The 59,943-nt window shown below is 33.6% G+C and overlaps 5 protein-coding genes across 7 annotated transcripts; 3 read left to right on the top strand and 2 right to left on the bottom strand.

Moving 5' to 3' along the window:
- Positions 1-2,158: 2,158 nt before the first annotated feature.
- Positions 2,159-6,228, top strand: LOC132560933 (TNF receptor-associated factor 6-like). Its single transcript, XM_060225636.1, has 4 exons — positions 2,159-2,205; positions 4,117-4,275; positions 5,497-5,610; positions 6,024-6,228. The coding sequence occupies exons 1-4, from the start codon at positions 2,159-2,161 to the stop codon at positions 6,226-6,228; spliced, it is 525 nt and encodes a 174-aa protein (XP_060081619.1).
- An 8,138-nt stretch (positions 6,229-14,366) lies between these two features.
- On the bottom strand, positions 14,367-28,413 carry LOC132560946 (3'(2'),5'-bisphosphate nucleotidase 1-like). 2 transcript variants are annotated; one of them, XM_060225651.1, is made up of 8 exons: positions 28,288-28,413; positions 24,778-24,879; positions 20,218-20,319; positions 17,596-17,706; positions 17,203-17,251; positions 16,523-16,663; positions 15,724-15,869; positions 14,367-15,164 (listed from the first exon to the last, which is right to left on the bottom strand). In XM_060225651.1, the coding sequence occupies exons 1-8, from the start codon at positions 28,411-28,413 to the stop codon at positions 14,727-14,729; spliced, it is 1,215 nt and encodes a 404-aa protein (XP_060081634.1). In that variant the 3' UTR covers positions 14,367-14,726. The 2 variants fall into 2 exon arrangements, with proteins under 2 accessions (XP_060081634.1, XP_060081635.1); XM_060225652.1 differs by lacking the exon at positions 20,218-20,319.
- A 276-nt stretch (positions 28,414-28,689) lies between these two features.
- On the top strand, positions 28,690-42,084 carry LOC132560940 (N-terminal kinase-like protein). 2 transcript variants are annotated; one of them, XM_060225643.1, is made up of 20 exons: positions 28,690-28,870; positions 29,723-29,782; positions 30,251-30,331; positions 30,628-30,750; positions 30,985-31,211; positions 31,506-31,596; positions 32,056-32,211; positions 32,790-32,948; positions 33,225-33,332; positions 33,654-33,767; positions 34,740-34,832; positions 35,225-35,287; positions 35,549-35,737; positions 36,126-36,201; positions 36,503-36,625; positions 37,045-37,196; positions 37,798-37,914; positions 38,132-38,332; positions 38,536-38,857; positions 39,233-42,084. In XM_060225643.1, the coding sequence occupies exons 1-20, from the start codon at positions 28,757-28,759 to the stop codon at positions 39,379-39,381; spliced, it is 2,718 nt and encodes a 905-aa protein (XP_060081626.1). In that variant the 5' UTR covers positions 28,690-28,756; the 3' UTR covers positions 39,382-42,084. The 2 variants fall into 2 exon arrangements, with proteins under 2 accessions (XP_060081626.1, XP_060081625.1); XM_060225642.1 differs by having other exon boundaries at positions 38,123-38,332.
- A 426-nt stretch (positions 42,085-42,510) lies between these two features.
- On the bottom strand, positions 42,511-47,255 carry LOC132560952 (beta-1,4-glucuronyltransferase 1-like). The gene is made up of 2 exons (XM_060225658.1): positions 46,006-47,255; positions 42,511-44,544 (listed from the first exon to the last, which is right to left on the bottom strand). Exons 1-2 carry the CDS (start codon positions 47,095-47,097, stop codon positions 44,350-44,352), a joined length of 1,287 nt encoding a protein of 428 aa, XP_060081641.1. The 5' UTR covers positions 47,098-47,255; the 3' UTR covers positions 42,511-44,349.
- A 101-nt stretch (positions 47,256-47,356) lies between these two features.
- Positions 47,357-55,422, top strand: LOC132560938 (uncharacterized). The gene is made up of 9 exons (XM_060225640.1): positions 47,357-47,422; positions 49,401-49,496; positions 49,774-49,956; positions 50,518-50,724; positions 51,507-51,716; positions 52,323-52,547; positions 53,269-53,490; positions 54,135-54,767; positions 55,268-55,422. Exons 2-9 carry the CDS (start codon positions 49,424-49,426, stop codon positions 55,357-55,359), a joined length of 1,845 nt encoding a protein of 614 aa, XP_060081623.1. The 5' UTR covers positions 47,357-47,422; positions 49,401-49,423; the 3' UTR covers positions 55,360-55,422.
- Positions 55,423-59,943: the final 4,521 nt, after the last annotated feature.

Genomic DNA, 59,943 nt, shown 5'->3' with positions numbered 1-59,943 from the left:
CGGTATATTGTCATGGCTTTGGAGTTGGGTGTCGCTCCTTTGCAATCTTCAAACTGAGCTTATCAGAATGTGATTGGTCTGTTTTTTTCTCATGGAATCAATCAAATTATTTCGCTTGTGTCTTCAATTTTGCCATGTCATGATCCAGGGGTGCAGAGAGCGAAAGTTATTGTAACAACTGGAGTATTGGGGATGGTTCATAGGGGATACTAGGCAAGTAGTTATGTATGTTTTGTTTGTTTGCTAGATTCATCTGCAAATGATCTGCCAGGTCATTAGGGTTGTTACCTCATCGAACATCATGCAGAAGGCCATTAACATGCTATCCAGATCCCTTTTGGTAAAGTGTGCAGACTTGAAAGGAAACGACCAAAACAGTACAGAATTATCCTTAAACTAAGTTTCCTAAAACAAACATGCCAACAACACCCTCTCATTTCCTAGAGATTTAACCTAGTGACACATCTTGAAACCTCTACTGAATTGGTTGTTATGTGGCCTTTGTTATGTCCTGTGTGGTCCTAATAAAGAGATATTTACCATGTACCCTTTTTGTCACAAATAATATCTATTGAGAAAATAAGAATTGCATGTTCTATCATTTGGAAATGGCCAAAAAGACAGATCATAGGTTCATTAAAGTAAATAAATTTCCATCCCTATTCATCCCACTAGCCAGCGCTGTTCTGATACTGTACTCAGTCTCAAATGGCAACAAAATTTTACATATTTCCGTGGGGCCTATGAAAGGTACAATCTTCTAATTACTGGTATTTCAAAGGTTTCACAATAATTGATTCAAAGGTCCAAGATTTTGACTTAGCTTACTGATGCTATAAACTTGACTGAAAATACATTAAGATGAAAATATGTATTATTCTGTTCTTTCACTGTAAAAAACACAAATGAAAGCATTTGGACTCAATTTACTATATATTTTTGTAAAAATTAAAACAAAAGTGTGGATAACATTAGAAAAAAAATCATGCTATAAATAATGGAGAAAATATGGATTATTTGGACTCCTAACTCCACATTTTCCCTTTTATTTGTCTTTAATCACAGAAAAACGCAGAGAGAAAATATGGAGAACAAACATGGATATATGCCAGGATTGCAAAATGTTCAAATGAAAAACACTGATCCACATTATAAATTTTCACTCGTTCTGGATGGTGTAACTCATGCAAATTGTGCCATTTTATTCTGGATGAATGGAATTGTGAACAAACTGGAGCATTGTGGTTTTATTAGAATTGCTTCCTTTCAATTCAATCCATCAGCAGAGGGTGGCTTGACTATAAAGCACAATTTAAGAAAACAAATGTCTTGCTAATTTAGTGTCACATTTTCCCTAGAAGATATTGATAATAATTCTCATCTCTATTAGATACCAGTGTGACAATGCCTAAAAACAACTCAAAAGCAAGAGGTCAATAGGGCATGTAGAACTATGTAGCCTTATTAAATGTAGACTATTTTCTGCATAACCACCAAAACTTTAAATGTCAAATCCAAAATGGCTTCTGTCGGCCATCTTGAATTAAGGACGAAGCCAATATGTTGTAAAATGCACAACTATGCTAACTGATGAAAAATTATCACTTAAGAAAATTCGCCCTTAGTTGTTTTCAAGGAATGCAAGATGTTGATATGAAAAGTTTGGTGATGATGAAAAAAATCTTGCTGCGACTATACCATTTTAGGATCTAGCAGCGTAACAATACAGATACAGATTGCTGTGCACTGCTCGGTCGCTGATCGAGTTTCAAATTATTTTCATCAGACCAGGATACTGATCTTAAATCAAACACTTCGATTATTCCCCATGTTCTGTTCTAATCGAAACAAGGAGTAATTACCCCTGTTTGAGCCCCTTACAGTGAACATCTGACCAATTGTCTCGACGACTACCATATCATTGTTTGCTTACGTGATGCGGACGTACATTTCTACATAATTCTTATTAGACACACCTAACATTTTCTCTTCACGTTGCCCGATTATCTTCGTAATTTATATTACCGGTTCATATATTTTTTTCTCTCTGGTACCAGAAGATGTCGCTGTTGTGACAATTCCACTAATCGCATGTTCGTATGTAATCACGTGATATCACAGGCGCGAAGGAAGAACAGAGAACATTTCATACAAGAAAATGTCAACATCTGTGTTAGAAGCAACGCAGAATGTTTTCGAACAGAGGTAACGTTTAAGAAGAGTGAAGTTTCTTGACTTTTTATGCTAATTATCTACTTAAGCCAATATTCACATAACCGACAATAGTCGTGGGAAAATATCCGATTCGGAAAGGGGGGGGGGGGTCACAAATGTTTCTCACTTTCTAAGAAACATAAACAAACCTTTACTATGCTCGTGGTATGAATGCTTTGCGATCAGTTTTATTATTCTACGTACTATGTATATGACGTGCTGGAAAAAGGTAACTGTATTTTTGTTTTCCAAAGAGCAGCAATGTTACTTTATCCTATTGACATCGAGATCCCTTATTATTATAATATCCAGTCATTGGCCATTAGTATTGTCGCACAACGGTAACGTCACTGTGGAGTCTGTGAAATCATTGTAATTACAAATGTAAATATCTCAAAAACACGAAAAAGGCCTGAAATTAAAGTTATTGGTTATCTGTCCTTGTACTCTAACTACACTTTGTAATCTTTGTGGTAGGGAATTATAGAAGGTTTGTATGTAGTAAATTGGCAGCTTACTCCAAATGTCGGTTACGACACGGATAAGGCTGTTCGGTTTTGGATTTTATTCATTTAAATGTCTAGACAGTTGTGTTTTTGATAGTTTTTCATAATTTTTCAATTATGTTTTAATCAGGCCTTTTGACAGCCAGTGAAGAGTTCAGATACAATTGTTACTTTTCCCACTTCATGGTTTCTCTTGACACATGACATAGGGTATTTTCCTCTTGCAGAATCCAGGGGTGTTTGAAAAATGTCTAACAATCACAGGCCAAAGATTATCATCTAAAATGGAAATGTACTTACCAATTTCTACGTTTCAATCTAGGGAAATTAGCATGCCAACACCGAAGTAGGGTGTAACCACTCATTGTTGTGATGCCAACATACACTTTACCATCTACCTATTTCTATTTCGGTCTCTTCACTGAACATTACATTGGACCATTGGTTTGGCACTGTCCATTGCAGTTTTGTCCTGAAGCAGATCCAAAGTCAAATAGTCTTCTAACACTTTTTGACGACAGTTGTGTTACTCCACCATTGTTATAAATTGTTGTGATATCATTTAAAGTCCTTCTGCTATTACCATACTTGTTTTTGTTCAATGATGTCACAATTGTGTGACAATACTTGTTGTCACAGACTGCTGTTTCACTCTATCAGATGGTAAAGTAATAATCTGGTTTAGGGTCCATCCTCACTATTCCAAGGATCATGATCACTTTCTCTCTTAACATCCCTGGAACATGTCATGGCAAAATTGAAGGCACAAGCAGGCTGACCGACCACAAGCTGATACGCTCCTTTGAGGATTACAAATGCACTACACCCAACTTCAAAGCCATTACAACTTATTGTTATAATGAGATTTAATCAAGATTAATTTAATGTACAAGAAAAGATCATAACAGTCTTTTCATCTTGTCCACATTGTATTGCACATGGAACCTTCAGTTTTTTGATAACATGCTTCAGAGATGCAGAAAGGGGTAAATGATGGTTAGTGTCAAGAATGTGTAAAGGCAGTAATAGTGTAAAAGGAAGTTTAGAAATCACCTTATAATTACTACATGGTAGTTTACTAAAATCTTTGTTAATGGGGATGCAGTAGTGTTTGGTAAGATGGCTTTTTCAAGCCCTAGCTTGTGGTGGGTAGAGATAATTTTCATAAGCTATATTTTCTTATGAAGTGATTAACCTCATTTCGCTGACATTGATATTAGCATACATATATATATATATATATATATACACTGATCGTGTAATATCTGTACAATGTGTAACAAAGAACCAACACTATCTGCCTGCAATCTGAAGTTTGTCCAAATGAAAGTATGTGTGAAAGATTATTATCTGACTCATAAATTTGCTGACATTAAATTTCATTTCTATTTCTCAGGTTCAATTGTATTGTTTGCTTGTCTCCACGCCTAAAAATGGTTTATGGATTGTGCCAGCACAGAGTATGTGATGACTGTTTATACAATAATGACATTAGAAGACCAAGCTTTGACAAATGTCCAACATGTTTGAAAGAAGACATGTTTCCTTTAATCAGGTAATACTAACTTAGGAGAAATCAAAATGAAAATAGATGGAGAATAAGTTTTGTTTTTCAGCTGTGTCAGTTAGTCACAAATGTTTGTTTGTAGAAACTATATTCCTTATCGATTTTAAAAGTTTACAGTTTGAAAAAAAAGAAATTGCAGTCAATTTGGAATGTCCAGGAATTGCCTTAGGTAATAAGTACATTAAGAAGATAACCACTGCTTATACAATACCTTAATATGAGCTAATTTAGAATTTGAGGAATGTTACCCATTGTGAAAAATGGAGAATTTTTTCCTATTTTGAGAAATGTTGAAATTTCAGACAGCCCTTTGAGTCCGAATTCAAAAGAGGGATAGGGCTAAAATATATCATACATGAATATTACACGATTAAAACATGCAAAATTGAGGTGAGATTGATCTGGTATTTCCTTTTCATGATTACATGATTTGAAAACATGTTAAGTAAAATTGTACCTGGTAGCTGTTTTTGGGGAAACTTTCCCTTGTTTTAAGCATATTTTCTTGATTGGGAATTTGTTTATAATCAAAGGGGGAATGGTACTAAGGGAAAACTTCCCTTTTTCAATAGTGAAATTTATCAAGATTAATCTGTTCATAAAAATATTGTCTTTGAAAATTACAGGTTTGGTATATACAGATACATTTTGATAATCTGAAATAAGATAACAGCAATTTGTATGCAGAAAAGGAAAAAAGAATACAGGTCAAAAAGCAAAACTGTATCTCTTCTCTTTGTATTCTAGTGAGAGACTGTGATATTTCTGTTACTGATCTCCCATAAACATGTAGACAAAACCTGTGTCAGTAACTAATGTATTATATGACAAATTAAATTTAATATAATGGAGCTTAACACTAGATCTACTTTGCTACATGTCTGTGAACATAAGTAATGGTACTATGAATTATAACAATAAAAAATGCTGTATGTTAGTATGTTTTTGTTTTAAGTTTTTTGTGTTAAAACATAATTTTCATAAAAAATACTTCACTTTTGATTACTGATTCTTTTTCTTTTTTTTTAAATGATATGTATCTTGTTGAAGACTTACGAAAAATTTGCAATCATTTATTTCTATTAAAAAAAACTTATTTTTATATCAGCAGCAAGGTGAATTTGTCAATCGCTAATGAAGATTTAGGGAAGAGGGAATCTTAAAACATTTTATATTCAGTGTGTTATATATTTTCATTTTGATTGACAGACCTGATATTCCTGAGGATAGCATTGAACATCAGCGGTGCTTGGGTGTGAGATCGTGTCCACATGAAGGCTGTACTGTCGAAATGTGGGAATGGGAAATGGAGTCACATCTTATGTGAGTATAACCAAGTGTAAAAAGATCTGTGATTTTGTAAGCTTAGTCTTAATGTTGTATTAGTAAAGATTTTAGCTGACCGGTAACAAGGTTTAAAGATTTGATATCCTCAAAGACTTATGCCATTTTTAGGAACAAAAATTGTTTCCTGCAGAGTCAAGTTTCTTTTTGTTTTCAACCTGGAGACATTGAAGAAAACAAATTTTATGCAGCTGTTATATCAAATTCCAATCTAGCAAATACCATATACATGGTCAGAGAATTCTTTTCTTATTGATGAACACAATTTTAAAAAAAAAGGCTAAGAGCGATATAAAATTTGAAGTTTTTTGCAATGAAAGGTTATTGCTTATCTGAAGAAAGATCCTTAACTTGTTGATTTTTAACTAATGATTAATATTTCTTTATTATAGGGTTTGTCCGAATAGAATCCAGAATAAAAGTGTAAACAAGAGGAAAACATCATTACCTGATAAGGATGTTGGAAGTGAAAAGAGATTAAAATTCCATACCAAAGCTGGAGCTCAATCATCTAGAGTGCTAAGATCTAAATCATTATCATTACGTGTGACAAGAAGAATGTACAGACATTCTCGGAATAGTACAGATGTTCTGTGACATAACTCTGAACACCAGAAGATAATGTTTACCATGTACTATGTACATGTATTGTTCTGCCAGTTGTGGAGTGACATTGATTTGCTGACTTGCCTCTATTCCAAAGGGACTTTACACCAATTCTCAAACTGCATGTCTGTCTCCAGGATTGTAATTTCTCAGAAGAGAAATTCAAACACATTTTATCTGTTTTTCTCCTCTAATGAGTTGCTACCCTTGATACACCTGTTATCCAATATATACAGGTTTTTGGGTTTGGTCTTTATGGCAGGTTCCTGGCTGTATTATATAATCTCTACATGCAACATCAAAAGCCAAAATTGTCAATAGAAAATTCAAAGAGTCCTCTTCATTGTTTAGCTACAAAGTGTTAATTTTAAATAAGTATTGAAAGATCAAAGAAAAGTAGAGTGGTGATCAGCTATAGAGACTACATCTGCCTGTGATTGATAATTTTATGTGTTCAGTCCGAGGAAAAGATGGTAGAATGTGTGTGATATCTCTGTTCTGTGCTTTATTGACAGCTGTGTTCATCAGTAAAGATTTATGAATTTTGTGTTATTTATAGAGGAAACTCTGAACATGTGTAAGCAAAGCTTCAAGGAAAAAGAGGACATTGCTTTGATAAATAAGGTTGTTGTAAAAAAAATTTGTCCTTTGATTAGGCATTAAATTACTCCAGGGTATCTGTTTGAAAACTGAATGATCTTTACAAATGTGATGTGGCTAAAACAAATGGTAATTTAATACAGTAAATGTTATTTAAGCTGTTCAAGAAAATCTTGGAAAGATAAATTTTTAACCCCAAAACTAATGAAAGAAAATCATAAAGCTGGGAGTGAGATAAATGTTTTTGACTAAATCAAAAGAAATGCTGTTTCACAGAAATGATTCATTATTTGTAAATGGTCATTGTGATTTCTTTAATTATGTGAACTGTTGCCACATTCATATTTTGAAGAAGAAAAATTTATACAGTAATCCTAACATTTTTTCTAAATGTGTTTTTTTGGTTTTGCTTTTGAAGCTGTCTGTTTTAAATTCTTTTTTCAAAATATAATGTAAATGAAATGTTACAGGTATTCAGTGCTACTTACTGATACTAATATTTTTTGGTTATACTAATTAATATTTATATCTGAGCAAGTAGTAGGTATGATTTGTCACGTAGAAAAGTCAATTTACGGTTGTTGTCAAGATACTATAGGATAAAATATTTTCTGCTGTCATATTTTTTTACAAATGGGTATGTTGTACTTGGTAAATGGTACCAATGGATAAACTTCATCTAAACTATATGCTACTATTATTATTGACACATGATTACATTCAATGAAGCAATTGCGGTATGATACAATCTTGGCTGTCTGAACAACAGGAGTTTCAGTAAATCCCTTCCTAGGTTGACAAATATATCACCGAATTAAACATATTCTAATTATAGTTACCAAAGGGACAATTAAGTCAAGTTTTATAAGTATTTTTTCCATGTCAAAAAATCTTTCATCAAATTGTATTTCTATGTCCTTATGAAGTATGGATGTCCTTATATTGGCACAATATTACGCTATCCGAAAGATTTTAATTAATTGTAACAAATTTTGAAATTTACAACCAACATTTTATATGCAAATACAAAGGCACTTTTACCTAACAGGCATGTGCAAACCCGTATCGAGAATGTCAACAACTTGCAACTGGAAGCAGAAGCGAGTAAAACTAGTTACAGTTCATGCCAAATGGAGACACAGTAAATGGTATGCAAAAAAAGTCCTAGAATCACTTTAGGTCAAAAATATGAGAGTTGGAATGTACGGTATGCAACATATTTAGGCAAATCATAACCCTGAGGAAGATTTATATCAAAGTGTCATTATTCCTGCATCATGTGGATTTAGTTACAAGCAACTTTTCTTCCTGCCAGAGTGTACGTCATTTTGTGCTATGTTGATTCTAGATATATTTGGCACTGGTTTTTCCAAAATTAAAACTGATCACACCAAACATTGGCTGTGTAACAAATCATTTTCATGCATGGATTTATTCATCTGGATGTGAATATTTTCAATTCCGCTTGGATTTTAAAAAAAAAACTTAGTTGACTAAATTGTCCCTTTAAATACATGTACTTTAATATTTGTGTCCTGTCACTACCTCCACCTGTTCATCTATTGTACATGTATTTGAATCAGATTAGGGTATGGCTAGAAGTTACAGAATATTTCTGTGTTTGTTTCTTCATGTTCTTGTTGTCAAGATATTTAATACTTACTGATATTTATAAAGCAAGTTTGTTGTTTTGCACATGTGACCTCCTAGATCCAACTTTTTTTCTTTTTTTTTTTAATAGGAAATGTTTGTAAAACATGAATGCACTGTCTCCTGACACACAAAATTCTTTTTAAAAATAAGAAACGTTTGTAAAACATCCTTAAAAAATGATTTGTCAGTGTTAATAATAAACTAATTTAAAATCAGTTTTATCAGTTGATATGCAATGTACTTGTAAACAAAAATAATTTTCTGTTCAACACTGTAACTCATATTAAGGTGTGAAGAAAGTAGGAAATATTGAAACATTGCTGCTGTCATAGAATGCTCTGGGGTCAGAAAGTTGATCATGATCATGTCAACACCATTCAACACAAAGGAACAAGTGACCATTTATCATATTTCTGTTTAAATGCCTAAACAAATAAGATAAAATTAATCTACTCACATTTAATTATGTTACTTGTGTTGATGATAGGATAGCCTACCATAAGTCATTTATGTGAGACAAAACAAGGTACATGTACTACTTCAGATAAAAACTTGATTTGATGAATGCCAAATGTGTGTTAGCCAGTACCCCACTTAACTACACCATATTGCAGAGAAATGACATGCTTAATTCAATGACTGTTGTTTGTAGTTTATACTAATTTCAGGGACCATGTACCCATCATTTTATCACCTGCCCTTGTACTGATGTGTAGTAGACACATATCTAACTAAATTTCTTGTAAAATGTAATGACAATTTGTTAATTCGGGTAAATCTTGCTTCATTACCAGTATATGTGTACTGTAACTTATGATTCATTGCTGTATCTTTGAATTCGATTATATTGAGCTGTGTATATACATATGTGTGTGTGTTTTTTTGTCAACTACATGCTTATTGTGAAGATATGTCAATAAATTAATGTTGAATATGTATCAGATTGATTGTTGTGCTAAGTGAAGATAACTGAATGCGCACAAATTGATTTAATGTTTAATGGTCACCTTCAGAGGTTTAAAGCCCCCAAATAATAAGATATTCAGCCGCCTTATTTCGTAGAAATGCCTGGACCCCTAAAACTGCACAAGCTAAATATCCAGCAGTCAGGCCTCAGTCCAAATCTGTACCTGACATTGCTCTTGAAAGTTAAGCCATTTGAACCTCTTGCGTGAAAGCAACCTAAGTCATGAATCCCAAGTTTTAGATTCTGATTACTCTTTTTGACAGAGTAATGGCCCTTTGAATTCTAGTGCCTTTGAAGTACTCGCATTAGATTTATGGCACTACAAATATACATTATATACCTTATGTCTTTCTACGTAAATCCAAAGAGGTAACGTCAAAAAATATCTCTAGTGTCTTAGTGAAGTACTCGCATTAAAATTTTGGCACTATAAATACACATCATGTACTTTTTGTCTTCCTACGTAACCTAAAGAGGTAACCTGAAATTATTTCAATGTGATAGCTTACAGGCGCTGATAAGGACATATTCACTTGTTCTCCAGCTTGAAAAGTGAAGAGATTTTGTTGGTGAATTTCAAAGCCAAATATGACTGGAAAACATGTTTATGTTATTTAAAAGAAGTTACTTAAACATTTTCCTCTGTGACCTGGAAAGTGGGTCAAGATCATTCATTTTAACAAAGTTGGAAACCCAACACCTCAGCATGCTACTGACAAATGCTATGACCTAGAATCCTCTGGTTATTAGATGTTCTTGTGACGGTTTTACATATGACTCCAGTAAATCAACAAATTTGACCACTGATCTTGAAAATGGATAAGCTCAATCATTTCAACAAAGCTAAAATCTCTTCATCCTACCATGGTATTGGCGATATATACCATATATGACCATGGTATTGACCATGAAAAGGCTGCATGCAGCACCACATCAAAAGCTTGGGAAGATCAGTTAAACCAGTTATACCAATATGAGAAGATGAAAGATATATGAAGAAACAAACCTAGTTATTACCTGTCAATCAGACTGAAAGGAATTGTATTTAACAATCTTTACATTTGCATGACATACCTTTACAATTGTAACCATTAAGGATAATGGGGCTGTATCACTCAAATTCTACGAGATATAAAAAAAAGCTGGATATGTGTGAATATTTGAAGTATACATGATAAATACATAATGCATTATGGAAAACATGTTTATATACAATAAATTATAGAGCATGTCTACTTCTGTCTTTTGTTAAAAAAAATAAAGATGTCTTCCCAGACAAAGGAGGCAGTAGTGGGTTGAACATATTCCATAAAGAGATTGAATTGTTGATGTGATCCTCATTTCAGGTAAGATGTGTGATCCTTTCATTTAGCGGTATAATACTAAGTACTGGAAAGGTTTCTGAATTTTTATGAACTTATAAAAATAAATACATCAAATGTAGATGTAAAAATACAAGCAAGATATGTAAATAAAGGCAATATCTTTATTTTTAACAGAAAGTAAATAAAGCTATTGATTGCATAAAATTAAGATTTCATGTACAATTACCCTATATACATTCTTTTCTAAAATGACATTATTCAAAGCTGGATATATGTATATATATGAGGTATACATGAGAAATACATATATTATGGAGAACATGTTTGTATACAATAAATTATAGAGCATGTTTACTTCTGCTTTGCTGATTTAGGTTTGTTAGACTAGCTGATTGAAAATTATTATACAAAAAATACCATACCATTCTTTTCAGAGAGCAACTAACAGTTTCTCAGTCAGTTATTTGAAATTGAAATAAAAAAATGATAAAACAAACACAGAGAGATAGAGAGTGGTAAACATATGTCACCAGTTTTCTGAAAAAAATATTACTAATATGTAACAACTACAGCTCAATAACATATTAATCAAATTTCAATGAAGGAAAAATGGCAGTGTTCCTTTCTGTACATATACCTGTCCTCACTGATTCAGTGCTTGTATTTCAAGACTGATTTGTATTGTTGGTCAAATGAGCTGTTAAAAGATGAAATGTAAATCTTCAAAACAGTGAAAATTTCGAATGTTTGTACTTTTCATTATTCTGAAAGGAAATGCTTTCTAAATGGGTGAGTGTGCTAGTCAACACTTTAGTAAATGTGAGCCAAAATTAAGTGACAGAACTCCCAGAAATGCACCAGAATACATAATATAAAAGGGTTTTTGTATTGGCAATTTAATCTTGGTCTGTGTCACAGACTACTTAGTATAAAGGTTTAAACATAGAGACTAACATTACCAATTTACTAAATGATGATTGCCTTAAGTAATTAAATGATGATTGCCTTAAGATAAAGTTAATCTAAAAAGATTAATTATTTTAAGCTATACAACTGCAGATATGATAAATAATCATATACATGCATTGTAGGTAAACATCTCCTGGGGACTATATCACTACTCTATGGAATTGCATTATTTTATACATACAGTACTATTGTTACCATTCAGAATAACTGCAATGAAATCTAACATTCAACTAATGACAAGCATAGCACTGAGTATATGTTTTGATTCACAAATAAAAAAGGCACAGTGACAAACAACAAACTGAACGAATGTAATATCTCTCTGTTCAAAAAATGACAGGATGCTACAAAAAATAATCATGATTTCATTATTAGATGCTTCTAAATAAAATCCAGTTTCATTATTTAAAAAAAAAAAAAAATGAAATATTGACTCACTATTTCAATGAAGCATTGCTATATCACCAATGACAATTCAAACATATGCAGACTTTACATGATAATTTATACGTACAATCTGATATCACTAGACAGCAAAATTTTACAATTTAACCAAATCAAAAAAGTAGCAAAGCATCTTTGTGTGGATATTTGTTTTTTCTAAGCTCTTTTTATCTATTTTTCTAAAAAATAATCATTATTGGCATCAACACAACAATTCTTTGTAAATCCATCATTTCTAACTTAACCATCAATAAATTCCTGTCCATTCTGTGTAGCAAGGCTTTCATGCAACAAAACTTTGAGACTATAAACCGATTTCATAATGAATCTGTGACACATTTAACTAGTGAGAAGAAAAAAATCATAGTGTCTCATAATTAATTTTGATGATTTGGTGAATATTTGTGAAATAAATATATAAAGCACCACCAAATTTATTTATCAGCGGAACCATATAAAGGCAATTTTATAATCTAAAATGAGCAAAAATTTAACATCTTTTTAAAAGAGATGATAGGTTAAACAATAATATAAGTAAATTTGGCTCCAAAGACTTACAATTACACTAACACATTTATGATCACATTATTTAAATGCATTCTGTTAAATCATATAAAATGTTTCTGGTGGAATATGGTGTTATTCTTGATGTCATACAGACAAATAAAGATGTCACAGGACAGTGCAATTATTTATTCTACAGTACGTACAATGTACAAATGTATATATGTTGATTTAATTAAAATGAAAACATCTCAGGATTGAGTAGTGTTTGTAGATGGAAGACATTGCATAAGCAATTAAGTGACCAGACTGTGATACCTAGAATACATTTTTATGTGACAGTTGTACATAAATCCTTCAGCAACTGTAGAGTGTAGTTTCCCTTTAACACCTAACATTAAGGAAAAATTGAAATTGGAATGTCAAAAAAAACATTTAAATATTAGAGCAATACAAAAAAAATATACATACCTTAAATAAAGAGCAAAAATTTAGAGACTGTGGTTTCCTGATATAGCTTAATTAAAATAAAATATTTTGCACGTAAATCTTTCTGTGTGTCATTCTAAACAATGGTCTTAATTTAAACTAGTTTTTCTCCAGAAAAATGTGAAATTCAACAAACTATTGATTTTCTGAGTGTAAGTAATGATTAGAAGATATCTTTTTAAATTATAAATGCTTTCTATTTAATAAAAATGAAAAATAATGAAATGAATATATATGTGAAGTTATTTGATAATTACCTATGGAAAACCCAAGTGAATGACAAATGGTAACACAGACATCTAAGAACATGTCCTTTCAGGATTTTATCCCATATAATAATGTTGTTATTGCTTCAATAGACTTAAAACATAAAACCTAGGTTTTGTTGATATTGTTTATAGTAATAATGATAAGTAACCGGTCATCTGAAGTATGTCATCATGGTTATAAAAGCATCAACACACTTGCTAATCTAACATATTTCAATACTCAAACAATATACCACAGACAATTACCAATAACTCCAGAGATAAATAATGGATGACCTTTCATACAAGTCATACATCAGCTGTTATCACCTAGAAACTACAAAAATCAATTCCTTTCTTCGCGTTTTAAAAGCGGTTAAATAAAAATGAAATGTTACAAGATAGAATAAATCATTATCAGCAGTATCATCCTTGGTTTTATACTCTCAATACACTTTCTTGTTTTAAAAATATCACTTAATTATTTTTTTTAATGCATTACCATATTTATCCTGCAATAAGCCCAGGGAGTCAACTTCTAAGGTACTCAGTAAGCTTATTACAGGACAATAAAAAAGTTTGTAATCCTATCAAACAGTTATTGATATGGGTGGGCTTATAACAAGACATAGGCTTATTGCAAAATACATAATGTACTCAAGGGGTGGGTGAACAGCAATATTTACCACCAGACATGGACTTATTTGTCAGAGAATCAATATTGAAACATTTATCTATTTTTGATTCCTGGACTCATGGCTTTCTTGTGCGACATGCTCAAATTTTGAGACCTCACTGCATCTCTTTTCCTCTAACTCATCAAAATTTTGGAATTGGTCTTTCTGGACTTGCCATAAAAATCCTACAAAAATACTTAACATTAAACAGTCAATAAACAAAGCAAGACTTTGAATGAATTTCATTGTAGACAAAAATCAGAAATTACATGAGTGCTTGAATTTAGTAATTCTACCAACATCAATATTTAGTGTGTCCAAGGAAAAATGTACATAGTGATATAGATATCATTCAACATTAGTTTGAAATACTGTTCTGATAAAATTTCAGCACTGAACAATCTCTAACATGATATGTATTAAATAAACTATTCCTGAACGAAAGGGCCTGGAACTGGTTTCATAAACATAACCTTAACTAAGCTGAACTATTCAGTTAGTGGGCAAGACTTATGAAACAAGAGCCAGGAACAAACACTATAGCCAGAATAAAGATTTGATCACAGCTACTTTTTACATTGTGTAAGTTTTGTCCCTGATAATATATGTTCATCTACAACTTAGTATCATGATTTTCCCGAGCTACTCCTGTATCACTGGACGGAGATTCACTGCCCTTTGGACTACTAACTGGCTCCTCTTCAGTCTGTCCTATTTGTTGTTCTCTAACTTCTCCGCTGCAGCTTTTGAAATCTCCCCTGAGACATATACCATCAGGTAAAGGGTCGGGAGATTCACTTTTCTCTAAATTTTCTAGGACATGCTCTGGAACCCTCTCTACAAAATGCTGATGGTTGGATGTTGTGGCCAGCACACCACCAGCATTCAAACGTTGAACACGTGGTCCGTATGACATTGTAATACCAAACATGTCAGTCAGTGTACCTCCAACAGCATGTAGGATTGCTTCCGGGGCACAGGTATCCCATTTCTTACAGCCTTTCGTGGCAAATATATATGCATGAACCTTACCTTCAATCAACAGCAGAACCTGAAGGAGACAATTAGGTAAGATGAAACTTTCATGATTCAAACATATATGAATTATATAAGCAAGTCAATGAAATGAAATTAAATTGGTTGTCATTACCATCTGTCTTTGCTAGTATGCCTCATTCATTACCTTATGACTATCCAGGCCCATCTTTATTCATTGCCACATGACCTGTCCCTCCCACTCTGACTACAGTCAACTCTGATTCTTTTAAACTATGACAGCCACCTCCTCCTCTCCCACTCTGAATCATAACCCTCTGACTTCTGATTGCCCCCAACTCTCTCCGATCCATCTCCTTTGACTCTGATTTGTAACATTGTAACTACCACCACCAATTCTTATTCTTTACCATATGACCTGCCTCTGTCCATTCTGATCCAATACCTAATGATTGCCCCTGCTCACTCTGATTTGTTACTTTTTGTCCAGTCCTGCTCAATCTGGCTTCTTACTTCATGACCATACCTTCACCCTCTGATTTGTTATCTTTTAACTGCTCCACCCCCTCTGATTCCTTACCTTATGACTGCCCCTGCCCACTCCAATTCCTTACCTTGTGACCTGCCCCGCCCACTCTCATAACCTCTGTCGGGTTAAGAGCCTCAATAGCTTCTGTCACCATCCTATTGGAGTGAGATCTGGATGTTGTAAGAATCAATTTGTCTTCTGGCAATATCTCCCTTGTAAACCCAAAGGCTCCTGTAGAAGAAACGTCAAAAAGATTTTGTGATTATGTTGAACTTCCAATTTCCTACATCTCCATTTACTGTGAATCTTACATATCAAGGCAAGTATCTTAATTCAAGACTTTTTGTGCTTAAAATATTGTGCAAAATCATAACTGGCATTTTTGTATGCAAGTATTTATATATACCAAAAAATGCATAGTACATCTCAGAAAAATAAAGTGGTACACAGTGACCTACCTACTTAACACACTACTTACCTGGTACACAGTGACCTACCTACTTATAACACTACTTACCTGGTACACAGTGATCTACCTACTTATAACACTACTTACCTGGTACACAGTGACCTACCTACTTATAACACTACTTACCTGGTACACAGTGATCTACCTACTTAAAACACTACTTACCTGGTACACAGTGATCTACCTACTTATAACACTACTTACCTGGTACACTGTGACCTACCTATTTAACACACTACTTACCTGGTACACAGTGACCTATCTACTTAACACACTACTTAACTGGTACACAGTGACCTACCTACTTATAAAACTACTTAACCGGAACACAGTGACCTACCTACTTGACATTATTTTTGTAGCACACGGTGACTTTCCTACTTGAAAACACCCTATCTGGTATACAGGGACTTACCTACTTGACACACGCCCCAGATGCACCGGCCCATCACCTTCTCCTTGTCCTGGTAGTTATAAAATGGCTGATTTATAACTCCTCCAACAGCGTGCCCATTCACAGCAACACCAATCAACACAGTCACATGGTCCAAGAAACCTAGAAATGAATTTGTATTGAGCCAATTTTAGTTTAGTATCTTACGATGAAATTAGATATGGAATACATAAAATTCAACATCTGTCTTTGGTCACATCGCCATTACTTCAGTAGAATGAGTATTACCTATTTATCCAGCTAAAAGCCTAGGGCGCCAACATACAATTTCCAACTCAAAGTTGGGGATGGATGAGAAAGAGAGGGAGAGGGGGGCTTCTTGCAAACCAATGGAATAACATTCATTTTTAATTGTAAAAAATAAACACACACAAACATATATGAGCGGTGCTATAACCAGACTGACTGTCTGATGAAGACACAACTGATCTGTGGTTTGTAAGCATCCACTGTCCCCTCACCTCACCATCAATGTAAAATATTTCATATGCTACATCACTGTTACTATTTAACATAGTATGTAAATTATAAAGACAACCCTGTGCTGTTGATTACAGCATATTTTTCTTGTTGAGGGGTTGGGATGTAATATTGTTTTTTTTTTTTTTCAACTGTATATAAAGCAAGTTTGTTATACTTACCTTGTGTGTACTCCGCTGTGCCATCCAGGGGATCTACCCAGATCACAATCTGTATTAAAACCACAAATATTAGATAATATAATTAGGTATATTATTAACATATAGGTCAAGATTTAATACTTCATCACATATGAAATTAAGTCAATTTTACATTGTGAAATTTACAAACAGACAAAAAATCTGTTTTACGTACATATATAAGTTTTTTATTTCATTTTCATTCTGAAAGTCCTCATCACCTGAAATGTGCTGATTCAAGCTGAATCTTATATTGATTTATGTGTACATATCCATCCTATGATCAATTCAATCAATTACTTTTTGTTTCATTTTTTCTGTTCTAAATTTAGAAGAGATAAGACAAAGGATGTTAAAATTATCTGCACAATTTACCTGGTCATCTGTTACGTCCTGTAAGAATTTTGGACATTCATGTTTCAGTACCTCTTCACTAAATCCAAGCTCTATGAATTCAGCTGGAGTTTTTTCTGTTGGGTCTAGTTGCTATAAAGAGACAAAAACAGGTTTTTAGAAATATGTTTAAGTACACATAATGTATATAGAAATGTAGTCCAGCATTTAACTGTGACAATAGCAATGGAATACACCAACCAAAACAACTATACATAATGTGATTTTTAAATTCAGTCATCAATGTATAATATCAAATATCTACAGGCTTGATGAATCCCCTTTAAGAAAATCTGCAGACATGACCTATATGCCCAGATATTTATCATTTATTAAAATATGAAGCATCTGAAGAAACAATATTTTATCAAACTTATTTATCTCCAGATATGACATGAGTAATCTACATTGTATAAATATCTGTGGACAAATTCTCTCTTAAGAGTTATTTGTTTCTTTGAATGAAGTTTGACAAGAGGCCCAAAGGACCTGAATAACTCACACCTTTTTTTTTAACTTTACCAACTTTAAAACATATCCAAAGAGCAAACTTAATACAAACTAAGAACAGGTAGACCACACAACTTTCTGATAACCTGACACATCATAAGTAGAGTCGCTTGGTTGATTGTCAAGAATATTGAAGTTGCAAGGTTTTGGAAGTTAAATTGTTAAAAGTTTCCAAAAGGTTGGAGCAAACTGAAACAAGGTTTACATAAACAGATCAATAGCTCTAAATCTCAATATCAACAGAGACATGTTCACCAATGAAACCTAATTTCAGGAGTAACATATCAATTATTTAGTGATCAATTTCAGATGGTGAGTTTTGTTGGTACTGATTAATGAAGAACCTATTGATGTTATAGAAATTCAACAAAGCAGCCAAGTGATATCAATTAAGGTGTAAATTACTCCAACCTAGCATTGTTACTAGACTTTGGTTTGTACATAAACCTATATACACAGAGATACTGGTGGTGAAATACATCCACAGAGTTTCATCTGACATCTACCTACTCCAGCTAATGTGATATATAAAGAGGATTTCATTAGTGACAAGTATCCGTAGCTAAGGAGAAAAGTCCAATGTATTTCATTTGGATTCAAAGTTGAAATGAAATAAACTAATTTGTACAAATCAGGACTAATTCTTAAACAGTACACTGAGACATAAGATGACATTTGCTCTGGTGAAATCATCATTTTTTCTTTTAATTTGTTTTACCTTAAAGTCATACATAATAATATATACAAACACATTTCACTCGAAAATGTCAGCAAGACACTCCCATGCACATGGACACCATTGTTAGATGAATTTGCAGAAGCTGTCAAATACTGGTATGATCTTTGGCCCCTTAACCTTGACCTATGTTCACTTCAATATGATATGATGTAGAACTGATGTTTTGTTCTGATATTATATGGGGGGTGGGGAAATGAAATAAATCTGTTAATTTATTTTCAAGAATATGAGATTGATTTAAAAAAGAACATGATGGAACAGGACAAGACAGGACAGGCTGGCATGAGTAACACTTGTATATGTCTCTTATAAAATGAGGGGTGAGGGTCGGGGAGGGGCAGCATAAAAAGTATCATGACATGCATTACCCATACTGTATTCGACCCAATGAGTGCCCATGTCCCTATAAGCACCCCCTCCCCCCTTCAGATGCCTAAAAGTCTAGATTTACTGATGTATTAGTCACGATCAAGAAATGTTTTAAATCGGTTTATAAGGAGATGTACTCCAGAAAAACGTAAAAAACCAGTTTATCGCCAGTCCACCAGCAACAGAGGAATGTCGATAAGTGTCCTCTGTAACTACTACCACAATTTTCCCACTATGCCTGATAAAAAAATCAGCTGTTTTTGACAGTTCACTTGGAATGTGACCCACTGTTTTCCCTTCTTTCACAACTCTGATTGCAAACTTGTCAAACGGATTATTATCCTCAATAACTGTATCAAGGCACTGTCCTATGAATAGTTTCCATCACTCTCTATAAACATGATATCCCCTGACCAAAGACGAATATTCATACATAAAAGACATTTTTTCACACATTCCTAAACCACGTGGTAGATGACCTTTACCTTGTGCACCTTGGTGTCGTGCGCTCAGCTACAGTAATGATGACTGAATAGGCATAGTCAATTACTTAACAGGTAAGATGGCCATTGATACAGCTGATTAAGAAATGATATTTTCATGTGTGATAGATTATCTGATAGAAAGAAATGAAGCAGTTAGATATCAAATGACAAATGAAATAGTTGTGCTAAAACAGGCAAGTATAAATGGAATTTTATATCTTTATCATAAACAAATTCCCTTTCGTGTCATCATGTTAAGATGTTCTGAAACAATTTATCTACGAGCACATAATTTCAGATAATCTCTAATAAGCATCCCCCTTAATTGTAATTTTTTAAGCGCCCTGGGCTCTTATTGAATTGAATACGCTATATTTTTTTGTATATGTATGCATGCAATTAATTTCTTCAAGCCAATTTATGATTTTTTAGTTTCTATCACTGGCTACATGAAGGAAACAAGATGGAAGCAAGGTTACAATGATAGGCAGTATCACATACCGTTAGGATGCTCTGTTTTGGTGGAGAAAGAAGTCTAGATATTGTAGGAGAAGCAAAGAGTGCTTTATGTAGTCTGGTTCTATCTTGGACAAAGGTCTCATCCTGGCAGAGAAGATATAACCCAATGTCACACCAATTCTAATTTTATGAAAGCAGTTCTGATTCATGCACTTTCCTGATGAACAATTAAATACTGTAACATACATATCTGGGAAAACTCTGATTTTAGTGCTTTGTGCAGCCTAGAGATGATTGGTCTGATTGCAGTTTCTGTGTGCTGATTATATAGCGATTTTTGTAGATGTGCTTATTCATCAATAAACTAACATTTGATAAAGCCAAATTCAATATATATGCTGTAATAATATGTAACTGTTTTGTCCATTTCATACATGTTAGAACCTAAAGCAGTTGAATATACTTCTGTCCACTCATCCTTTACATAATTACCTTTTACTCATAAACATTAATTTTGTTTTTTTCAAAATGGAAATACTGTAACACTGAATAATCAGTAAAAGAGAGTTTACTTCAAAATCTGACCTAGGTGAGTGTACTAACAACACCATTATAGTACACAATTTATCCTTATGTTCTTCTAAAATAACTGTTCATAGCCTGCTTCATCTATACTGAGAGGAAAAAGAAACGCAATTAGCAGAAAGTTAATATTGTAAATTAAATCCTTGATGTACACCCTGAAACTTGACAAATGTGTGCATTTGAGTAAGGTCCCTATGGTACTGTATTAAAATCACCGATGCATAACTAAACTGCGCACGCTGCTTGTACAAAAGAATAAGAGACAAAAGCATGATATCTCAAACCCAGTATAAATGATTGGCTCAAAATCTGTGTGTGCAAATCTTCAGACATATCCGTCTTGAATTCCCACATTTTAAGCATAAACAGTTCACCGTAAAAATGCCACGACTGTCCGAAGTTGATAGGGGTCGTGCCATTGCACTTCTTATGCAAGGTACCTCACAAAATCAGGTTGCTAATCAATTTGGAGTCCATCCATGGAACATTTGCTGTCTCATTCAAAGACTACATGCCACCGGAAGGGTTGCAGACAGTCCCCGAAGCGGTCGCTCTCGTGTGACGATGCGACAGCAGGATAGGGCAATGAGACTTTCGCACCTACGTAATCGCTTTCTGATGGTCACGGAAACAGCAAGGAACACAACTGGCGTCATCATGTTCCAATTGATCCAAAGCGTACTCGACTGCTTGCCTTCGGTCTAAGACCGCGGCAGCCATATATTGGACCACAGCTTAATGCGCTGTGTAAGACGCTTCCCTATGCACTGTTGAAGAAGGGTCCTGGTCTCAGATGAGTCCAACGGCCGATGTCGTGTCTATAGACGTACCCAAGAGCGCTATGCAGATGCTTGCGTGATAGAGAATGACCGCTTTGGAGGAGGATGGGTCATGGCATGGGGAGGGATTGCGCATGGTATCAAGACTCCTCTGGCCGTTATTCAGGTAAATCTCATTGCTGTCCGCTACAGAGAGTGTTCCTCTAGTACAGTAGCGTCAACTCGCAGCAAACAATGTCCCCACCCTAGACTGGCCTCCATACAGCCTTGACCTCTCCCCAATAGAACATTTATGGGACGAGTTGGCATAAGGATACGACGTAGGCTGAATCCTCCAATCAACGTCGCTCAGTTGGGGTTGGCGCTGGATGAGGAATGGAATCATATACCAATGCACAAAAGAGTTTGAGCAGTTACTGCAGCTCGCGGGGGGCACATACAATATTGATGGGTCCAGAACGCAATTCATTTTGAGTGGGGTACTCTTGAATCAACGTCAAATTTGAAAGGTTTACTCGAATGAAATTCTCGTGGATGACAGAGTGGTCAACTATCTTCCAATTACACCATAATTACATTCTAAAACCCTTTTCTGTTTCCCGTAGTTGACCTGGAAATTCCTAATTGTGTTTCTTTTTCCTCTCAGTATAGTAATTGCAAACATATTACCTGATATGATTCTTTAAAAAACATTTCTCAGATTGTTATAGATACCTTACACAAACATTGTCTGGATTTAATCAATACCCTACTCCCTAGCTACAAGAATCTGAAGAATGAGTTCTTTTTAATTAGTACACAACATGTTACGCTGTTAATTAAGACTAGCTATATAAGTAGTAGAACACAGTGCTACACTATGTCTGTGAAAAATTGTCAATATGATTGACAATAAATGTTCTCGGCAGAGCTAACATTGGAGCAAATTAACAATACTGCTGCTTTGAGCTAAAGTAATGAAATTTCAAGCATTTTCATATCCAGAGTTGTATATATGTGGAAGACATAATGTATCACTTTACCTCAGATCATTTACTGCATGTTGTGTCCATCAATTATACTTGATAATCAGTGTCCATAACATAGTAGTCAATTTAATAAGGTTGTCATTTGATATACTCTTTTTCAGTCGAATTCCCTTTTTCTCCAACATACTGTACATAACTATCTGCTGGTGACAATTACACAATGCTGCAATAATGGCTTCTGTTCTTCAAGTTTATCTTGGATCAGAAATGATTAGATACAATCACTTATGCATTGTTTTATTTTGCTTCAAAATTACACAATGTAATCAGACTAAGGCAAATCACATATGGATCCATTGTTTACACTTACAATATGGGAAGGCTTTTTAAGTGAACTGCATATTATATGAAATAAGAATGTTATTTGTTAAGCAGAAACATGTGTATGTGCACAATTTATCGTCTTAAACCTGATCAATTGTTGTAATATTCCAGAAGTAAATACACATGGAATGAATATGAACAAAAGAAAAATGCTAAAGAAATACTAACTAAATTGGCAACACAGAAGCTACACAAATATCTAGAAGGCTGGATACAATCTACAAATGACCATCATGGGAACTACAATGATAAGTATGGTGATGATGATGATGATGATGATGATGATGATGATGATGATGATGATGATGATGATGATGATGATGATGATGATGATGATGATGATGATGATGATATGTTGCGTACAATTTATATATATATTATTTATGATGATGATGATTATTAAAATGTGACTAGAGTGAAAATGAAATAAGGCCCTTAAATATTGTGTTGTGTCATGGTATTGGTGTGCATGAGGGCATGTGTGTGTACTCCGACAATGTGCGAGTGTGGCATTGGCATGAGTAGGAGTGAAATATCTATGTTTTGAAAAATCGTTGAAAAATTAAAAAAAAATGTGAATTAAAAAAAAATCATGGGAACTACAGAAATACTGGACTGGATACAACATTAGAATGATCAACACATGATCTACAGAAATACTGGACTGGATACAATCTACAAATGATCAACACAGGAGTTACAGAAATACTGGACTGAACACAACATAAGAATGATCATCACAGGAGCTACAGAAATACTGGACTGGATACAATCTACAAATGATCAACACAGGAGCTACAGAAATACTGGACTGGATACAACATTAGAATGATCAACACATGATCTACAGAAATACTGGACTGGATACAACATTAGAATGATCAACACATGATCTACAGAAATACTGGACTGGATACAATCTACAAATGATCAACACAGGAGTTACAGAAATACTGGACTGAACACAACATAAGAATGATCATCACAGGAGCTACAGAAATACTGGACTGGATACAATCTACAAATGATCAACACAGGAGCTACAGAAATACTGGACTGGATACAACATTAGAATGATCAACACATGATCTACAGAAATACTGGACTGGATACAATCTACAAATGATCAACACAGGAGTTACAGAAATACTGGACTGAACACAACATAAGAATGATCATCACAGGAGTTACAGAAATACTGGACTGGAAACAATCTACAAATGATCAACACAGGAGTTACAGAAATACTGGACTGGAAACAATCTACAAATGATCAACACAGGAGTTACAGAAATACTGGACAGAATACAACATAACAATGATCATCAAGGAGTTACAGAAATACTGGACTGGAAACAATCTACATATGATCAACACAGGAGTTACAGAAATACTGGACTGGAAACAATCTACAAATGATCAACACAGGAGTTACAGAAATACTGGACTGAATACAACATAAGAATGATCATCACAGGAGTTACAGAAATACTGGACTGGAAACAATGTACATATGATCATCACAGGAGTTACAGAAATACTGGACTGAACACAACATAAGAATGATCAACTCAGGAGCTACAGAAATACTGGAATGGAAACAACACAGGAGTTACAGAAATACTTGACTGAACACAACATAAGAATGATCATCACAGGAGCCACAGAAATACTGGACTGGATACAATATACATATGATCATCACAGAAGCTATAGAAATAGACTAGAAACAACGTACAAATGATTACTACAGAAAAGAACAAAATTATTCTGTAACTGAGAGCTGATGATGAACGTCTTACATGTAATTATGATATAATTCTATTTTCATAGACTTATCCACACAAGCAACTCTAAGTTCTATTTCAGTTCAAAACTCCACTTACTTCCTCCCCATATATGGCTACTTTAGGGAACTGCTTGTGGAGCGATGCCACTATACATCTCTGAGCAGACCTGTCAGCTTCTGTTTGAAGATCATTCTTGCCCTATAAAGAAAAAGAAAAAAAAGAATACAAACAATTAGAAGATTATAGCATCTATTCATTCTTAATAGACTTACTTGCTAAAATGAGGCAACGCAAAAAAATCATATATCTAGAGAGATATTGTGTAAGGTCATGAGAGGGAAATATAGAAATTATGGTACCAGTAAAATGTTCAGTCTAAATGTTATAACTGTATATCAACACAGTAAACATTGTGATAAGTATGTGCTAAAATGAATTGTGCTAGTTTTAATGAAGTTCAAGTAAGGGGAGATAATCTCATAAGCCTCCCACAATAATAAAAAGCCTGAAACATTTTCTAACCAGCAATTATTTTCAAATGTGAGGTTTATATGCCACAATATGCACATTCCAAGTTTGACAGATAATGACATGAAGATCATATAAAAAATTTAGATACTTATATAATGGTAGCAATAGAAGCAGTAAAATTGTTGCTAATTGCAATTTGGTTGAACACAAACAAACTTTTGAATAAGAATGGGTAATTAAGTATGAAAATAATTCAAAATATACTTATATTGCAGAAAAGCAGGTAAAAATATCAATAGGCCTGATTTTTAATCTTTTTGTTTTTAACATGCATTGACTAATTCTCAATTGGTCACAATCAAAGAATAATACAGAATATACATGTATGTCGAAATCCAGACTCCATTCAGGAAGGAAGACAAACAATAACCCTTGGATGTTTTAATCTACTTCTGATATAGATATATAGCAATGCTGATACACCTATGGTTGTTAGCATCAAAGTGCTACATATATAATACACAACCACTTTCAACACTATCAATCACTTTTAATCTATATCTTTCCATCACAAATGAAGTCCATTGGAATAGGTTTCAGTGTATATATGATTTATCTACCAGAAATGCTCATTTTCACAAGTGTGACATCTATCATTTACAGGTATTAAATGTTCTTACTTGAGATTACTTTTAATTTTCTATGAACAACCAATTTTATTTGAAAATGTAAAATAAAAAGATAGAAAAAGCACATCAACTAGGTTTGCAAGGTACTTGAAATTTCAAGTATAAAAATCATCAAAGTTATTGTATTCACATTTGTCAAAATTTTCTGACTTTCACTAAAAGGGTATCTATGTATGATAAAACAGACCACGTCATCATCCTTAATCTTCACCCTGTATCAGCATATATAGTGACCTGTCACATACACATGTTCTAAATTATAACACCCAAGATAGCACACACTAATGCAACATACCACTCGAGTGGCATGCCCTAAAACATATTTTGAAGAAAACTACCATTTTCCATCTATTTAAATTTCATAGTTTTCTTACCTTGAAATACAACTAGGAGAGTCACTAATTGAAAGTGATAAAAAGATTACTTTACCATTATGCTTTTTGTCTGGGAATTTGGCTCCCAAATTCTCTGACAGATCCTTCAAAGTTTGAAAATTATTTTGATGTGAAAATAGTCCTCATCTCATAACTCAATTTTTCTATGATATGGGAGACTACAATATATATTTTAGTAGCATATGCCAAATCATATTGTTTAATTAGCTGTAAACACTTTTTTTATTTTGATGGTAAATACTACTAAGTCACATATTTTGTGAAGTAGCATGCCTCCAGACAACTTAAAACATATAAAGTGGATACAATATTGGCCTTAATTGCCAATTTGCTTGCCCTAATTAATATGACATTAATAGGTTTCATAACAGCTTGTTATATCCCTGTTGATAATGAAATAAGCATGCAATATTTGGTATTTTTATATGTCAAGACATATTTTGAATTTCAAATATATTGAAAATATTGTATGTACAAGATTGTATTAGGGTGTTTCAAGGAGCTAAGGTTAAGGACAAGGTTACTATTTACAAAATATCATTGTCAGTGCTTCATTTTTATACAGACTTTGATCATACTTCATATAATGGTCAAATATGAGAATACCTTGAACAAATTCACTCTTCTTTCTATAGAATGTTTTAGTTACCACTCTAGCAACTTCAATTTTAAACAGATTTTGATATGGTTTATGCAATGGACAAGTATGAAAAAATCTAAACCGAGTTGGCCTCAGTTCTTACTAATGAGGATAACTCAGCTGGAACATACGAGGGGATTGTACCATTTCTGATGCCTTGTTCAATATTTGAATCTTGTCTGCATATGACATCTCATATTCCGTAATGGATTGTCATGATATACATGTACATGTTAGATAAGTTTTCCCGACAGGCATTTTAATAAGACTTTTTTGCAAAAGTTATTGCTTTTCGTTTATTTTTATGTTTTAATCTTGTCAGCAGAACTCCTTCCCTGGTTTCTGACTAATAATCTACATGGATTACCGTATATATAAATGTGTTCATCTAAGCAGAATTTTATCAATCTTGGTAGACTGCCATGACACCTGAACTTTTTTGTTTATTTCACATTCACATACGAATTTCTTGACTATAAGATAATTGTTTTTTTTTTCAATTTGATATCTTTTTGTTTGGGCCATGTCCTCAGGCTCTTTGAGGTTTTGGCTCTAATAAAATAACAAAAAATCAAATTACATATCTCTTATAGTTGCATAATCTTAAATACAAAATGTCAATGAAAACAAATAACTTGAGTTTTAAATCAGTAAGATATAATTATGTTTATAAACCAAAACAACATATCTTATCACAGTTCAAGACTATATTTGGTGTTTCTACGCTCAATGCTGATTACAAATTTTTTGAACATCACAATGGTATGGCTACATATATGGAAAGGGAGAGAGCTATATTCTATATTTTAACACAACATTGATTTAACATCAAGACATTTCAGATGTTTGCTCAGTGTGACAGCCATCAGCTTTGCTCTTAGTGTTAAAAGTAAATTTGAAGTTAGAAGAATTAGGACATGCCTCTCTGTTCGGACAAAAGGGAATATTTAGCAATGTTTTTTTTGTAAATGAAATCCTTATGAAACGTTTTCTTTTAAAGATTCAAGTAAAGTTCCTTCCTTATGCCCATCAAAATATTTAATATTTAGTGATATTATACTACTCTGCAATCAAGAGTCGATTGTAGTAATAGGTACATCATGATGTATAACGGTACATAGAGTTACGTTGAACATATGTATGGAAACTAAGAACAGAGTCGACAAATAACATGAAGTGTTGAAAACATTTAGTGGTAATCATGCACAATAATACAAATTCAGTTAATTATATAACATTAAAACTGTATTTAAGAGAAAAGGCAATACTATTACTGATAACTGAAATGTCTATTTCAGTAGAAGACATGTGAAAACGCGTCATAGATCAATAACGGGAATGCTCCTGATTTGGGTCACCGAATTCTATGATTCGTTAACGGTTATTAATTCTGTTCATGCATCACGCTTACCTTGTCAACAATTCCTAGGTCTCCCCTGTCCATTACATTCCTAATAATTTGGCTGGCACGGTTAGATACAGCCACAGAAGCAGCCACAATCCTCATAACAAGTGGCCCAGTCATGTTGGCTGCCATTTTTGTGTCGTGTGATACAAGCGTTGCAGTGAGCGAGAATATAAACAAATCAATGTCGTTCGAAAGGACAAAATTATGATATTGGAATTAAATTATAATTTTATTTTTTTTAGTGCATTCACATATTTATTATAATTCATATACAAAAATGATCGTCTTCCTTTTATAGAATTCAATTTAAAAATTATATATTTTACGACATAAATTATACCTGCGCATGTCAGTAAACCATTTCCGCAAATCTGACACGCCACACAAACCGCGAAGATGACGATGCTACGATAGAAAAAACTGTTTTGAGATATAATGGATTGATAATAATTCATAAAAATACGGTCACGGAATGTGGTCATTCTTTTCAAGAGATCCTACAAAGGATTTTCACTATGAAATCCTCGAAGTTGTCCCAGGTTTGGAAGATAAATCGATTTGGACACTTCATCATGGAAAGAAAAAGGTCTTAAAACTTTTATTACTGTAGAAGTAATGATAATTTGTACTCTAATTGTATGAAGTCTTAGCGTTGATTAATATGTGGCCATTAGATATAAACAATTATGTGTATTTGACTTTGTGGCAATAGTTACTTTCTCGACTGAGACTTTGGCAGTGGAAAGTTTGATATTACCTCCCCTTAGCAATGTTAGGCAAACTCAAAACAGTAACTAGCTCAATTGTAGAACCATTATGTATGTGTGGAGATAGTGTGCCATACCTGTTAACCACATGAACCTTATCTGACCGATCAAGTTATAAACATAAGATTTAAATGTGTTAATTTGATACAGAGAAAAAAAATAGCTCTGGAATAATTTTAAAATCTCAACAAGTTTCTATAGTGCTGTGTTTGTTTCTAGAACATGTAAAGTGGAAGTAGAAATGATGATGAAATAATTAAGTTCTGATATTATGTAGAAAAATTGTCCAAGGAAAATAATAGATGCATGTAACTGTTAAGCAATCCCGCCAAAAATAAATAATCAGGTTGGGGAAAACCACACATTTACATATAATGTGCAAGTGGCCAATTTGGGCATAAACTTGTTACTTAAAATATTGTGGTTTTCCCAGCCCTGTTCATCTGAGAATTCTTATTTTGTATTGTATCAAGGAAATCATAGGTGTGCAGGATTCCAAAACAGTTCCCTAATTTTGTACCATCAACAGGATGGCAGTGTTTATGTAGTCTACATATTTATGATATTGTGATAAAATATCAAAGATATGAAATCTCTATACAGTAAGATTGCTTAGATTAGGACCTCTTGAGGTGAAAGATGTTAATAAATTTGTGCATTTTATTTTTCAGGGTACAAACGAACCAGTCTCCATATTTTGTTTTGATGTAAAAGGCAGTAGTGAATCTCAGGTAAATCTTGGTAATATAAGTATTAGTAACACAATATTCTAATCAGGATATTTGTGGCGATCTATGTAATGGTGTTTAATACATGATGTATACCAGTAATGATATAATAGTTTATAACAAGAAGGATTGTGCTGTATGACATGTATCACCTACAGATACAAGTGCTACATTTACAGAACGTAGAATTCAAATTTTCCAGAAATGCTGATATATTGACAATTTGGGCCCTGAGTTCAGCAAATTGCTCATAACAATGTTCCTTTTGGAAGATAATTATAAATTGCTCATAAAAATGTTCCTGGCGAAAATCAAGAAAGTTTTCACAGAGAGCTGATCATCAAATTCAAATGTTTGTGAAGCTATTTAAGCTTCATTTGGTAACTACTTTTAGTGGTGAGATATGACATTTTGTACATTTCTATATAGCTGTTCAGTGAAATGTTAGAATTATGTTGTGTCTTTTTTCAGGTGCAACTTGCAAAGGGAGCTTTAAAAAGAATAAAAACTCTACGACACCCAAACATACTCACTTTTCTTGATGGCATTGAGGTAAATGTTCACTTGTTTTCATTAAATTTTAAGATTTTTGTAAATGTGAAATAATGGTTCCTTGTTGAGATAGTTGGAAGAAGTAATATATAATATTGTAATACTGTTACTGTTTTACTTAACATACAACACAAGTACATTGATTTAAACAAGTAAGTTTTTCCCATTAAAATTTTAAAGAAAGCACATCTATACACAATTTTATTACACGAGATGATCCTTGAACACAGTTATCATTCTGTCAATGAGTTTGATAATGTCAATGTTAAATGTTTTAAGTTTTTGATTTATTTCAGACAGAGAAAGTTATTTATTTTGCCACAGAACCTGTTGTTCCATTGGAAACGTACTTGAAGGACAATGAAAGTTATGGTGACCAGAACTCGTTGGCCATCTCATGGGGACTTCACCAAATTGTTGTAAGTTTGATCTTTACACTCTGGTAATACTCACTCAGCTTATAGAATAATATACCAGTATAATAATGTAGAAAATTAAATCCTGCTATTGAATATTTCTCTTAAAACTTTGCAGATTTTAAATGGAAGCTAAATTGTTCTGTACATAGTAGCTGGTTCTACTGAACTGTTTTAAATCTATTATAAATATGTCTTAGAACTCATGCTATATCATATGTGGATTTTCTCATGCAGAAAGGGCTCTCATTCCTGGTAAACGATTGTAACTTGATTCACAACAATGTGTGTATGGCATCAGTATTTGTGGACCCTGCAGGGGAGTGGAAACTGGCAGGGGTAGACTACATGTACCCTGCTCAAGGGCAAGACTCAGTACCACCAGTCAAAATACTGCCAGTGCTGGAGAAGTACGATCCTCCGGAGAAATCAGATTTAAGACGAGGAATACGTGGGGAGAAATGGTCAGTATTTTTTACTTTGTGGAATCTTTTCATACTAAGTCCAGCCATTGGATTTAAGCATTTTCTTGATCTTAATAACTACCTTTTTAATCTTTAAACCTATATGAAAAAAATAATAGCTTTTCTATTAAGGAGAACTTCATTATATGTATGAATTTGATTATAGATGCTTCATAGCTATGTTACAACTTAAGAAAATTCTATTCTTTTAAAAAGTAGCAATATACATTTTCAATAGCAGAAATGTAAAAAGAGAAATGAATGTTGATTGGTATAATTGCTTTTGTTTTTAAGGTCATCTGACATGTGGGGTCTAGGATGCCTAATATGGGAGGTTTTTAGTGGTCCCCTACCAAAGAATACATCTTTAAAGTCTCTAGGAAAGGTAAAACATACACATATGTAGTGTATATTATAGTAGTTTTTATTTTGTAAGTCTCTAGGAAAGGTAAAACAGATAGATGGTGTATTTGATAGTACATGTAGTTTGTTGTATGTTGTAAGTCTCTAGGAAAGGTAAAACAGATGTATGTTGTGTATATTTTAATTGAATATATGTGTTAAATCTCAGAGTATATTGTGTATATTTTAATTGGATATATGTGTTAAATCTCAGAGTAAGTTTAAACCTACATGTACGTATATAGAATCGCTAATACACTATTAAAACGGAATATTCAATTATAGGAAAAAAAATAGGACAGGTACAATTATCAACATTGAATTAGATTAAAAAATAACAGCTATTACTTGGAGATTTTTTTTATTTAAGAATATACAATTTATATACATGCTAAAATTTTAATATTGCATTACTCATTTATGTGTTTATGTCTTACTTCAGATTCCAAAATCCCTCGTGCCAAATTACTGTGAATTAGTGGGAGCTAATCCAAGGTCCCGGCCAAACCCAGCCAAGTTTATAGAAGACTGTCGTCGTTCAAATGGCTTCCTCAATAACTCTTTTGTTGATACAATGATGTTTCTTGGGGAAATACAGGTGAGCTTTAATATCAGTATAGGTGTTGTACAACAGTTCTTTGGGGAAAAAGAAATCCATTGTGATGGATTTGGTTAAAACACTATTTACTGGTGGTAAGATTTTACTGGTTTCTTTCTAAGATAACACTGTAGTTGTTCAAGAGGAGATACAGTACTTGGTAACTTTTATTGTTTAGTCCCGTGACTTTGTTCATCGATATCATTAATCCCTCTTTACCTAGGGAATCAGTACCTATCAGCTATGAAAACAATGAGACAGTTTTGTTTTGATCCTTCTATGTCCCATAATGTAAGACCATTTTATGAAGCAAGCATCTAGTTGAAATAAAGCATTTCTGATACAATTAGGAATCTTTTTATTGTAATCACTGAATGACTATGTATAGAAATAAACATATCAAACAGCATCTTTATGCTGATGTGAATGCAAGTCAGTTACATGCGCAGTTATATAAATGCACCAGTATAGGGAAGGAGAGAGTAAAGAAACTCACTTGGTTTTATACAGAAAGCTTGGAGGTAGTGAGCTTATTTTCACATGGCTGTAATTTGTTCTGATTTTTATATATTTTATAGATAAAAGATCAGGCAGAGAAATCCACATTTTTTAGCGGATTGACATCATCTTTGGACTTGTTTCCGGAAGTATTCTGTAAACACAAGATTCTTCCTCAATTACTGTATGCATTTGAATATGGTAATGCCGGATCAGCGGTGTTAGCTCCATTGTTCAAGGTAACCACACACAAGACTCTAATGATATGACTGTTTGGTCAACACAACTGACCAGAATAGGGAGATTGCCTTATTGGTGGACAGTGATATTATTGAATGACACTTTTTTCATGAAATTTATCTTTGAATGTATATTGTAGTTCAAATTCTATTTAACTGTGTTAAGTTACCTCTATTCAAAAATTCATATAATAGATATTCATTCTGTAAATCAATAGCTCTAATTTTCATGAAATAATATTTTTCTTTACTGTATAATCTCTGTTTAATTTACAGCTTGGTAAAAAGCTAAATGTTGATGAGTACCAGAAAAAAATAGTGCCATGTGTAGTGAAGCTCTTCTCCTCTCCAGACAGAGCGACCCGAGTCAAACTTCTACAACAGGTAAATGGTAGCTCATGGTAGCTGTTGTACTTACAATACAGAGCTCAGTAAGTCAAATTCACACAAAAGGTAAATGTCAGTCCATAGAAGCAGTTGTACCTCACTACAATACAGGGATCAGTGAATGAAACTCCTGTACATGAAAATATCAGTCCATGGTAGCTATTTTACTCCACCACAATACTTCTCCACAATACAGAGCTCAGTGAATAAAACTTCTAAAACTTTTCTATAGAACAGACACTTACAGTCACATGACAAATGTATTTTGAAATACATATCATTTTAATTTCATTATCATGTTAATTTTTCCATCTTTAGATTGAATCCTTCATTGACTACCTCCAGCCAGCTGTTGTCAATGACCAGATATTTCCCCAGATCTCCACTGGCTTTATGGATACAGTACCAGCAGTGAGGGAGAGCACCATCAAGGTAACCTTTAGTAGCAATCTCATGTTGACAGTTCTGTTCTACAACAAGTAAGGCATAAGAATTGAACCTGCTTCCCCAATCGTATGATCATAAGAGATATCTAAAGTTAGGATCTTTATATTTTCTAGCTAGTCTTAAGATCTCTCTTCATCCTAATTTTTCACTTGACACTGCCTCACTGTTGATCTTTAGTTGCTGCTGGAGGAATTCAGTAAATTTCAGTGTGATAGCCCTTTAATGTTAACTTCAGTTCTGCACTATCACAAGGAGACTTACATGATCATATCACAACCTCCGAAATAAATGTGCGTTCATTCATACCAAAGTTCTACAGTGTTTGTTGACATATAAACTAATGGATCTTTGAACAGGATCATGACTATGTTTTTAAAAATTTTCATAGCTGTTTTAAGAGAATAGCTCTAAAGTTGTATTCATTCATTTGAAGTAGGTTTAACTATCCTCAGATATTCCTTTTTACATTTAAAGACTAAAAAGCTTGATAATGCCCTTAACTATAAATTGAGAATTCACCTGAATGAAAAATTGTGTTTGGTTTATGGAATATGCTTTCATTATGTAAGTATGTTTCAATAATCATTGAAGTTCACTCTACAGAATTGCTCTGATTCAGTGAGGAAACATTAAGATTAATTGAGGCTGGAGGCAGTTTTTAAGAGTCGAACAAAGGGCTTTCATTTGACCCTTGATAAATTTGCAATTTCAAAAGTGTGAAGTGACAAATGATATACTATATAGACATTTTCCTTCAAATCCAAGGGTCTAAACTCATTTTTGGAAGTCAAAAACACTCTCAAGGTTAAATTCTGCATTGTATATCATATGCTTTGATCTATGCATCTGTGTGTGTATTTAAAATCGTCTACAACTAATGTGGTAATGTCATTCTGAGAGTTAAGATTTGTCATCACTGGTATAGCACATGCTTATAATAAATTGTATCTTTTACAGGCGATGTTACATATGGCTCCAAAATTGAACTATAAAAATGTCAATGAAGAACTAATGAAACACTTTGCACGTCTCCAGGCTAAAGATGAACAGGTAATGCTGATTAAAAACATTACAATTGATTGCAAGGTAACGCTGTCTCAGATGTTATGTCTGTTTTATGAGTCCTTATGTTCTTATATATCTTATTTTATGTTATTCTTTCTAAATTCAAAATCAGTTCAATATTTGCAATGCAATCCTATGGCAAAAATAGAGAAAAATTAGACATTTGCAAAGGTAACAAAAATTAGACATTTACAGAAATGAAAGCGTTGTCAATTTTACCTCTTGCTGAAGTGCATGATTTTGAATTGCACAGATTACATACACCTTATATAGTTTTCAATTGTCTTGACGACTCTGAATATGATTTTCACTTGTACAGAATTTTATCTGATGTAGAATATACCAAAATGTTTATGTACTTTTTCATTAACTTACAGGGAGGTATTCGAACAAATACAACTGTATGTCTAGGAAAGATTGCTGGTTGTATCAACCCTCAGGTATTTAAAACTTTTTATCATTCTGTAAATCTCCCTGTGTGAGCAGTGCAGAAGTACTTAAGAAAAATACTAACTGAATTCTTAGTACTTACCTGATATTAAAGAAATTTGTTTATTAAGAATACCCTCAAAAAAGAGCAAGGAAACTAAAAACCTGATAAAAATAAATATTTTTGCTGGTACAGTTTGTACCTAAGTAGTATGAAATAATACACTATTTTGAGTATGTCTAGTATATTAGGAGAACTTTATTACCTGTAGGTGAGACAGAAGATCCTTATATCAGCATTCCTGCGTGCCCTGAAGGATCCATTCCCCCCTGCACGACAGGCTGGAATACTCGCCTTGGCCGCCACTCAAAACTATTACCAACTGAAGGAGGTGGCCAATAGAATATTACCTCCCTTGTGTGGTATGACCATGGATCCTGAGAAAAGTGTTCGGGACCAGGTAAGTCATGGTGTCTCCACGATTCAATAGATTGACAAGCACACTGAAGAATATGCTACTAACAAAAATCTTTGGCAATGTTTATGGTTTGTGAAAAACATTAGGTGGTAGTGATAAACTTAACACTAGTCAAGTCATAGAATGATAAAAAAAATCTGAAAATTAATTGTAAAAAATGTTTTTTTTTTTGTCCCATATTTAACATGAACAATAGAATTGATCTTGACAGCATGACAAATGTAATATGTCTCATTTGATTTAAATTGTTTAAATCTCTTTTAATAGATAGTAATTAGTTTGCCTTAGTAATAAGATAACACATATTTAGCAGATTTATATTCAATTACTGGTTTTTTTTACACATTTGTCTACAATTCTTTTATTTCAGGCATTTAAGGCAGTAAAAGGATTCATTGAAAAGCTCGAAAAAGTCTCAGAAGATCCAGAGCTTGCAGTTGAAATGGGTAATGGTTATTTACAGTATCCTGTAGATCTTTGTAATCACTAGAACCAGACACAATATTGTATACTGGGATACTTTCTCCCTGTGACTTGTGTGCTCTTTCCCTGTAAATATCTTAGTTACCTAGTGTCATTTTACCAAGTTGAAACATTACAGCACTATGTATGACTGTCTTCAAACACATATATGTAAGTTCAATCAAACAATCCAAGACTATGTCATACCAGTTAAATATATTACTCCGAGAGAAAACATGCAAACAGTAGACAAATCCTACTTAAAAATACTTGAATTTGATACAGAGAAAGATGTGTTGGCTGGAGGTTCTGCCATGGGGTCAGCCAGCAGCTGGACAGGATGGGCAGTGACGGGCATGTCTTCTTTAACTTCAAAAATATACAGCAAGGCCAAGCCTGGTACAGGAGGTAAGTACTAAAGTGACCAGCATGGCCATCTTAACATCAAAAATATACAGCAAGGCCAAGTCTGGTACAGGAGGTAAGTACTGAAGTGACCAGCATGGTCATCTAAACCTCAAAAATATACAGCAAGGCCAAGTCTGGTACAGGAGGTAAGTACTGAAGTGACCAGCATGGTCATCTTAACCTCAAAAATATACAACAAAGGCAAGTCTGGTAAAAGATGTAAGTACTGAAGTGACCAGCATATTTATCTTAACCTTAGAAATTCCTGATCTCACAATTATAAGAGGAAAAATGTTTTTAGTGATAAGAAAGAAATGGATGTTCTTAAAATGAAAAAAATACCGCACATTTTAAGAAGTTGTAATGTTGAAATAGCTGTTGGAAAGTTTATCACAATTTTTTTTTTCTGAACATTGTAGCTCCAAAACCAACCATGTCTGGTTCTGCCACAAAACCCACAGACTCACGACCACAAAGCAGACAGTCAGCTCCAAAAGAGGAGCCTGAACCAGAACCCTCCCTGGAGGAGGAAGAGGAAGGCTGGAACGAGGACGATTGGGGAGATATACAGGTACTATAACTGTACACAGATCTGAGGACATTGAAGTGTAAACGATAAGGAATATTTGTTTTCACAAATGTTTGAAGGAAGATGAAGTGTCATTTGCAGCACAATCCTGTCTTAAGATATTGGATAATTATAAACTGTATAATGATGTGTAGAAAGCAATTTTTTTAAATTTTTTTTCGTTTTTTTTTTTTTAATATTTTCTTTATTATTTTTTTAATCTGATGCATACTGTATTTTGTGCAAATGTCAGATATTGAAATATTTTATGGCAAAATTTGTGAGTTTATGACACTGACTGGTGATGGATCAGAGACCTCATCTCAAGCTTGATGTAGAGGGTCTCACCTTCACTGGACAAATAATGTTCACAATGTATTCAGTGGGACGCCTTCTTTTTCTTGCAGATATTGTCTGGTTTCTTATTAATGTACAGAATAGTTTTATTTCAAAATGTGTTGTGCAGTTCAGCAACTTGTGTTCCTATGTTGAAAAGTCAGATTCTGTTCTTTTCACTTCATTAGTAACCTGTAATCTGTAACTATCAACATCCTATGTCTATTCTTGTATAACTTCATCTCTGGGGTTCTGTATCGTTACCTAGGAAAGTCCTGTATCGTCACCCACATCAAAGACAATACAGAGTCCTGGAGGTGGTTGGGATGACGGCGATGATGACGATAATTGGGGAAGTTTGGAGGATACTGGACCATCACAAAAGGTAAGTCACTCCTAATAACTGAGATTTATTTTTAGTTTAAATGGAACTTTGATTTCTGGTTTAAAATTCCCAAGGCAGTGTTTTGATTCACAGTGTATTGACTTGATGTAATAGTGCAATATCAAAATGAAATCATAAAATGAGTCTAATATTCATTGATGAAGCAGGCGTTGTGTGTATGTATACATAGTCTTCTTACTGTTTTTAGTCTAAACAGCCTGTAAACAGTGGGGGAGGTATGAAGCTTGAGAAGAAGTCTAAATCTGATGACTGGGGAGGAGAATGGGACCAGGAGGAGAATGAGGACTTTTTATCTATTGAGGACAGTGGTCTACAACCTGCTAGTGCCTACAACTGGGGAGGAGCAGACGAACCCACAGACACTGACTTCTTTTCTTCAGCGATGGGTTTACCAAAGGTAGGTGGGGAGTTTGACCACTTGATCAGTAATTTCAGATTTCAGGTAGATTTTCCTGGTTTGTTAACAATATGTAAAGGATTTGGATACTAAGTCAAAATTATAAGTAAGTGTTGATAATTTGTCAACTAAAGGCTTTAATTTGATATAAATATTAGATATTTCAGATTGATGCAAAAGGTTTTTTTTTGTATATTTTGCAGAAGAAAGCTCCTTTACGACAATCAATCAAACCTTCCAGTGCGAAAGATCACCAATCAGAGAACACAAGAGAGACACCTGCGCGAAGTGAAACAAGACCTAAATCCAAGTCCAAGTCGCCCCCGCCACAGTCAGGCTGGGGTGAAGATGCTGGTTGGGATAATGATGATAGTTGGGGCACTGTTGGATCCACAAGTGGTACCACCACCACACGGGAAACAAAAAAGCCAAGCAAGGAGACACAGGGGTCAGAAAGCACAGACACGCCAGGGACAGGCTGGGGAGATTCTGGAGGGGGCTGGGATGATGACTCATGGGATACAGGTATATTAAGAATTAATACATTTGAGCAATGGTGAATGTTTAATTAGTTCCAAAGAGAAGGAATTACCATGTTACTCTGTATGTGTAACATCCACAATTTAAATCTTAACACCAAATTCACTACCTAGTATTTTGTTCTCTGTAGCAATTAATAGATTAGAATATTAATACCAAATGTTAATCGCTTTCCAATTGTCTGCACCTGAGTTGTTTTAATTGTCCAATAATTTTGTTTTTATTAAATATCTGGACATTTAAGCAACAAAACTGTTAAATCTGAACTTATCAATTGAGGATTTAATACATAACAAAGAAGATAGTCAAAGAAAGTTGTAGCTAACACAGTGTTGATGCTGACAATGTTCCTTTATGCAGGGTCAAGTAAAAGTGATATAGCTAGAAAGAAAAAGGAGGAACGAGAACAGAAAAGACTACAGCGACAAAAAGAATTACAAGAGAAAAGAGAAGCCAGGAAAGGTGCTGGAGCTCTGAAGCTTGGAACTAAAAAGATGGCAATGGACTAAGATGTGTTCATAAGTGTATGAATGAACTGTGATATTGTGCTTGTATTGTCCCAACATGCCCATGTTCTGCTTATGCAAAGTTACTCAGTCAGATGGTGTAGATGAGCATAGTACAATTAAATAAAAAAAAATTGATTAGTACATATTACTTTCTTAACACTATTTATAGTCTACCTCTTTCTTTCATTTTGATTGGTTTATTATGATATCTTCTATTCCAGTCAGCGACCATGATGGATACTTACTTTAGGTCATTTAAAGAAGTCCATACTCAAATTGTTGTCAGAAGTTGTCTTTGGGGTTTTGGGATCTTTTTACCTGTAACAATAAACCGTGTATGCATCTTAACATTACCATTAGAACCCTTTGTTAATATTTCAACCAAGATGTAATGCATCATTTGAATGGTCAATAAAAAGCAAGTTGTGACGGAATAACTGCAATATGCCTTCACAAAATTCTGACTTACATATGTAGCCTTCATGGTGGTTGTTAATGATGTCAATGACCCTCATCATCCAACACACATCAGGAACCTTAGCATGACACTGAATGGTCACCTGAATGTGTCACAAATCTAGAAATGGCACCAACTTATAATGTGTATTCTTATTTAAATCTGTAAGAATTAGAAAAGGGATAACGCTGCTGTGTTTTGAAATTTGCTGCATTATATTGTGATTATCCTGTCAAAAGTATCTGTTTTACTGTCTCCACTATGCATTGCCATTAAAACCCTATTTGTAACCGTCAAATCACAATATACTAAAGCAAATTTCAAAATACATTAGGATTATTCCATTGAATAGACTTTTATTATGTCCATTTCATATATAAAAGATAGCATGGATTGATGGTATAAAGAACACACAAATTCATAGTACCTTTCATTGCATGAAATTGATCATATCCAGAGGAGCAATCTGTCATTGTTTTTTTTTTTTTTTTGTTTTGTTTTTATGGATAAGCAAGTCATCAAAGTCTCAGGGTGACCTTTTCTGATCTCCTTTTGTCCAGCATGTAATGTTGTGCGTCATAAACTTTTAACATCTTCCAGTTCTTCTGGAAAAGTCTTTACCAATTTCAATGAAATTTTACAAAAACCTTCCATGGCTTAAGACACACCAAATTTGTAAATTACATGGTTCCAAACTCCCAGGGGCCTAAGAGGCAGATCCAAAAAGGGTCAAATTGATTGAAACTTCAAAAATCTTCTCAAATCCTTTGTTTGATAGAATCATGTACTTTTCATGGATGGAAAGGCCTTCAGATGCTTTAGCAAAATTGTAAATTTCATAACCCAAGGCTTTCGCATTTCCACCTGGGAGGGGGTAAAATTTACTGCAGTTTATATAGGAAAATTACATTTTTGAGCATTATTTGTTAATTTCATTTCAGAAATAGTTCAAACTTAAGAATTTTTTTTATTAGTATAACCTGACAATTTGATGAGATGCTCATATTGCCCTTGACTGACCCCAAAGGGTCAAATTTACTGAAATTTCCAAGATGGTCTACTGTTCCTGGATGGAAGTTTTTATATAGGAAAATTCAAATATTCAGTGTAATTTCTTTTAATTCAAGCTTGGTAAGAAGTCTTAGCATGGGATAGCCATTAATGTGTACACAATTTACATTTGCATTATGTGTACAATAAATTCAAAGTTATATTACTTGTTTTAACAAAATCATTTCTGACATGTTACAAGAAGCTTTGTGACTCAGGTGACCTTTAAGGCCCTTGGACCTTTTGTTTTACTCAATTTGTTATTTCTAGAAAATTGATTATTTTACAAATGGAAGTGCAAACATTTAAAGACAAAGTCTTTTCTTATCAGTATTCATTGAAAGAGTACATATCATTTCTAGGCATTTCCTATTGTGTGTAATAATACCTGTAAGCATAGAGCAGAGATCTGAGGTTTTATCAATAAGTCATAAGTTAGCAATACTGTATAAATCAAATAATAAGAATTTTGAAACGTTGGTTGAATGTAATATATGTTGGATTTCAACATGAGTTAGAATTTCTTAAAGAGATATATGAAATCATTTTTTTTTTCTTTTACAGTTTTGCAAGCCTCTAAATGTGAAAGATCTGTTAAGTAATCAGAAAATTTTGGGAAATATTGAAAGCTAGATGCTCTCCCGAGTTTTGGGAAGACTTCTGTCTTCATGGTTCTAAATCTATTATCTGTATTGTCATAAAATTACATCATAGTATCATTCTTTATCATGTGATGACCATGATTGCAATTTCATTCCCAAAGGCATGAGTATTCACATATTAACTATCATCAAGGCAATTTTTGAATTACACAGAAAGATAAAATATTTTATCATTTTTGGTTTTTTTTGTATTCAGTATGTTGTTACATTTAACACACCCAATTAAATAACACCTTGGGTGGAGGTTGTGTGCAAGAATTTTGGTATTCATGGCTTCATGCTGCTCAAAATGTTACAATATTTATACTAAAATTTATTCAAGGTAGTTTGGTTCTAAATTAAGATTCTTCCTTTGGTAACATGGTTCATAGTCTTTGTACATTTTGTTTCATTTTTAACACTTGGTAAGGTAGATGTGCTTATTTATAACATAGCATGGTCTTTTCTGTAGTTATAAGATGTATGAATGGGTAAAAGAAATTGACTGAGTGAAGGATGCTATTTGTTAATGATTGTTACAATGTAAGACATTGACTGGGATACTATTAAACATTTTTGAAAAAGTGTTGTATTAGATCTCATCTTTACTTTTGTTTTGTTAATATGATAATTTTTTATTGTACCATAATTATCCTTCAATAAGCCTAGGGATCCATCAGAATACTTCTTGCTCAAAATTAGGGTTGGGTTTGTTACAGGATAATGAAATAACACAGATTGATAATTTTGCTGAACAGGGATGTGGGTGGGCTTATAACCAGACATGTACAATTAGCTTATCAATATTTTCATTGCTGAATTTACATCCATGAAATAGCTTTGTAAGACAAAACTACAGTAAATTTTGTACTGAAAGATAAAAGAATATAAAACGTAGCCTGCTTCAAAACTAAAACCAAAATGAATAATACTGATTTTAAAGCAAATTTATTTCCAAAAATAAACATCAGTGCTTAAATTATTTTCAGTCATAGTACAAATAAATACATATATACAAAATTGATATTAGTTCAAACTCTTTGTTACAAGTTGAAGATATAGATTATGGCTGCTGTGTAATACTGGTCAAGTAAATATTGGTAAATCGCTGTACAACAGAGCTTGCTTTTCATACTAGTCAGTTTTATTCCTCACAAATATGCATCATGGCTAATCTGCAATATTCAACTTTCAAACAAAGTTTTACAGACCAGGATGGAGAGAGTTAGACTTTCTGTGAAGAGCTTAATAATGTTCAGATTCATCACTGGTTTAATTTTCGTATATCTGATTAGAGATTGGCTTAGTTTTACCCATGGCTCAGATATTCTTTAGAAGCTTTGACATGGTTCAAAACTTTACCAGCCACCTCTACTCTTAGCTTACATTATTCAGGTAATGAAAAAGTAACAAAACACTTTTTACCAAAGAGAGAGTACGGTTCTCAAGAAGAGTTAGGTAGTGGGAACAATGTGACTGTTAATGGTTAGGTAGTGGGACAACCAGACTGTTGATGGTTAGATAGTGGGACAATGTGACTGTTGATGGTTAGGTAGTGGGGACAACCAGACTGTTGATGGTTAGGTAGTGGGGACAAAGTGAATGTTGATGGTTAGGTAGTGGGACAATGTGACTGTTGATGGTTAGGTAGTGGGGACAACCAGACTGTCGATGGTTAGGTAGTGGGGATAATGTGGGACAATGTGAATGTTGATAGTTAGGTAGTGGGACAATGTGACTGTTGATGGTTAGATATTGGGACGATGTGACTGTTGATGGGTAGGTAGTGGGACAACCAGACTGTTGATGGTTAGGTAGTGGGACAACCAGACTGTTGATGGTTAGGTAGTGGGACAACCAGACTGTTGATGGTTAGGTAATTGGACAACCAGACTGTTGATGGTTAGGTAGTGGGACAACCAGACTGTTGATAGTTAGGTAGTGGGACAATGTGACTGTTGATGGTTAGGTAATTGGACAACCAGAGTGTTGATGGTTAGGTAGTGGAACAATGTGACTGTAGATAGTTAGGTAATTGGACAACCAGACTGTTGATGGTTAGAAAGTGGGAAAACATGAATTGGTGATGGCTTGGTAGTGAGATAACCACACTGGTGATGGTTGGGTAGTGAGACAACCAGAATTGTGATAGTTGGGTATTGGGACAACTAGAATGGTTTTGGTTGGGGGTAGACAACCAAAATGATGGTGGTTGAGTGATAGGACGACCAGAATGTGGTGTTTGGTAGTGAGACAATCAGAATAGTGGTGGTTGAGGTTTATTAGGGTAACAACCTGACTGATGGTGGTTGGATATTGGGACAACACGAATTGTGATGGTTGAGTATTGGGACAACAAGAATTGTGATGGTTGGGTATTGGGACAACCTGAATGGTGATGTTTGAGTGATGGGACAGCCAGAATTGTGGTGTTTGGTAGTGGGACAACCAGAATGTTGTGGTTAAGAAATAGTACAACCAGACCGGTGGTGGTTGGGGAGTATCTACCATCCTTCTATAACATTTGCAACTTATTGCATTTGAAAATCATTTACCACAAAGATAAAATAGCAACACAGGTGACTGGACAAACAGATTTATACACCAGACAATACCGTGCTTACTGCACATGATAACTGACACTAATGTGAAAGACCATTTAATGCCATTTTATTCCAGGTGGATAATATAAAAACAAATAACTATTACATATCTCATTTCTAAAGATTCAAAAAGCACAGAACCTGTTCCCTATCGTATGATTAGTCCTTTAAGGAATTGTTTAAACATTTAAAAAAGAATTATCATCAGATGCAAAATTTAATAGCACCGTCTAGTCGTATCTTGGTACTTAGATTTCAACTCTTCCTTAAAAGTTCTAAATAGCATTCTATTTTTTGCAAGTTCCTCTTCTTTCCCTTTGTGAAATCTTTCAGGAAATTTGAATCCTTTGTGCACAAGGAATGCATTGTTCAATACATCAAACCTGTAACCAGCTATATGCATTTCACAAACCTGAAATTATCAAAAAAAAATGTTGACAAGATATAAATGATGTAAGATTACAGCATCAGGATGATGAGAATATTACAAGAATATAAAAATAAAAGTCTCATCACTGATGTTTGATGAAATCCTGCAAATAAACAACCCTGGTGTAGCGTGGTATTGTGAAGCATGGTAGAATGAACCCCTCCATGTGAAAGTGATGCCACTTTATATTCTGTTTTCAAAAGATGTTTCTTCACTTAATTTCTTATCACTGTGATTAAGTAAGTTCCTCAAACATAATAAAACTGAAAAATAACAAGGGTGGGGATGGGCCATGGTAAAGTGAAGCATTTCACATAAACACATACAATAAACAAATAAATAACAAACACTATGTCTAGGCTGGGGAAATTAGGGTGAGGCAGAGGGAGAGGGGGTCTCGCCACCATGGCCATGGTTAAGTGAAGCATTACACTATTTTCTTACTAATTAACTTTTTTCACCAATTTTTTTTCTCTTGGGTGGGGAAACAGTGTAGTACGTCACTGAACCCCTCCTGCCCTACCCCATACCATTTTTTTTTTATTTATGTGTTTATATGATTAAATCAGGGCAAATAGCAAAAAAATCAGGTGAAAAAGTTAATATGTAAAAATAATAGTGTAATGCTTCACTTTGCTATGGCCATGGTAAAGTGAATCCCCCTGCCCCACTCTCAATTTCCCTACCCTGATATTTGTTTGTTTTATTTGTGGTTTTATTAATTTTTTTATCATGTATTAAAGAACATAATTAAGTAAACTGATAAAACATTTAGTGAAGAAACAGCAACTGAAAACAAAATATTAAGTGGCTTCACTTTACCATGGAAGGGTTTATTTCACCATAATGGTGAAATGAACCGTGGTTCACTTTACCATAGGCTTCACTTTTCATCATAATACACTGGTATTATCAGACAAACCTGGAAGAAAAGCATACTGGTAAATTCACTGACTTAAATTCATGCGATGAGCATACTGTAGGAAAATAATGCATTCAGTAACAGGGGTGGAAAAAAGCACAGCCAGAGTTGAGCTTGAACCCTAGACCACGACAGATACTCTACCAATTGATCTACCTGGTGGCTAATGACCAGTCCAAATCCCCTACATTCCTCCCTCCTTTTTCTAAGTCTTCATCCCCAAACACACAACTATTTAAAACACAGGTTCTGGTATCCCATTGTCAAGCAATCATCTAATTGATGCAAGGGTTGGTCACAAGCAGCAAAATGCATAGCAAAACCAGGTTATGAAGCCAGGACACTCAAAAATCTACCAATTGAGCAACCGGGTCACAAATGACTCTGTCCAGTTCTGCTACAATTTGATTTTTGGTAATTCTATTGAACAGTTGTAGGCATATGAATATACTTATTATCAAACACAGGCTTAATTACCCATCAAATTACATGCTTTCAAAATTCAGCTGGAGAAATTTTACCTGACTTATTCTGTTGAATCCATACTGTTTAAATCTTTCATCATACAAAGGTAGATGCTTATCTGTGATAAAGAAAGGTTCCCATGGATCCTTCCAGTCTAAGCTGAAACCTACATCCAGGAAATCAACATTTACTAACTTCATCCATTCACTGTATGAGGTCTGCTTCTGGCAACGCTGACAGACTTCTGCATAAAAAGGGCGGACATTATTTGACTTAATCTCATCTAATAACACTGCTTTGGTCTCTGGAATTTTAGTTGATTCTTTAATTTCAAAGCACGGAACAACAAAGGCAACTTTATCATGCTTTGGTAGTCCATCTGGTGACTGTTTTCGTCTTTCTATAAAGGTTTTGAAATCCTGTAATAAATTACCTGATGGAATAAGATCGATATCAACAACAAACACATACGGAGATGTTACACCTTTTAAAGCAAAATTCCTCAATATATTGTGAGGATATTCAATCCCAGATAATGCATAATTTTCAGGGTTTGCTGTTCTTAATTCTCCAAATGACTTGTCACAGTTTATTGCTTTAACTGAAATTTTTTCAATATCAGGAATCCTTGGTGGTTTATCAATAGGGTAAATCATATTAAAGAAAACATGTCTTCTAATTTTCTTATAACACTTTTGGAAATACAGAAGTGCTCTGATAGCAAAAGGAAAATCTTTGTCATATGTGAAAATAGAAATAGAGACTGGTCCATCCCAGCGGTCAGTTAAATCAACAAGATCATCCAGATGATTGGCTGAACATTGTGTGACCAGAGTGACATCACTATAGTGATTAGTCTGATCCGAATTACCAGATCTACTTTCAGGTGAAATTAAATTCCTTATGAGGTAGTATGATCCACTACTGTCCATTAGATTGGAATCCTGGAGGCGCTGTATAACCTTGTCTGAAGAGGAAGACTCTTTTTTGGTCATCTTATGAGGATGTGGCGTTCCTAATTCTGAATCTTTCGAATGCATGTATGTCAGTGAATAAAAATGCACAATTTGAAGAAAAATTATTGCAACCACCAGGAACACAATAAGCCTGCCAAGTCCAACTTTCCTCATACACTTTCCATACACCATTGTGGCCAATGCATTCGCTTTACTGACATAACAGTAGCTTTGCTCATACCTATTAGAAAACACCCCTTAACATACCACTGTAGTTGTTTCCTGTGGTAATTAAGGAAGAAAAATGACTCTGGATGTCCAAAATGAGATTTACCCTTCAACGAATTCACTTTTGTAATGTGAGATAGAGTTTGTGCACATGAAGCACGTTTCCACAGTGTTTATATATTTTAACTTCCGGTCATGCGCATCTCGTGCAAAATTGATGTCAATTTACCCAATATGGCGTCTTGAAGAAGGGAATATAACAACATAGAGAACTAACTTAGGTATAAATGTGAGTTCAGCTTCAAATCACGCATGATTTATGTGGTGTTCATCATAAGATAACCTTGTGACTTCAACATGAATGATGTTGACGCTACATATTTAGAATTGTCAACCATTTTTTTATGTTTTCTATGCGTTTTTTCGCTGTCATTCATTTTACACATGAAAGGCTCTTCGCATTATTTTTATTTTATTGGTTTATGTAAGACATGTCGTAATAAAACAAATGAGTTCATCCTCCAGTTACTTTCTATGTACAAAATCAAATGTAATCATAAATATTTTTGTTACAACGTCGAACATGTAAAACAGCTTTGTTAGGACAAAACCAATTCGGATCAAAATAATGACAAATTTAGTTTGTAAAATTATCTTTGTCACGAAGTAAGAAACATTTTTGAACATATCATAAACGACAGGCAAAACGCGTAAATTTATTCTTCTCAAACTTACATATACACACATATACTCAAAACAATTACAAATATCTAAAAGTGTATGTAAGCTTAATCAGACATATAATACTTTAAAGCTATAATCCAGGAAACGACTCTTGACTGCGATACTTTGATAAGTCAAACTTAATTAACAGTTCTTTTTTCTTGACTGTAAGCTTGTCTGATCATGATCATAACTTCAAAATTTGTTTATAGCATTATGAGACGGACTAAGCCTAGTATTTTTCTGGTCATGTTAGAGTCTCCAATATGTGTTAACTAATTATATTTAAACAACTGCAGTTAAAAAGCAAAATGATAACTGCCCATTGCTTATTATCAGAGGATGGTGATTAATTGTTGGAACTAAGGGTTAAAAATTGAAAATTGATTTTACAAGGTACCAATACGATAGAGATGGCCTACTGGAGATTTCTTGGGTATACCTTTGTGTCAGTTCATAATACAATATGTAATGAAAGCCCTGGCTCTTTCTACAATAATGCCCCATTTAGTTATCAATCATAAACTAAATAATTCTTCAAGTGTCAATCTATAGCACTGACTGGCATATCAAAAGTCATTTTGTCAACCATGACAGTGAAGCCTGTAACAAAAAAGCAGAACATTCTTTAAGAATAAAAATATATTCTCAAAGTCATGCATAGCAACATAAAATTAGTATGATTTTAGTAACAATGATATAAAATAGTTTTCTTCCTATTTTAGGCAAAATATGGTATAAGAAACAGAGTAACATTTCAGTTGTTTACAAAAATAAATCATGTTAGCATATGTATTCATTTGATAAAAGATCACTCACAAGCTAAAACAATTTGTTATAAAAGTAAGCTTGTTCAATGTAACAATTATCAAGGTCTTTGTTACCGTTGATTTAAAATAAATTAAAGACCAGTATGTATTTTTGCAGAAAAGCTAGTGATGCAAAAGTATAAGCAAGACTAGTATATTCCTCTACACCGTATTTACCAGATGATATTCAAGTGAGAAAATAACAAAATAATTGGCATGTCACACAACAATTAGGTTTCATGTAATGGCTTACAAAAAAAAAAAAAAGGAATAGAAACAATATATGTAGCTTTATCTCTGTGATATATTGAATTTTCAACAATTCTGATGGCGACCATTTATTACACTTAGCCATCGAAAACTATCTTGACTAGTTGTCATCTCAAATTCAAAGAATAAGTCAATTCTAAATGTGATAACGTTACAAGATGACAAGGAGTGTCTCATCACCTAATTATACATCCCTGCTGATGTGTTTACAATTTAGTTACTGCATCTGTACCTGTCAAATTATTGACGTTTTATCATATATTTCCATCAAAGTGATCTCTTATGCATGTATATATGGGTATTAATCAGGATCTTTCATATATCATTTATAGAAGTAATAGTGACATTGTCGAGGTTGATGAAAATTTATCAAATTGTTATGATTCACCACTTAATTCACATGCTATTAAATTAGGTTAAAAAGGTAATTATTTTAATGTAAAATAATGTTTGCCTTTATTTCAGTTGCTTTGTGTGTAATCAATAAGATGGGAGAGATGAACTTGTATTGCATTTACTACCTCCTTTTTGCTGTTTCATTGAAGACTTGCTGGTCAAAAGGTATGTCTTTTCCTAAAATGTTGTTTTGGCTCAGAATTTAAGTGTTAATGGATTGTGTTGAAAATGTGCTAAACATGGGAAATAAGTATTGTTTGTGGCTTATTATAATGTGGTGTTATGTTAAAAACTTTTTCGTGTCACCATAATATAATCTTTATTGTTTTTTTGTTGATGACTTGTAATTTATTTAAAAATGACAATAGAATGTTTTTGGAGACAAAATTCAAGTCATTTTTAAAATAAAACAAAAAATCTGTCAACTTTTTTTATCTTACAGGAAATGATTGTCCTCCCATTAATATCATTAATGCCAAAGTGCACATGTACTCGCTGGACTCCCTGGAGGCCAGTGTTGAGTGTGAAGCTGGGTATAGTTTGATTGGCTCTAACAAGTTACTTTGTACAAATGGAATGTGGCAGCCAGCCACTCTACCTCACTGTGTCAACAAATTGCCTACAAGTAAGTCCTAAGTTATAGTTAAAATCTAACAAAAAATGCATTAAAGTAAATAATGGGTTTTACTTTTAACATGTATTTTGAATTCTATGTCTAGTTGACATGAAAGCAGGAGACAGGGGAGGGGTTAGCCATGAACATAGTTTGAAGTATTGCTTGTTGCTTATGGGGTGTTATACATTAGAAACTATTTTTTGTAAGATTTTTACACTCTTATCAAAATTTTGAAAGGACATGCTAGGGTATGGCATGTGCAAACTTTTTTATTTCCGGAGATCTCCTCCCATATTTTTCAACCAATTTCCTTAGGTTTCGTTACTGTGCCATGAGGTTGTATTTTCAATAATGGCATTTAGTTTCAGCTGTTTGGAAAGAGTTATTGCCATTTGCTCTTATCATAACTTAAAACTTAGTGGCATTTTGACTTGGCTAACATTGTTTCCTTTATATTTTCGTTCACTTTGCTACAATAATATATGACACTTTAGCATGGATTGGATACCATATATTGTTCTATCCTACAATACTCTGTTTGTTTTTCATGCTATATATTATTCTTTTCAGCTTTGACTTGCTCAAACCCAACATTTACTCATGCTAAAGTCACCATGGACCACTCAAAGAAATCAGCTGAAGTTCACTGTAATAGTCAATACAGCATAAAATTTCATCAGCAGTCCTTTCAATCACTGAAGATTGTTTGTAGTCAGGACTTACGTTGGGTTACAGTCCTGGGTTTGTCAGACATACCTGACTGCACAAGTGACCTTGGTAATTCCTTTGTGATTATTTTCATTGGGTTAAGACATGAGGCTAGAAGCTAAAGATGCTCTGTGAATGATATTAATATCCTACAATTGGATTTACTTCAGATATTTGAAAATGTATCTCTGGCAAAGAATTATTCCACAAACAGTAACTTTTTTATACCCTGTTGGACATGTTTTCTGTGAAGCTGTTGGTACACCCTTTGTGGGTCATGCAGCCATACCTTAAGTCTCCTTTCCAACTTAGGAATAAACTAAATGAACAATGACCAGAACATATACTGAAATACTGTATTACAGGTGGAAACAAATTCTAGAATTACAGCTGTGATTTTTAGTCCATTGGACTTAATGAATTGTTTCTCCTTCAAGAGTTACTATTAATGAAATGATGATATGTCCTTGATCTTCATGTAAAAACATACAGGTAATTCAGCCTGTAAACCTGTTAGGTATAGAACATTTAACTGGTGTTTGAATCCCCTTGTGACATGGTTTGACTCCCATTACTTAAGACAGCTTGAAGGAGACCTCAGAGTGGTAAATGCAATGAATAGATAATGTGGATATCTGGCCACCCCTTGGTAAGATTATAGATTGTAAAAGTCAAACTCTGCATTGTTATCAGTTGTGAAATTAAGGGGTGTATTTATTTGCCAACATTTGAAAAAAATCATAGAGAAGTGTCCATATTTCTGTAAAGAATAACTTGATGTGTTACTATGATGATGTTTAACTGAATGAGAAATGCTGTGGATGATATTTACTTGTGTATTTGTCCTTCAGAGTGTCCTCCCCCTCCAGAGGTGAACCATGCCAGTATCATTGAGCGTGTGGATACCTGGACCCCCTATACACAGGACACACCTGTCACTTACAGGTGTGATTCTGGATACCAACAGTTATCTAGGGATTCATATGATGATTACCTATTTAACTCGTTTTCCACACTCCTCTGCTCTGGTGGGAAATGGGTTGGAAATACACTTGTGTGCTGTAAGTCCCTTTCATATTAACTACATATAAATACCTGTACCCGATTCTATAAGCAAATGGAGATCTAACTGCCCAGTAATACTATATAAGTAATAATAATGTATTATATATAACGAGTGTTTCCTTACGATGGAAGTATTCATGACTAGAAAGTGTTCAGGTGCATTTAGGTATGTCAACACGATAGATGTACATGTATTATACTCATGCATTTACAAAAAACCAAAGAAAACCTGCAAATTTTGCAATTTGATTTTTTTTGCAGGTTTTTAAAGGGTCACTGAATTCCTAAAAATAACTTTGTCATGATATATATACCTACATTTTGACCTTTGACTTACATCAACAAAAACGGTTGCTTTGCATAAAATTTTACATTTGTTTTCAGACAATAATTTAACAGATAGTCCTGTTGATTGTATACTTTGCTATGCAGTACTGATAATTAATCATCATTTTTAGGGGAAACTATTTGTATGCAGGTGCTAATTAAGTGGACTGAATGATAAAAAGTGGTGATTGCAAGATGGGAATGATTGAAAAATTGAATGAGTGCATATGTATGTTATATACAGTAGTTAATATAAATCATTATTTATACTGTAGTGAAGATCCCAGGCTGTACTAGACCTCCAGATGTGACTAACGGGAAGTGGGCTATAATGCCTGGGATGAATGACCTTGTGATGAGAGAGAATCAGGACACATATCCTATTGGCACTCGGATCAAGTATTACTGTATTAACTCCAAGATGAGGGGAGATGACGAGATTGAGTGTCGCACCAATGAACTGTGGTCACAGATGCCACCCATGTGCATCAATACCGGGAGTATGCTTCTTATCATAATCACTGTATATATAAAATATGTATTACAGCTATTTCTACATTTCCGCTACACACCACTTTGTCACAGGTTATAGTCATTTTAAAAAGGAAAGTGGTGTGTCTTGTTTTGGCAGATGAAATGTTTTAGAGAGACACTTTTGTCAACTCAGTCCCTCAAAGTTTAATAGCCAAATGTACCAAAAAGATAATGCTCCTAAAAAGAATTTATGTAGTTTGTAATAAGATCACTCATGAACTTTTGTATCAGCCTATGACCACATAACATTTAAAGTAATCTGAGGAATTAATTATGGCCTGCACTGACAGATTGTGCATGGGTGATTCATTGTATAAAAGCCTGAAAATCGGTGTATACGTATATATGCATGTATTTAATGGAAATAATCTGGGAACAAAAGCTGTTAGTATACATGTATGTATCAATTGATAAAAAAAACATGAAGGTAAACACTTGATTTTTGCAGTTCCTCAACAAGAGTTGCTCAAAAGGAATATCAAACTACCTTCATAAATAATCTAAGGACATGTTTTGAATTTAAAAAAAAATTGTATTGCTGATTTTCAGGAAAAAATAAAAACAAGCAAAAGAAGTTCTTGGTAGAAATTTAGGATGTGGCATAAAGTACAAGGTTTATTGTCAGAAATAAATCGACAATTGTTGAACCAAAAATCAACCAAAACGGATTTTAATTCTGACTTTCAGCTCAATCAGATTCCTGCCCCAAGTTACCAATGGTTCCCAATGGTCAGTGTCTCTGTAACTCTCACACATCTGATCCTGACCAGTGTAGACTCCTTGGATCCATGGTGGAGTGTTCCTGTAATGATGGATTCCGTCTTGCTGGTGAAGATCGACTTAGCTGTGTGAGAAATAGTCAGGGACAGAACAATTGGAGTGCTGGAATACCAGCATGTGTTCCCTCAGGTACACATGATAATGTACTAAGTTTTAGATTAGAATGCTGATTTATCTATTTGATTCTTTGTGTATCTGATAGTTTGTCATTCAATCCATTCAGTAGCCTTCTAGTTGTGCTGTATGACTCCTCTTTGATAATCTGTTAAAAAGGATTTTGATGAGAGTAACATATAATTTTTGTATTAAAATAGCTGTATGAACGTCCTAGTTGATAATCTGATAAAAAGTCATATACTTTTCTGTCAAAAAAAAACTTGTTTTTACTTAAATAATGAACTTATTTTTTAATGATCTTCAGTCATCAAAAATAATATCCAACTATTAAAAATATTAATCATTAAGTAAGGAATGCTTTATTTTGTACATTGATACAATATGGTAGGAAATGATACATCCATCTTACAGGGAATGCAACACACAGTTCCTAGAGAACCATTCTTTCTCTTACGTATTCATTGTAATACAATTTTTTCCCATTCAAACATACCACATGATAACATACCAAGTGAAGATGTTGGAAGATTTTCTGCAGATTGCTGAAACTAGTTCAAGTGATGATTGTTTACTTAAGAATAATGAAACATTTTGTTATACAAGTTCTACCTTCTTTCTTTGATGTCTATTTTAACGTTGTTCTTGTGTTTCAACAGACCAGTCCATTCAGACAGCTGACAAGAATATGGACGACGGAAGTGGCCATATGAACACCTTGGCCATTGTCATTGCCACTGCTTGCAGTGTTTTGGGTGTGTTGTTGTTGGTCATGGTAGTGATGGTGTTTAGGCGCAGAAAGCCACAGGTACGCCTTTATCCACAAGTAGGGGGCACCCCACCCCCATACTCCCGTGTCTACAACAACACCTTAGATGAACATGATAGAGTGGCATTAATTGGATATGAAGCTGCAAGACTGCCATCCTATGAGGAAGCCACAAGGTCAAGGTCATTAGGACCAAGCAGGCCTGTTAGAGATATTACAGAAGAACGTGTTTCATCTGCTGCAGATTACAGACCTCTACCAAACATTCCCTCCAGTCTGCGCAACAATAGTCAGGCAGATACAGTGAGTAACAGACATTCCATCAGCACCATGAGTACAGTGAACAGAGATGGTATATCGGAGGTTTTTGGATCTATAGACACTGTCAATGTGAGTATCAGTGATGCCTCCACCTCTGTAACTGTGGATACGCTGGATAGTGTTGCCTCACGCCCCTCCAATGCCTCAGGCAGAGCTACTGCAGGCAGTCTGGAGACCTCCAGAGAAAATCTCTCAACAGAAGGTAGGAATTCTTTTGACAAAGATATCCATGTTTAATGCATCATATGATGATATTGAAAGCATTGTTTTCACTTATTTTGTCATCCTTGGGGAAATGGAAACATGATGATTGTTGTATGGAATTGTGATTCAGGAAGTTCCTGATGGCATATTTATTGTCATGTATATGAAATGCGTTGTCTGATATTGTATGACAACAGATTTCTTATTTTTTTACATTTATGTTTCACAAGATACACTTGTCAATATCTTCTGAATTTTGTACAAACTGATTTTTAAAAAGACACTCCATAAATGATTATTTAATCTAAAAATAACCCTTTTCAGGGAACTTATGGGAAAGGATATTATGGATAGTATAAATGTATGTGGAATTTCAGAAAGACTTTTTGTGAATGTAGGGTTCGTTGGCATGATGTGAACTGTGTACTCCATTAATATAGATACAAATGATTGTCACAGATCAAGATTTTGTATAGAATATTTGATTGTATATTTCAGATGTCCCTCTTCTAGACAACAGAACAGAGGATGAATCTGGCAATGAGGATATTGAAATACAGATAGATGAGGATAACAAAGAAATACAATAGTAAACATGTTGATCATGTAGAAATATTGTTAATACATGTACTTTATAGTAAAATTCTACAGTATGAGAGATATTTAACTTACAAATATATTGTGATGTTTTTTCTTTGTTCTATCAATTTCTGCTTTTTATCTTACATGATAAATGTTTTGTGATCATATTGAATTTACGTAATTTTATACAAATCTGCTAAGACACATTATTCTATTACTTAAGTTGTGATCCTTGGTAGTATGGGTTAACTGACAAACAAAGCGTTATTATAGATCTTTGGTAGTATGTGCTAACTGACAAACAAAGAGTTATTATAGATCAGAATGGTAATCTTTGCTATGTTTACAGACACAACTTTAGTGTGCATTAATGAATCATGGATGATAACTAGGGAAGATTTGGAGATTCACATATTCAAATGTTGAGTCTCAAAGGGTGTGAAGACTTATAAATTCAGTTTACCTTGTCTTTTTATTTTGATGGTATTTTCTCTTCATCTATGATGAGATATTCTGCATTTATTTTTCAGTGCCATAGTAACGAAAATGAATTAACAACTTCTTTATTCTTCTTTTAAAAGTTGGATAGCCTAAATTATTATGGTTGAATACTTGTAGTGTCGCCAATTTACCTGATACTAACCATATCATGAGCTGCTTAAATTGTGAAAAATGCTAGAATCACATGATGTTTCTTTAATTTTGATCAGTATTTAAAGGTTTCAATAGAATTCATTACAAGGTCTTTTTATCTGATAATCTGTTAAAACACCTTGTCACCCTTGATTGAAGGCCATGACCAGATTATTTACACATGAGGTTGGCAACAGTGATACTTACCACAAACCATAGAATATCATTTCAATGAAACAAACATTTACTTTAGATTAGAGAAAAATGCTCATTCCAGACATTTAGGTAATTCATAACTCTTGTGATATTACTCGGCTTCCTAAATAGGTGAAAATACTGTCAGTTTCACTATTATTTTGAAGTACCCTACTACATCAGGCCACCTCGGACTGAAATATGTACTTTCTTTGTATCAACTTTTTTTATTAATGTATTCATATAAAATGAAATTTATTGCCAAAGTACTTAGCCAAATATCTTGATATTATCTTCAATTATATTGAAGAGAATGAATTTTGTTAATATTGATGAAAATTGTTAGCAAGTGAACATATCTATGATGTCTGAATCGAGATGAAAACTTTTAGCCTTTCTTTAGGTCAACTTCATTCCAGGCTTAAGTTTGCTAGATGCTTTGAAAAGCTGATTATCAATTTATGTTTGTAAATAATAATATACTGATATATCGGGACACCCACCGCAGAAAATTTATTTTATCAAAAATGTTTATTCAAGTAAATATTCCTAACATTTGTAAAAGTGTTATTCTCCGCACTTGATTTCGTCAGTTAGCATACATATTTTAGTTGTACTCATATTTTAGCATTTTTGTGCTGAAATTATTCATCTGGGGTAGATTGCATTAATTGCATCTTCTGTATGATGTTCATATAGCAATTATTGTGGATATGCAGATTCATCATTGCAGTAATTTGTCCAATTCCCACCAATAAGTACGTTTACAGTATTCAGTAAGCAGAAATTGGTATCGGACATTGTAATATATAAGGTCTGAAGACTCACAGCTGACTGTTGTAGGTTTATCTTACGAGAATGTGTAGTAGATGTAAATTTATTGTATTATACATTAAACAGTGCTACTGGAGAAAGTTGAGAAACTTAAGTTTAATGGGAATTTTCATATTTAAGGATTGTTAGCTTTATATCTGATGATAGATATTACATGTATTTGATGGAAATCAAAACTGATAAATGGAGAATATTCTTTGATTGGAATACTTAAGTTGGTACATAGTTTCAAATTATTCATAAACTGTACAGTGTATGTTGTAACATTCATTTTGTCCATATGTACATCATACTAGTGGCCATGTACAAGTGTTATTTAATGGTTATTTTTGTACTTTTGTCCTATAAGTGCAGTCTCTCTTACTTTGAAATAAGAATGCGTAAAAAAAAAATCATATCATTCTTTTGGACAAGATTTACAAATTGATTTCATAAATATAGCAAATATATATAGCAAAAATCAAATTGAACAAGAAATTCAGTAATACATTTATTAATGTTGTAATCTCTTTCAAAATGAGGATAAGTACAAGAAAAATGTTAGTGTTGATATTATGGCACATAGATCTGTGATATAAATTCTCATTTATTTGTGGAGTTTTCTATAAATATAACCTGGTTGATTCAGGAGGGATCAAGCTTTCTGTAAATGGGATAATCTTAAGAGGTATCTGAGCTCTTTGTAACTAAGGTTATCATCAGCAGGAATCAAGCTCTCTGTCAATGGGATTATCTTCAGTAGTATTGGAGCTCTTGGTAGCTAGGCTTATCCTTATTAGGAGGATTCAAGCTCTCTGTAACTAGGTTAGTCATCAGTAGTAAAGGAGTTCCTTGTACTAGGATCATCATCATTTGTAAAAACTGATTTTGCTTTATCTAGGGTTATCATCAGTAGTAAGTGAAAAGTGAACTCATTGTAATAAGGTTTATCTTCAGTAGAAATGGGCTCATTGTGACTAGGGCTATCATCAGATGAAAACGAACTCATCGTATTTAGTGTTATTTTCAGTAGAAATTGGATCATTGTAACAAGAGTTATCATAGTAGGATATGAGCTCATTGTCAAAACAGCCATTACTATCAATGGGAAATGAGTTCATTGTAACTAAGGTTATCGTCACCAATATGAAAAGAGCTCCCAGTAACTAAAGTGTAATCAATCCATTTAGACGGATTGGAGTTAAGAAATTAACATTGATGTCCATATTTTGATATTAGTATTTCCATGTTAGATAGAATTTACAGAAAGTGACTCTTGGACATGGAAAGAAATATTTAACAAGACAGTTTACCATACTTCTAAGGACAAAGTCGGTATAGGCCTGCCTACCATAGTTAAGTTTCAATGAAATACTATTACCTACTACTGCCCTTTGAATATAATGTCTTAATCTGTGTACATAGATTATTTAAGGAATATTTTACTTACTGTGCATTTTACCATTTATTATTTGAGGAAACTGATAATGTTAGTTTGGTATAGAAGTTATAAAAGTTTAGAAACTGCATGAAGGTCCGGAAAGTGCTAACATCAAATGAAACCATATACTTGGCAGTGGTAGAAAATATTTTACAAATTACACAGGACTGTTCATTTTCTATCTTTGTCAAAGACATATTACTCAGAGTGTTAATGATTTTAAAAATCCAATCTTTTATCTTTATCTTTTAATCTTAGTTTCAAGAATTGTACTAAGCAATGTTGTTTAGATAAGGCTGAAATAATTGTTTTGTCATTCCATTTAAACTTATAAATGTTGATGTTGACAAGGACAGCAGAAATTGTAATCTTTGCAACAAAATATGTGAAGAGAATTACCCCAGGTTTGTTTATATTGCTCTTAACTTATTTTTTTCATTTATTTTTTTTTCACAACCGATATGATTTTGAATCTTCAACTTTTACTGAAAATTGATATTCAGCATAAGCGAAAAAAATTCATCTATTAGATGTATTTTCAGAGTAGAAATCATGTAGCATGTTACTAGATAAGCTTTTAATCACTCTATCAGACAGAACACTTAATGTTACTGTTATTATTTTATGTAAATGATCTCCTTTGATTTCTGATTTACACAGACATTTTACATTATGTTCTGAATAGTGCTCATAGAGTCTTTACCGACATTTATGAAAATTACTACACAGTGTCTATACTTAATACTTACATTACTAAACATTAAAGTTTACTTTTTTTTCCCATTTGAATTGAGAGTAATTGACCATTTCCAAGAGTGGCTGACATGTTTTGTTAAATTCAGTTATAATTTCATTTGACATCAGTATGTAACATTTCTTTGATATAAGTAAGGGCTATGTTTTATCAATTCTTATCTACTTTGAAAAATAAATCAGGTATTTTTATTATCAGACATCCTGTTCTTGCCATTATGATGTATATAAAGAGATGTATAAATTTTAACATTAAATATCGATATTACTTGCCAAATAATGCAAGTTTATGAATGGATCCAACATTTTATACATTGTTCATAAACGTTCATGTTAGCTTTACAATAATTAATGCGCCACTTTATGTATTTTCATATGTAAAAAACAGCTGATTTGTCTTTTGTGAATATCATACTCAGAGTTAAACTCCATTGAACATTTATCTGTTTGTACAATTTCCTGTAAATGCATATCATTTATTATGTACAATTTGTCCATCAAATTTTGTGCAATTCATTTGGTAAGAATGTAGGTGAAAATGTATACCTTATTTTGTGAGATCGTAGATTTTGTATTTAAAATTGCTACATTCCATCTCATATGATAGTACTTCCACCACGTTACAGTGTCTGCCCATCCTTTACACATGAGAGACACCGTTTGTTTGACCCATAAGAGACACTGTTTGTAGATAGACTTCAGTACGAGCTGTCATCGTAACTGTAAAAGAATTTCTTCTTTTCATTTACTGTTAACC

Source organism: Ylistrum balloti, unplaced genomic scaffold (assembly GCF_031769215.1).
Source record: "Ylistrum balloti isolate Yb309-2 unplaced genomic scaffold, AGI_CSIRO_Ybal_v1 Utg371132, whole genome shotgun sequence".
In the NCBI taxonomy this organism is placed as follows: Eukaryota; Metazoa; Mollusca; class Bivalvia; order Pectinida; family Pectinidae; genus Ylistrum; species Ylistrum balloti.
Note: the sequence above shows the minus strand (reverse complement) of the source record. Positions and strands in the feature narration are given on the sequence as shown.

Coding starts and splice junctions, on each gene's coding strand:
- LOC132560933 (XM_060225636.1), top strand. CDS start 2,159: ATGTCAACATCTGTGTTAGAAGCAACGCAGAATGTTTTCGAACAGAG. Junction 2,206..4,116: donor CAGAATGTTTTCGAACAGAG/GTAACGTTTAAG, acceptor TCTATTTCTCAG/GTTCAATTGTATTGTTTGCT. Junction 4,276..5,496: donor GACATGTTTCCTTTAATCAG/GTAATACTAACT, acceptor TTTGATTGACAG/ACCTGATATTCCTGAGGATA.
- LOC132560946 (XM_060225651.1), bottom strand. CDS start 28,413: ATGGCAGCCAACATGACTGGGCCACTTGTTATGAGGATTGTGGCTGCT. Junction 24,880..28,287: donor ACCTAGGAATTGTTGACAAG/GTAAGCGTGATG, acceptor TTTTCTTTATAG/GGCAAGAATGATCTTCAAAC. Junction 16,664..17,202: donor CACAGCGGAGTACACACAAG/GTAAGTATAACA, acceptor ATTCATTTCTAG/GTTTCTTGGACCATGTGACT.
- LOC132560940 (XM_060225642.1), top strand. CDS start 28,757: ATGTGGTCATTCTTTTCAAGAGATCCTACAAAGGATTTTCACTATGAA. Junction 29,783..30,250: donor AAGGCAGTAGTGAATCTCAG/GTAAATCTTGGT, acceptor GTCTTTTTTCAG/GTGCAACTTGCAAAGGGAGC. Junction 35,288..35,548: donor CTGGTTGTATCAACCCTCAG/GTATTTAAAACT, acceptor TATTACCTGTAG/GTGAGACAGAAGATCCTTAT.
- LOC132560952 (XM_060225658.1), bottom strand. CDS start 47,097: ATGGTGTATGGAAAGTGTATGAGGAAAGTTGGACTTGGCAGGCTTATT. Junction 44,545..46,005: donor GATTCAACAGAATAAGTCAG/GTAAAATTTCTC, acceptor TGATAATTTCAG/GTTTGTGAAATGCATATAGC.
- LOC132560938 (XM_060225640.1), top strand. CDS start 49,424: ATGGGAGAGATGAACTTGTATTGCATTTACTACCTCCTTTTTGCTGTT. Junction 49,957..50,517: donor TGTCAACAAATTGCCTACAA/GTAAGTCCTAAG, acceptor TATTCTTTTCAG/CTTTGACTTGCTCAAACCCA. Junction 54,768..55,267: donor AGAAAATCTCTCAACAGAAG/GTAGGAATTCTT, acceptor TGTATATTTCAG/ATGTCCCTCTTCTAGACAAC.